Source organism: Mytilus californianus, unplaced genomic scaffold (assembly GCF_021869535.1).
Source record: "Mytilus californianus isolate M0D057914Y unplaced genomic scaffold, xbMytCali1.0.p SCAF_20, whole genome shotgun sequence".
Classification (NCBI taxonomy): Eukaryota; Metazoa; Mollusca; class Bivalvia; order Mytilida; family Mytilidae; genus Mytilus; species Mytilus californianus.
Window position 1 is genome coordinate 4,691,652 of NW_026262669.1, and position 72,089 is coordinate 4,763,740.

The 72,089-nt window shown below is 31.7% G+C and overlaps 1 protein-coding gene across 2 annotated transcripts; it reads right to left on the reverse strand.

Annotated features, from left to right (window-relative positions):
- Positions 1 to 17,699: 17,699 nt before the first annotated feature.
- On the reverse strand, positions 17,700 to 29,142 carry LOC127731595 (uncharacterized). 2 transcript variants are annotated; one of them, XM_052240343.1, is made up of 5 exons: positions 28,916 to 29,142; positions 27,445 to 28,238; positions 26,890 to 27,088; positions 21,499 to 21,609; positions 17,700 to 19,290 (listed from the first exon to the last, which is right to left on the reverse strand). In XM_052240343.1, the coding sequence occupies exons 2-5, from the start codon at positions 28,084 to 28,086 to the stop codon at positions 18,521 to 18,523; spliced, it is 1,722 nt and encodes a 573-aa protein (XP_052096303.1). In that variant the 5' UTR covers positions 28,087 to 28,238; positions 28,916 to 29,142; the 3' UTR covers positions 17,700 to 18,520. The 2 variants fall into 2 exon arrangements, with proteins under 2 accessions (XP_052096303.1, XP_052096302.1); XM_052240342.1 differs by lacking the exon at positions 28,916 to 29,142 and having other exon boundaries at positions 27,445 to 28,807.
- Between the last annotated feature and the right edge of the window lie 42,947 nt (positions 29,143 to 72,089).

Consider the following 72,089-nt stretch of genomic DNA (forward strand, 5'->3'; position numbering starts at 1 on the left):
GAGACTTCAACAATGAATAAACCCATATCGTATGAACAATAGGAAACAATTCAATTGAGAAAACTAACTGCTAATTTATAACAAAACAATTTACGAAAAACAAATATAACAGACATAAACCAACGACAACTACTGAACTACAGGTTCTCTATGGTCACATAATTCAACTCTTTCGATTATCACAAATCCTTGGCTTTAAACATTCTGGTTTGAACGCTTTCCATTAAGGTAAATCATCACAAATTGTTGCTACATATACATCCCAGAAAAACTTTGAGTCTCCAAGAGTTAACATCACTGCTGCTTTACCTTTAGTTCCCATTTGCCTCCCTGCTTCGGCAACAACTAGACTTTTAGTGCTGGCTCTACTTTGAGCTGCCTGTTATGAAAGGCTTTTCAGTGTGATTTATCATATTGGAAAGCAGTTCTTCTAGTCAGGGATTTGTTTGTGCTTTAATACTAAAAACAAAATTTTTGGCTGCATTTGTTACTTACTAAGAACATTCTATTTTTTATTTGCAAATAGAATTTTAAGAAAGAAATAGATAAATTCCAGATTCAAAAAAATGTCTTCCATAGGTAATACTTCTAATCTTTACATTAAAATTTCCAAACAAATTGACAGCATCCTTATTTAAGTAGTACATATTACGCTTTTAAATGCTGGAGGTCGAGAAAATTTTAGTAAATTTGTGGTAATGGTGTAAACAAAATTCCGTAAAATTGTGGGTTTTTTTTACATCTAATGTCTTCCTTAGGAGGGAGGGAGGAGGGGGGGGGGGGGGTGGATACTTGTTGGATTATTATCTCGATACTTCATCTATATTTCAGAGCATATACGGCCACCACTATTTTTGATAGGGTTTATTTCAATCAGTTTTCCTGGGGGTCTTTTTTCGTCTTTTGTCTTTTACTTTTGTTCGTTCGTTCTTCTCTCAAAATTAACAATTTATCATTTTTATGTAGTTTCATATAGTAGCGCTTGCGTATGGGGAACATACTGTACATTCAGAAATTACAAAATGATAAAATTCGCCAACATACTAACTGTCATTTTAACTTTAAAATAATATTTGTATGCAGAATCCCCTGAAATGCTCAATCAAATATTGATCATTAATCATGCCAAATATTGAAATGTGATATTTGTATGATTTTAAAGTTTCGCTTAATAGATTTAAAAATCATTAAAACACTTAGGTTTCAACAAATACAAATAAAGTTAACATTTGGTTGATTTAACCAGTTTTGTTTATATAAAAATAATGAGATGTGGTATGATTGCCAATGAGACAGCTATCCATCAAAGGTCAAATGAAGTGTATGTGAGCAATTATAGGCAACCGTACAGCCTTCAACAATGAGAAAAACCCATATGGTCGGCTATACATTGAACAATAGGAAACAATTCAATTGAGAAAACTAACTGCTAATTTATAACAAAACAATTTACGAAAAACAAATATAACAGACATAAACCAACGACAACTACTGAACTACAGGTTCCCTATGGTCACATACTTCAACTGTGTCGGTTATCATACATCCTCGGCTTAAAACATTTCTGGTTTGAACGCTTTCCATGAAATGTGATATATGTATGATTTCAAAGTTTGGCTTAATAGACTTAGAAATCATTAAAACACTTAGGTTTCAACACATAACATTAAAGTTAACCTTATGTTGATTTAACCAGTTGTGTTTATATAAAAACAAGGAGATTTGGTATGATTGCCAGTGAGACAGCTATCCACCAAAGTTCAAACGAAGTGAATGTAAGCAATTATAGGCAACCGTAGAGACTTCAACAATGAATAAACCCATACCGTATGAACAATAGGAAAGAATTCAATTGAGAAAACTAACTGCTAATTTATAACAAAACAATTTACGAAAAACAAATATAACAGACATAAACCAACGACAACTACTGAACTACAGGTTCTCTATGGTCACATAATTCAACTCTTTCGATTATCACAAATCCTTGGCTTTAAACATTCTGGTTTGAACGCTTTCCATTAAGGTAAATCATCACAAATTGTTGCTACATATACATCCCAGAAAAACTTTGAGTCTCCAAGAGTTAACATCACTGCTGCTTTACCTTTAGTTCCCATTTGCCTCCCTGCTTCGGCAACAACTAGACTTTTAGTGCTGGCTCTACTTTGAGCTGCCTGTTATGAAAGGCTTTTCAGTGTGATTTATCATATTGGAAAGCAGTTCTTCTAGTCAGGGATTTGTTTGTGCTTTAATACTAAAAACAAAATTTTTGGCTGCATTTGTTACTTACTAAGAACATTCTATTTTTTATTTGCAAATAGAATTTTAAGAAAGAAATAGATAAATTCCAGATTCAAAAAAATGTCTTCCATAGGTAATACTTCTAATCTTTACATTAAAATTTCCAAACAAATTGACAGCATCCTTATTGAAGTAGTACATATTACGCTTTTAAATGCTGGAGGTCGAGAAAATTTTAGTAAATTTGTGGTAATGGTGTAAACAAAATTCCGTAAAATTGTGGGTTTTTTTTACATCTAATGTCTTCCTTAGGAGGGAGGGAGGAGGGGGGGGGGGGGGTGGATACTTGTTGGATTATTATCTCGATACTTCATCTATATTTCAGAGCATATACGGCCACCACTATTTTTGATAGGGTTTATTTCAATCAGTTTTCCTGGGGGTCTTTTTTCGTCTTTTGTCTTTTACTTTTGTTCGTTCGTTCTTCTCTCAAAATTAACAATTTATCATTTTTATGTAGTTTCATATAGTAGCGCTTGCGTATGGGGAACATACTGTACATTCAGAAATTACAAAATGATAAAATTCGCCAACATACTAACTGTCATTTTAACTTTAAAATAATATTTGTATGCAGAATCCCCTGAAATGCTCAATCAAATATTGATCATTAATCATGCCAAATATTGAAATGTGATATTTGTATGATTTTAAAGTTTCGCTTAATAGATTTAAAAATCATTAAAACACTTAGGTTTCAACAAATACAAATAAAGTTAACATTTGGTTGATTTAACCAGTTTTGTTTATATAAAAATAATGAGATGTGGTATGATTGCCAATGAGACAGCTATCCATCAAAGGTCAAATGAAGTGTATGTGAGCAATTATAGGCAACCGTACAGCCTTCAACAATGAGAAAAACCCATATGGTCGGCTATACATTGAACAATAGGAAACAATTCAATTGAGAAAACTAACTGCTAATTTATAACAAAACAATTTACGAAAAACAAATATAACAGACATAAACCAACGACAACTACTGAACTACAGGTTCCCTATGGTCACATACTTCAACTGTGTCGGTTATCATACATCCTCGGCTTAAAACATTTCTGGTTTGAACGCTTTCCATGAAATGTGATATATGTATGATTTCAAAGTTTGGCTTAATAGACTTAGAAATCATTAAAACACTTAGGTTTCAACACATAACATTAAAGTTAACCTTATGTTGATTTAACCAGTTGTGTTTATATAAAAACAAGGAGATTTGGTATGATTGCCAGTGAGACAGCTATCCACCAAAGTTCAAACGAAGTGAATGTAAGCAATTATAGGCAACCGTAGAGACTTCAACAATGAATAAACCCATACCGTATGAACAATAGGAAACAATTCAATTGAGAAAACTAACTGCTAATTTATAACAAAACAATTTACGAAAAACAAATATAACAGACATAAACCAACGACAACTACTGAACTACAGGTTCTCTATGGTCACATAATTCAACTCTTTCGATTATCACAAATCCTTGGCTTTAAACATTCTGGTTTGAACGCTTTCCATTAAGGTAAATCATCACAAATTGTTGCTACATATACATCCCAGAAAAACTTTGAGTCTCCAAGAGTTAACATCACTGCTGCTTTACCTTTAGTTCCCATTTGCCTCCCTGCTTCGGCAACAACTAGACGTTTAGTGCTGGCTCTACTTTGAGCTGCCTGTTATGAAAGGCTTTTCAGTGTGATTTATCATATTGGAAAGCAGTTCTTCTAGTCAGGGATTTGTTTGTGCTTTAATACTAAAAACAAAATGTTTGGCTGCATTTGTTACTTACTAAGAAAATTCTATTTTTTATTTGCAAATAGAATTTTAAGAAAGAAATAGATAAATTCCAGATTCAAAAAAATGTCTTCCATAGGTAATACTTCTAATCTTTACATTAAAATTTCCAAACAAATTGACAGCATCCTTATTTAAGTAGTACATATTACGCTTTTAAATGCTGGAGGTCGAGAAAATTTTAGTAAATTTGTGGTAATGGTGTAAACAAAATTCCGTAAAATTGTGGGTTTTTTTTACATCTAATGTCTTCCTTAGGAGGGAGGGAGGAGGAGGGGGGGGGGGTGGATACTTGTTGGATTATTATCTCGATACTTCATCTATATTTCAGAGTATATACGGCCACCACTATTTTTGATAGGGTTTATTTCAATCAGTTTTCCTGGGGATCTTTTTTCGTCTTTTGTCTTTTACTTTTGTTCGTTCGTTCTTCTCTCAAAATTAACAATTTATCATTTTTATGTAGTTTCATATAGTAGCGCTTGCGTATGGGGAACATACTGTACATTCAGAAATTACAAAATGATAAAATTCGCCAACATACTAACTGTCATTTTAACTTTAAAATAATATTTGTATGCAGAATCCCCTGAAATGCTCAATCAAATATTGATCATTAATCATGCCAAATATTGAAATGTGATATTTGTATGATTTTAAAGTTTCGCTTAATAGATTTAAAAATCATTAAAACACTTAGGTTTCAACAAATACAAATAAAGTTAACATTTGGTTGATTTAACCAGTTTTGTTTATATAAAAATAATGAGATGTGGTATGATTGCCAATGAGACAGCTATCCATCAAAGGTCAAATGAAGTGTATGTGAGCAATTATAGGCAACCGTACAGCCTTCAACAATGAGAAAAACCCATATGGTCGGCTATACATTGAACAATAGGAAACAATTCAATTGAGAAAACTAACTGCTAATTTATAACAAAACAATTTACGAAAAACAAATATAACAGACATAAACCAACGACAACTACTGAACTACAGGTTCCCTATGGTCACATACTTCAACTGTGTCGGTTATCATACATCCTCGGCTTAAAACATTTCTGGTTTGAACGCTTTCCATGAAATGTGATATATGTATGATTTCAAAGTTTGGCTTAATAGACTTAGAAATCATTAAAACACTTAGGTTTCAACACATAACATTAAAGTTAACCTTATGTTGATTTAACCAGTTGTGTTTATATAAAAACAAGGAGATTTGGTATGATTGCCAGTGAGACAGCTATCCACCAAAGTTCAAACGAAGTGAATGTAAGCAATTATAGGCAACCGTAGAGACTTCAACAATGAATAAACCCATACCGTATGAACAATAGGAAACAATTCAATTGAGAAAACTAACTGCTAATTTATAACAAAACAATTTACGAAAAACAAATATAACAGACATAAACCAACGACAACTACTGAACTACAGGTTCTCTATGGTCACATAATTCAACTCTTTCGATTATCACAAATCCTTGGCTTTAAACATTCTGGTTTGAACGCTTTCCATTAAGGTAAATCATCACAAATTGTTGCTACATATACATCCCAGAAAAACTTTGAGTCTCCAAGAGTTAACATCACTGCTGCTTTACCTTTAGTTCCCATTTGTCTCCCTGCTTCGGCAACAACTAGACGTTTAGTGCTGGCTCTACTTTGAGCTGCCTGTTATGAAAGGCTTTTCAGTGTGATTTATCATATTGGAAAGCAGTTCTTCTAGTCAGGGATTTGTTTGTGCTTTAATACTAAAAACAAAATGTTTGGCTGCATTTGTTACTTACTAAGAAAATTCTATTTTTTATTTGCAAATAGAATTTTAAGAAAGAAATAGATAAATTCCAGATTCAAAAAAATGTCTTCCATAGGTAATACTTCTAATCTTTACATTAAAATTTCAAAACAAATTGACAGCATCCTTATTTAAGTAGTACATATTACGCTTTTAAATGCTGGAGGTCGAAAAAATTTTAGTAAATTTGTGGTAATGGTGTAAACAAAATTCCGTAAAATTGTGGTTTTTATACATCTAATGTCTTCAACATTTATAGAGGGAGGAGGGGGGGGGGGGTGGATACTTGTTGGATTATTATCTCGATACTTCATCTATATTTCAGAGCATATACGGCCACCACTATTTTTGATAGGGTTTATTTCAATCAGTTTTCCTGGGGATCTTTTTTCGTCTTTTGTCTTTTACTTTTGTTCGTTCGTTCTTCTCTCAAAATTAACAATTTATCATTTTTATGTAGTTTCATATAGTAGCGCTTGCGTATGGGGAACATACTGTACATTCAGAAATTACAAAATGATAAAATTCGTCAACATACTAACTGTCATTTTAACTTTAAAATAATATTTGTATGCAGAATCCCCTGAAATGCTCAATCAAATATTGATCATTAATCATGCCAAATATTGAAATGTGATATTTGTATGATTTTAAAGTTTCGCTTAATAGATTTAAAAATCATTAAAACACTTAGATTTCAACAAATACAAATAAAGTTAACATTTGGTTGATTTAACCAGTTTTGTTTATATAAAAATAATGAGATGTGGTATGATTGCCAATGAGACAGCTATCCATCAAAGGTCAAATGAAGTGTATGTGAGCAATTATAGGCAACCGTACAGCCTTCAACAATGAGAAAAACCCATATGGTCGGCTATACATTGAACAATAGGAAACAATTCAATTGAGAAAACTAACTGCTAATTTATAACAAAACAATTTACGAAAAACAAATATAACAGACATAAACCAACGACAACTACTGAACTACAGGTTCCCTATGGTCACATACTTCAACTGTGTCGGTTATCATACATCCTCGGCTTAAAACATTTCTGGTTTGAACGCTTTCCATGAAATGTGATATATGTATGATTTCAAAGTTTGGCTTAATAGACTTAGAAATCATTAAAACACTTAGGTTTCAACACATAACATTAAAGTTAACCTTATGTTGATTTAACCAGTTGTGTTTATATAAAAACAAGGAGATTTGGTATGATTGCCAGTGAGACAGCTATCCACCAAAGTTCAAACGAAGTGAATGTAAGCAATTATAGGCAACCGTAGAGACTTCAACAATGAATAAACCCATACCGTATGAACAATAGGAAACAATTCAATTGAGAAAACTAACTGCTAATTTATAACAAAACAATTTACGAAAAACAAATATAACAGACATAAACCAACGACAACTACTGAACTACAGGTTCTCTATGGTCACATAATTCAACTCTTTCGATTATCACAAATCCTTGGCTTTAAACATTCTGGTTTGAACGCTTTCCATTAAGGTAAATCATCACAAATTGTTGCTACATATACATCCCAGAAAAACTTTGAGTCTCCAAGAGTTAACATCACTGCTGCTTTACCTTTAGTTCCCATTTGCCTCCCTGCTTCGGCAACAACTAGACGTTTAGTGCTGGCTCTACTTTGAGCTGCCTGTTATGAAAGGCTTTTCAGTGTGATTTATCATATTGGAAAGCAGTTCTTCTAGTCAGGGATTTGTTTGTGCTTTAATACTAAAAACAAAATGTTTGGCTGCATTTGTTACTTACTAAGAAAATTCTATTTTTTATTTGCAAATAGAATTTTAAGAAAGAAATAGATAAATTCCAGATTCAAAAAAATGTCTTCCATAGGTAATACTTCTAATCTTTACATTAAAATTTCCAAACAAATTGACAGCATCCTTATTTAAGTAGTACATATTACGCTTTTAAATGCTGGAGGTCGAAAAAATTTTAGTAAATTTGTGGTAATGGTGTAAACAAAATTCCGTAAAATTGTGGGTTTTTTTTACATCTAATGTCTTCCTTAGGAGGGAGGGAGGAGGGGGGGGGGGGGGTGGATACTTGTTGGATTATTATCTCGATACTTCATCTATATTTCAGAGCATATACGGCCACCACTATTTTTGATAGGGTTTATTTCAATCAGTTTTCCTGGGGATCTTTTTTCGTCTTTTGTCTTTTACTTTTGTTCGTTCGTTCTTCTCTCAAAATTAACAATTTATCATTTTTATGTAGTTTCATATAGTAGCGCTTGCGTATGGGGAACATACTGTACATTCAGAAATTACAAAATGATAAAATTCGTCAACATACTAACTGTCATTTTAACTTTAAAATAATATTTGTATGCAGAATCCCCTGAAATGCTCAATCAAATATTGATCATTAATCATGCCAAATATTGAAATGTGATATTTGTATGATTTTAAAGTTTCGCTTAATAGATTTAAAAATCATTAAAACACTTAGATTTCAACAAATACAAATAAAGTTAACATTTGGTTGATTTAACCAGTTTTGTTTATATAAAAATAATGAGATGTGGTATGATTGCCAATGAGACAGCTATCCATCAAAGGTCAAATGAAGTGTATGTGAGCAATTATAGGCAACCGTACAGCCTTCAACAATGAGAAAAACCCATATGGTCGGCTATACATTGAACAATAGGAAACAATTCAATTGAGAAAACTAACTGCTAATTTATAACAAAACAATTTACGAAAAACAAATATAACAGACATAAACCAACGACAACTACTGAACTACAGGTTCCCTATGGTCACATACTTCAACTGTGTCGGTTATCATACATCCTCGGCTTAAAACATTTCTGGTTTGAACGCTTTCCATGAAATGTGATATATGTATGATTTCAAAGTTTGGCTTAATAGACTTAGAAATCATTAAAACACTTAGGTTTCAACACATAACATTAAAGTTAACCTTATGTTGATTTAACCAGTTGTGTTTATATAAAAACAAGGAGATGTGGTATGATTGCCAGTGAGACAGCTATCCACCAAAGTTCAAACGAAGTGAATGTAAGCAATTATAGGCAACCGTAGAGACTTCAACAATGAATAAACCCATACCGTATGAACAATAGGAAACAATTCAATTGAGAAAACTAACTGCTAATTTATAACAAAACAATTTACGAAAAACAAATATAACAGACATAAACCAACGACAACTACTGAACTACAGGTTCTCTATGGTCACATAATTCAACTCTTTCGATTATCACAAATCCTTGGCTTTAAACATTCTGGTTTGAACGCTTTCCATTAAGGTAAATCATCACAAATTGTTGCTACATATACATCCCAGAAAAACTTTGAGTCTCCAAGAGTTAACATCACTGCTGCTTTACCTTTAGTTCCCATTTGCCTCCCTGCTTCGGCAACAACTAGACGTTTAGTGCTGGCTCTACTTTGAGCTGCCTGTTATGAAAGGCTTTTCAGTGTGATTTATCATATTGGAAAGCAGTTCTTCTAGTCAGGGATTTGTTTGTGCTTTAATACTAAAAATTAAATTTTTGGCTGCATTTGTTACTTACTAAGAAAATTCTATTTTTTATTTGCAAATAGCATTTTAAGAAAGAAATAGATAAATTCCAGATTCAAAAAAATGTCTTCCATAGGTAATACTTCTAATCTTTACATTAAAATTTCCAAACAAATTGACAGCATCCTTATTTAAGTAGTACATATTACGCTTTTAAATGCTGGAGGTCGAGAAAATTTTAGTAAATTTGTGGTAATGGTGTAAACAAAATTCCGTAAAATTGTGGGTTCTTTTTACATCTTATGTCTTCCTTAGGAGGGAGGGAGGAGGGGGGGGGGGGGGGGGGTGGATACTTGTTGGGTTATTATCTCGGTACTTCATCTATATTTCAGAGCATATACGGCCACCACTATTTTTGATAGGGTTTATTTCAATCAGTTTTCCTGGGGGTCTTTTTTCGTCTTTTGTCTTTTACTTTTGTTCGTTCGTTCTTCTCTCAAAATTAACAATTTATCATTGTTATGTAGTTTCATATAATAGCGCTTGCGTATGGGGAACATACTGTACATTCAGAAATTACAAAATGATAAAATTCGCCAACATACTAACTGTCATTTTAACTTTAAAATAATATTTGTATGCAGAATCCCCTGAAATGCTCAATCAAATATTGCAGCACTAACTGAATTCATTGTTTATATAATTTTCTAGATTTTGTGTTTTCCCTACCATTACTCAGTTTATAGATTGTTGCTGCTTAAAATGAAGCTTTTGAGCAAAGTGTTCATATTGTTAAAGATGGACTTATCTCTTTAAAGGTTAACTGACGCCAACTTGATATAGTTATTCGTTATGAAATAGCTGTACGCGTATGTTCCTATGTATTACCCACAATCTCGTGTTCTTTTCCATTAGCCACAAAATACAACGTATCATCAAATTCTAACTTCCCGTGCAACACAATCATTTTATATTTACACGGAAGCAACTCATGTTTTTCCGACTCATGTATGTAATATCTACCCTTTTACGCGGACTCTTAAGTGTCAAAGCCAGAAAAAGTTTGAAAACCATTGGAACTTATATACTGGAGTCTTCATTATGTACTTTAACTATTTGTTAAACTTTTTACACTATCTATTTCTTTGATGAGTTTTTGCTCTACTCCTTGCCAAGCAAAATATGTTCCAGTTGGTTTATAAATAAGAACGACTGTAATCGACACTACATGACATTTACGTTCATATTCACAGATATGTTTTTTTGTGTTTAAACTTTTATTTCAGATTCAAACTATTAATAACTTATGTAATTTTATTCCTTAAATCCGTAAGAAGTGAATGCTTACAGAATGTAATAATCGGACAGAATCAGAAAAATGTACTTTTATCAAACGATGTAAGACCGCAAAAACATGTAGCTTATGAATTGAGACACAAACATAGCATATCGGTCAACCAATTCGTAAAATTTATATTTTGACGATTTCAGTAGTTCTTCTTCTTAACACTTTGGAGCAGGTTTTCAGTTATAAGCACACCCTTGTTAATGAATTATGTATATCGCTAACAGGCACGAGCGTCTAGTGTTAACTAAGATATGTAATCATTATCCGATACCAGTAGATATAAAAGTACGACCGATTCATGTGTTTGCACGATTATTTAACAATTTTCTCTATCGTATTTAAAACAAGAGAAACACCGTGTCAGGATCTTAGTCACCGATTACAATATACCCCTTTCGAGCTATGTCCACCGGAAAAGTTTGTCAATTATGCGCGCCTTTATGACGTCATTTTCCAGATACAGGGGACCGCCTGTATCCCTGCACTATTAAAATTCATCTTCGTGATCGTCATTATGCAGACTTCTCTAACAATTATGTTTGTTCCGTAGGTACGTAATCACAATGATTCGAGAAACATAGAATCATATTTTTTAACCGCTCGCTCAAATTTGAAGCACGAATGATGTTCACTAAAACCAAAGATTTTGACGAAAATGCAACAAACTGGAAACTGGTCTTTTGATTGAGGGACTTGTACACTAAAACATAACTTATCACTTCCATTCAATCAAGCCAAGAAAACTTAGACGAAAATTGTCCTTGAACAATCAGAGTTGTAATTTTTTGAACTATCGGCAAACAGAAATTTAATTCACAGCGCATGTAACATTTGTTTTACACGCTACAATTCAACATTATCAAGCTGCACACTAAATATAAGATAATTCTCTTTCAACGAAGCCGCGAAAACTTTGACGAAAGTTTTCTATCAAAAGGTCTTTCGGACGTACGAAAGGAATTACAAAAGGACGGAATGACGGACGGAGTCCAGCGGGTTACTGGACTTGTTTTCGATGTTGGCCAAAACAGGTAAAAAACATTCTAGTCAAACCAGTTGCAAGGTTTATGTCATTAAAAATTAAAAAAAATACGTATTGAAATATAATCATAAAATTCTATAAAACAAGAAAATTAACATTCACAAAAATTATACATATTACTGAAATACTAAATGGAAATATAATACAATCTACGTGGTTACTATTTTAATGGCAGAAACAACGGATTAATCAAATATATGTCTGATGATTGAATTCACATTCAGAAATACAGTGTAGGGTATAGACATATTGTGGTTAACTTGAACAATAACTTGAAGTACTAGAAAAATGTACACTTTCAAATTTGTTTCGAATCAATTGCTTAAATACTAATCCGACACGTTATAATGCTTTTCAATATGTAAGGTTCTACACTAAAATTAATTGTAGGATACATAGAAAAGTAAAATCAATTCGAATGTCTTAGGTTATTTTTCTAACAACGGACACTAAAATGTCAATAATTCATTGTAGTTTTGTAACACTTGATTTTGATGAAGTGTAGCTAATTATTTCAAAATAGATATAATACTAAGTCACGAGAGAAAATTGAAGTATTATCCTGGATATACGAAAATATCAAAGTATGAATGATTCGTTTGATCCATTTTAGTAAACTATATGCAAAGTTTGTCTTTTTATGTTGTTAGAATCGTACATATTTCAACATAAAACTAACATACAAATAAAACAAGGAAACATTATATTGTAATTGATTTCCATTAATTTTTGATCAGAAGAAAGTGTTATATATCATTTATGTGTCTCGCAAATGTTTGTTACTGGCTGTATATTTAATCCCATATGCAGTACATCAATCTGAAAAAATAAATAAAAAGAATGTTTTGTGAATTACCTTAGTATATACATCATTCTTGAAACGCATTGCAAGTTAAAACTTTGTTCATCATAGGTGTGAGTGAATGTTTGCTTACATCTTAGAAGTTTTATTGTCCTCAACATTAATTTTCGTATATTTAGTTTTGAAATATCTAACTAGTTTGATATACTGAACAAATCGTTTAGGACTGTTATTGGTTTATTTGTTTGATCTTGTATTCGGTCACAATTTGACTCAATAAATAGTGTGGACTGATGTTGCTTATGATTAGTTTTATGGAACAGCAGTCATACAAGTCAAAGCTACCAATGTGTTATCATTTTAACAAGAACGTCGTCTCATCTTTGTATAAGAGATATTATAGATCATCTAATAACAGTACATGCCAGTTCTGTATTTTGATACATATATATAGTCACTTTATTTGTTGAAATTATCTGTATATGATGAGTATGTATCCGGTCTATAAGAGTACCAATCTTTTCAAATGGAACCGATTTATGTCAGAGACGACCATACCACTTAACTAAAAAAATAGTGTCCTTCATGAGAAGCAACTTGCAAACATAATATTGTTTATCTCTTTACAAAAACAAGTTTAAAAGATACTACCGCAGAAAAATGCCATTTTGTGCATATCATTATCGATCAGTTATTAGTTAGATGTATTGTACTTTTTCATGTAAATTTTGAGTATGAAACAAATTAATTGAAAATAACCATGTTATACTTCGAGTATAGCTATCAGTGTTACAATTTTGTATAATCATTATATGTACTTCTTTTGATGACTAATGCATATAATGTACATCCTCGCCGCCATCGAAGAAAAATATAAATCGTAAGCTTTATCTTCAATACTTACTGTCCACAGGTACAGCTACAATGAGAACATATTATATCATCGTCGGACTTTTGTCAATATTTATTTACCTATTGGACCTAACAGTGTAAGTTCTATAGTTTGAAATGGTTGACATATTGTCAATTTGGGATTTTGTTTAGCTTACTTAATATACGGTATTTGTATTTCTCACTATTGGAAAAGCCCGTAATTTGACTTATTGCAACTAACATCAACATAATTTACTCTATGTTGGGTAGCTGTCTCATTGTCAATTCTACCACATGTTGTAATGTTTATACTATTGGCTAATAGTTTAATGACTGAACACATAATTTATCAAATTAAAATATTCAAGTCTGTTTGATTTTTTTATAAGCAAAGTAACACTGTTATTTATGCATCTTGATAACAATTTTCAAACATTGCAACTATCACCTTTTTCCACTTTTATAAGAAGATTGCCATTTGTCATATGATTCCTATGACAACAAATGCTCAAAGTTTTTAGTTTTAGTTTTCGATTTGGTACTTGACAGTTACCGACTAAAGTTAAATAATACATATATTTGAAATAGTAATGGTATGATATATATATATTAAATAACACAAAGGATAACACATGTTAGTTTTTTGTAATTCTAGAACTATGTTTTCAAAACAGACGTCATACATTTAGTATTAATCGGAAACGACTTTGAATGGCGACGATTAATCAAATAACCAGGAATTCTGGTTTACAGCATAATATGTACATATCGGGAATTGATACATTGCTTGGACATATAGATATATAACATGAAAGGAATAATGAGAAAGAAGACACAAGATAAAAAAAATATTGTTACAATTTAGACATATTGTCACCTTTTTTCAGAAATACGGACATACTAAACATATACGATATTTGAATAACTTGGAATATCGTTACGCAATTAGATAATTCCGCTTATTGCAAGCTGCATAATTAAGTACATTATACAAGTTTCAAAGACTATCGTCATGTTATAAATTGCGATATAATTGTAAACTATACTTATCTGTTTAAAACTATTCACTTACCGACTGCAAAAAAAATAAATTAAAATCAAGTCAATGATTATGCAATACAGCATACCATCAAGCAATGAGTTATAGAAGCCATCGCAATATAAGTAGTAAAGTGATAGTAGAACTGACAGCTTTTTGTTGAATGTTATAGTCAGTAATCATGTCAAAAATTAAAATTTTGTGTTTGTAATATTTTATAATAACAAACATATAATTTTTTCTGAAGCACTGGTAGAACTTCAGTCTTCTATTGCCTGTTCTGTCTTACTGTCATATCAAATAACAAATGCAACTACGTTTGACGGAAAAACATGTTTGTTCTTTTATCAATTAAAAAATATAAAACGTCCATATGTGAGTGATAATTAGTTAGCTGTGCATATCAAATGTTATAAAACTTTCAAACATTGTCCGTTTACAGATACATGTACAACATTATAAACCTGATCTCTTTAATAAGTTTCTATACTGTTTTATGGAATACTCTGATACTACAAGCAGTGTATTTGTCAGGTTATTAAGTCGTAATGAATTACCTACACAACGTTTAAGGTGGATCAACACTAAATATTTCTTGAGACAGAATTTTTTTATATTTTGTGTAAATGCAGTTTATAAAATACTCTTTTGAAAAAAACAATAAAAAATAGGGGTCACCGTGCTTGTTTGGTCAGTACCCTTATCCAAAGTATTGTGTATTTTCGAGGTTTTTTATATAGATATTACAGGGAAATCGGCATTTGTAAATTTTCCCTAGTTCAGAAAAAAAATCCATGAGACAGATTTTTCTTATTTTCTCTAGAATTGTAGCAAAGATATAGATGAAAAAAAAAATAATAAAAAAACATAGGGTCACCGTGCATTTTAAAGAAATATTTCATCATTTGCTTGAATATTTTCAGATTTTCAGGAAGGGGAGATAACTGTATCCAGATTTCCCGGGAAAAGATTAATATAAATACTCATTACTAATAGAACTAAATTAGGTAAATTCTAGGTCCTTATTATTATTTGAAACACTTTTGTGTTACAGATTTCTACTACAAAAATCCATGATAACCAATGATATCTCCATAGCAACCAAATAAATCAATTTATGCACTTGGAAATTAGAACATAGAGAAACATGTAAATTTGAGCATATTTATGTAGTACAAATTATAAGTCTTTATTGCTTAAATTGATTTCACAATCTGTTATTCTCTGCAAAATTATATTAAAGGAATGCCTATAAGTTATTTTGAGATATCTGGACCAAAATTTGGGTAAAATCCAATTTTTTTAACACAAAATCACAAATTTTGAGAAACTAATTTTTGTACTTGAATTTCAACCAAATTTATATACAATTTAGAAAATGTTATCAAAACTTGGTTTTATACACCAACAATTATTTTGATCTTGTAGATTCTTCTTCTCGGTTTAAAAAAAAATCACAAATTTTGAACAATGACGTACAGGTAGGGTTAGGCATTCAAAATCATATCCAGATGTCAAAAAGTTTCAATATGTTGTAAAAACTAACTTTCTGATCCCGTAAAGTGGAGTTGCTCTAGAGGCATGCATGCAGTGGAAGATCCAGAAGTAGGGGTCTGCACTGGTCATGCTTCAGTGATTACCTACATATAAATCAACCAACCCCCCTTTTTTTTCTGCGTGCATCAATCTCTCCGTGTGTCTCATAAAAATGTGCAAGTGGTTTTCTAGTTGTCATCTTTTTACCTTGTTTTCATGTCAGTTTTCGTTATCATGTATTTTGAGGGAAAATGCTAATTTTGATGTACAATATGTGGATTTTGAGGATTATTATCTCTTTTTGCACAATTGACCAAAACATATTTTGAGTACTAGTCACCAACTTACCGTTTTTACCATGTTACAGATTTTAGTACAAGCCATTTTGCTAATGATAAATGCCATAAGGTGACCTATAGTAGCTGACTTCTACGCCTGAATAGTTGTCTCATTGTCAAAGATATCACACGTTCTTATTTTTACAATACAAATTTAATTAATGTATACATTTAAACATTTTCACAAAAGAAAGCAAACAAAGACTTATGGCTGACCATGTGGTATGGGCTTTGCTTATTGTTGAAGACTTGATGGTTACCAATAGCTGTTTCTGCGTCATTTGTTCTCTAAAGGAGAGTTGTTACATTGGCAATCGAACCACATCTTTTTATTTTGCTGAACACACATTCTTTTTACAGGTTGATCAATAATTTGAAAGGGTCCTCTATATGTCAATCAGTAAACTGCAGCTTCTACTAGACACATAAATTGAAATTCATTATTTGAGTAAAAAAGAGATTAAAAGGTTAAAATTAAAATTTGTTTGCTAGAAAGAAAGATGTCAAATGGCTTTGTTGACTTTTATTCCCTATCCTTTGCATCCATGCCAAATTTAAAACAAATTGAAGAAAACACATGAGCTCAATCTGATGAAAGGGATCTGTATTATGTATCCAAGACATATATAATATTGCACTTATTCTGTTGCACAATATACAGAAAGAAATACAAGCATGAACTATAAGCAATTTTTATTAATTAATAGACTGGTAATTTAGTCCATTATGTATCATATTGTAAATATATATATATATATATATATATATGAATATATAATGTTTGAATCCAAATTAACATTTGCAATTTTCATTATTTTTTTTATCACAGTTGTTACAAACACTTATTGTATTACATATTGAAAACAAAAATGTCAGTAGGAACAGTAAAATTTAAAAACCACCAGTCAAGATAAATCTGATAAAACTTGTTAATGAAAAGAAAAATATTTGCAACCTGTATAAAATTTAAACCACATCAACTCTTATTGATCTTTGCATAGTGTTTGAATTCTTTATTTGATAAAATGATAAAAGGCAAAATAAATTCCAGCACATATTAACAGACATATATATGCAAGAACAGTACTACATCATAACCCTTCATGTACAAGCTTGGTCAAATAACAAACCAGATACTCACATGAACATGTATTTTCTCATATAATTTTTCTATAAATTTTCTTTAAAACATTTTTTTATAACAAATCATTCTCACAAGTCATTATTTAATAGTATCATTCTGAAAAAATATCTATTTTACATATTTCGTTAATAATCATGTTAATTTTGGATAAAATTTTACCAACAAGTGTGGTAACAAGATAGAATATTCCATTTTTAATTAATTGAAATTTGCCTCCTAAATTAAGATATGAAATGTGAACAGAAGACAAGAATTGACACAAACTGATGGCAACAGCTCACAAATCCTTAAATAAGTAGTGATATTATACAATGACAGTACAAATTATAAACATGTTATAAACTATATATCAGGTAGATATAAGTTTAAGTGGTCTTTTTCAAGTCTAACAAATTACATTCACTAATATGGATCACACAACATATGTGTGGTACACAATATGATCATTCTTACTGTGGTAAAACAAAATGTCATCTTTGACTTTAAATCCTTCATACAATTAAAGAACTATAGACAACATTATAAAATTTTATAAAAAATTTTACTACTAAAATTCTATTTCCTGACATTCAGCATGGACGGATCAATCAAATTGCTAAAAAATAAGGTATGCGTAGTAGACTACAGGACCAGTCAAATTTTTCTAATCTCTTATCCAAAAATTTAGCTCACAAACAAATATTAACTTTAACATTTATGGTGCAATGTAGTATTTAAATCTTTATATTATATATATTGACCTGATTCTCCATAAGGTCAAAGATTTAGCATCCTAAGAAGTAGGTTTCTTTGATAATAACAATTATTGCTAATTGATATAATAGAAGCTTGGTCACAGAAGCAAGTATGTCTGTAGATTAAAATTTCTGTTAATCTCTAGTAGCATTCACCATAATATGTTCCATTTAAATTCTACAATGTATATATAATCAGATTCATATGGAATCTAAAACAATTTACTCTTCATTTCATATAACAAAAAAATCATACACCTTCTGAATGATAGATTTTGATGTTGTAACACGTACTACACCTGAACTATTTTTTTGAGACAAAAGTGCCCTCAGTCCATCAATACCATTTCTTTGAATTGACAAAATAAAATGCTTCTTGCACAACCCAGTTGAAGCTGCCTTTTTGGCTAATTGTTTTGACATTACTTTATTTTCAACAAGAGCTTTGAAAGATAAGTCATTTTGGCAATATTTTGGGTACATTCCATCAAATGTATACTTACAGAAATGAGAAGCTAAATTTCCATGTGATCGCACCAGTTTAAATAAAGATTTACAGTCATACAAAGCATTATGTGCATCATAACTTTCCCCTAAAAAATCTGACACTAAATCACACTGCTTGTAACTTTGACGACCTGGATATTCACTCCTAAACAATATTCTTGTGTCAATGAACCCATTAAAATACAGGCAAAATTCATCCCACATCTTCAATTTATTCAATTGATTATACAGTATATGGCAGTCAAACGTTTTTATATTGTGTCCAACAAGTGTTGGTTTAGAAGGAAACTTGGACAAAAAAGCAATAAGATTAGTAAAGACTTCAAATGGTGGTGAACTTTCCACAGGAACTTCATCATAGTACATTTGCCCATCAAAGAATGCAAGTTTTGTTATATCAGATGCCTGTGGTGTTATCTTCTTTGATGGCATAACATAGGCTGAGAAAGTTTCATTCTCAGTTAAAGCTGCTATCTGTACAATATCTGACTGACGAGCTGAAAATTTTAAAATGATCTGTTAATCAAACTCAATAGATATAAGAAGATGAGGTATGAGTGAACTGTCCATCCAAGTCACAATGTATTAAAGTAAACTATTATAGATCAAAGTACGTCCTTTAATATGGACCCTTAGCTCACACCCAACTACAAGCTAATAAAATGCTCTGCTGGGGCGCAGCTTGATACGACCGCAGAGGTCGAACCCTGAAAACCAGTTGGGGCAAGTGTGGACACAACATTCAAGCTTGATACAGCACTGAATTTGGATTGTAATTAAATATTTGACACAGCATAGGTTTCTGACACAGAATGAAAGTGGTCTAAGAACTTAAAAAATTTTAATTTACCTATTCAAACCATATCATTATTATTTGCTTTTATATATAAATCAGAAATAACCAATTTAAAATGGAAAATTTTAAAGAAAAAAAGGGAAAAAAAAATCCCCCCAAAATTTTTTGAACCCCAATATGATTCATCACCCCCAAACTCAATCCCAGCCTTCCCTTTGTGGTATGGCACCTTGCAGTACAATTTCAGAGAGATCCATACACTTGAACACAAGTTATTGTCTGGAAACTAGAAAAATGCTTGTTTTTGGCCCCTTTTTGGCCCCAAATTCCTAATCGTTTAGGGCAATTACCCCCAAACTCAAACCCAGCTTTCCCTTTGTGATATGGAACCTTGCAGTACAATTTCATAAAGATCCATACACTTACACACAAGTTATTGTCCTGAAAGTAGAAAAATGCTTGTTTTTTTGCCCTTTTATGGCCCCTAATTCCTAAAATTTTGAGGAAATTACCCCTAAAATCAATCCCAGCCTTCCTTTTGTGGTATGGTACCTTGCAGTACAATTTCAGAGAGATCCATACACCTGAACACAAGTTATTGTCTGGAAACTAGAAAAATGCTTATTTTTGGCCCCTTTTTGGCCCCTTATTCCTAAACATTTTGGGCAATTACCCCAAAACTCAATTCCAGCTTCGGAACATCAGGTAAATGAATTTATTCTTAAATTTATGAAATAAAAGGGTTAATTTTTCAAAAAATAAAATTAACCTCTGTATTTCTGTAATTGTTTTGTACATAAATCAGGTGGTTAGTTTTTTTCTGGTTTTGTCATTTTGTGGCCTTCCATACCTGACTGTGTGGTATGAGTATTGATCATTGTCAAAGGCTATATGGTAACCTATAGTTAACCTCTTTGCCATTTAGTCTCTGGTAGAGAATTGTCTCATTTGGCAACCATACTACATCTTCTTATTTTATAATCATTATGATAACTTCAAAACAGGAACAACTGAAAATGCCAAGGATGGTTCTGTATATATCAGAGTTTTATTGTTGTGTAATAGCAATGACTTAGGCACATTTAGTATTCATTGGGGAATCAATTAATAATTAGAATATTTTATTGTGAGAATATACCCAATACTATTACAAAAAAGAAGCATTCAATTCTTGTAATTATATTATTAAGCTACCACCCAATGAGTAATATCACGATTTTGTTCTTTTCCCATGCATCATTGTGGTCCGAGTACACAGTTATTTCGTAGTGCATTTCTTTTAGACAATAAATGAAAATTAAAAAAATCCCACCTGCGCTTTCTCAATAATATTTTTACAGTGTGTTGTACTACTTTTGGGACAAATTATATCAAAATTATAGAAAACTTCATCGGCTCTAACTCAAAATATGGACAATTTCATGCTAAGGGGGTCTTCAAATCTTTTGACAGCTTCCGATGTGCTAATTTTTAACATTTTTCAGCTGGACCAAATCACTACTTTACTTTAAAATTCATGACCCAAATTTTTTTACAGTGTCATTTCACCCCCCTACTTACTATTTGAGTCATAAAACATGGAGAAATAAATTCGGAAGGGGTATCAAAAAAATCGACAAGTAACACACTGTCCACACTAGGGACTATATTCGTGGACAACGAAAATCAAAGGACGATAACTGTGTTCCCGGACCTTGTGACATTGTCATGGGAAGCACACACATTTATGAATGTTGTATTTTTTTGGAGAAAAGAAAGATATTTTGGAATTCTTTGTGATTTTTGTTAGCCAGCAAAAGTATACATTTTTAAGAAATGTAATTTCATGTAAAAATGAAGCTGTTTACACCAATAAATTTTGATTGATTATGTCTCAGATACACATAAATTTCTCTATAGGAATACATACACAAGCCTGTAGTTTCAAGATCAAATACTATAATTGGAAAGTTTTCCTCAGCTGTTATCTGTTTCCAAGTTGGAATTTCTTCTAGTTGGTCAGTTATATCATCCTCAATGTCTACAAAATAGTATTAGTTACACAGTGTGTAATTGTCCTAATACAAGAATTTATCAGGTGAATAAAATTCATATTCATTGAGGCAAAGCAAAACCCGATATGAATTTTATTCACAAAATAAATTCCATATTAGGACAATTGCACATGTGTAAAGAATTTCTCCTGATTTTTTTATATTACATATTATTATATTCATATTCAATTATTTGGACAATACCAACGAAATATATTTAGACATTTAATCTTAAATTTGAAAAATAAGTATTAGGAATTTAAAACCACTAATTTTTCTTGGTTTTTTTTTCATTATGTCAATGGCATAAGGGAGATAATTCCAATTTATGTAATAGAAAAGTGTACTGAAATTTATTAAACCAATATCAGGTAATCAAATTGCGAGAAATTACTCTATATCATGATAATTATTCTTGTTATTTGATTATTGCTTTACATTTGGTTTATTTTTTTTAGTTAATTGTGCTAATGAGGATAATAGTTAAAGAAAGAGTTATTATATGTCATTTTGTAACTTGTGGAAAGTTGTCTCATTGGCAATTATAAACTGTTATATATTTGTTGCAAACAATGTTGTATTAGAATTATATTTGGCTTATAACCAGAAGCTTTGAGAAGTTTGCTAGGGCTTATTTGGATTAACTGTGACATGAATGAAAAAATTTGATTTAAAATATGTTGATAGGTAAGGCATGAGTTTCTTTTCAAAGGAAAAACTGAATGTGAAACGTGAATGAATAAAAAATGACTATGGATGCAAAATGATGGTATTACCTCACCATTGCATCCAGCAAGGTGAGCTTTAAATGAAAAGTGGCATGCTCCTGTATTGTAATTGTGTCAAATATGATATTTAATAAAATGCTCCGCAGGGCGCAGCTTGATACGACCGCAGAGGTTGAACCCTGAACAGTTGGGGCAAGTATGGACACAACATTCAAGCTTGATACAGCTTTGCATTTAGATTGTGATTAAATATTTGACACAGCATAGGTTTCTGACACAGAATGAATGTGGTCTAAGAACTTGAAAATTTTAAATTGGACATTCACCTATTATGGTCCAATATCCAAAATCTAAATACATGGTTAGATTCAGCATATCAAAGAACCCCAAGAATTCAATTTTTTATGAAATCAAACAAAGTTTAATTTTGGACCCTTTTGACCTCAATGTGGACAAAGTTGATAACGGGGCCCAAAAATCAAAAATCTAAATACATGGTTAGATTCAGCATATCAAAGAACCCCATATATTCAATTTTTATTGAAATCAAACAAAGTTTAATTTTGGGCCCCGATTTGGACCAACTTGAAAACTGGGCCCATAATCAAAAATCTAAATACATGTTTAGATTCAGCATATCAAAGAACCCTTAGAATTCAATTTTTGTTAAAATCAAACTAAGTTTAATTTTGGACCCTTTGGACCTTAATGTAGACCAATATGAAAACGGAACCAAAAATTAAGAATCTAAATACACTGTTAGATTCGGCATATCAAAGAACCCCAATAATTCAATTTTTGATGAAATCAAACAAAGTTTAATTTGGACCCTTTGGACCTCAATGTGGACCAATTTAAAAACGGGGCCCAAAATCCAAAAACTAAATACATGGTTAGATTCAGCATATTAAAGAACCCCAAGAATTCAAGAATAAAACCCCATTGAAATTGGTCAAGAAATAAGCAATTTATATGAAGTATCTTCTTTTGCACAATACTGTGCAATTAAATATTTCTTGCTATTGCGCAATACTGTACAATTGGCAATTTCTTGCTATTGCGCAATATTGTGCTATTGGATACTTCTTGCTATTGCGCAATACTGTGCAATTGAAGATTTCTTGTTATTGTGCAATACTGTGCAATTGAAGATTTCTTGCTATTGTGCAATACTGTGCAATTGAAAATTTCTTGCTATTGCACAATACTTATTATATAATAATTTACACATCCTGTTTGGTGTGTATCTCCTACCATATCATTATTATTTGCTTTTAAATATAAATCAGAAAAAACCAACTTAAAATGGAAAATTTTAAAAGAAAAAAAAAAGGAAAAAAAAAAAATCCCCCCCCCCAAATTTTTTGAACCCCCTTATGATTCATCACCCCCAAACTCAATCCCAGCCTTCCCTTTGTGGTATGGTACCTTGCAGTACAATTTCAGAGAGATCCATACACTTGAACACAAGTTATTGTCTGGAAACTTGAAAAATGTGTTTTTTGGCCCCAAATTCCTTAACATTTAGGGCAATTACAACCCAAACTCAATTCCAGCTTTCCCTTTGTGATATGGAACCTTGTAGTACAATTTCAGAAAGATCCATACACTTACACACAAGTTATTGTCATGAAACTAGAAAAATGCTTGTTTTTTGCCCCTTTTTTGGCCCCTAATTCCTAAAATTTTGAGGCAATTACCCCCAAAATCAATCCCAGCATTCCTTTTGTGATATGGAACCTTGTGGTACAATGTCAGAGAGATCCTTACACTTACACACAAGTTATGTCTGGAAGTTACAATAAAATGCTTCGCTGGGGCGCAGCTTGATACGACCGCAGAGGTCGAACCCTGAACAGTTGGGGCAAGTATGGACACAACATTCAAGCTTGATACAGCTCTGAATTTGGATTGTTATTAAATATTTGACACAGCATAGGTTTCTGACACAGAAAGAATGTGGTCTAAGAACTTGAATTTTTTTAATTTACCTATTATGGTCCAATGTCCAAAATCAAAATACATGGTTAGATTCAGCATATCAAAGAACCCCATATATTCAATTTTTGTTAAAATCAAACAAAGTTTAATTTTGGACCCCAACTTGGACAAACTTGAAAACTGGGCCCATAATCAAAAATCTAAACACATGTTTAGATTCAGCATATCAAATAACCCCAAGAATTCAATTTTTGCTAAAATCAAACTAAGTTTAATTTTGGACCCTTTGGACCTTAATGTAGACCAATTTAAAAAACGGGACTTAAAATTAAAAATCTAAAAACACGGTTAGATTTGGCATATCAAAGAACCCCAATAATTCAATTTTTGATGAAATCAAACAAAGTTTAATTTTGGACCCTTTTGACCTCAATATGAACCAATTGGATAGCGGGGCCTACAAATAAAAAATCTAAATACATGGTTAGATTCAGCATATCAAAGAACCTCATATATTCAATTTTTGTTGAAATCAAACAAAGTTTAATTTTGGACCCCAATTTGGACCAACTTGAAAACTGGGCCCATAATCAAAAATCTAAATACATGTATAGATTCAGCATATCAAAGAACCCCATATATTCAATTTTTGTTGAAATCAAACAAAGTTTAAATACTGGACCCTATCTTGGACCAACTTGAAAACTGGGCCCATAATCAAAAATCTAAACACATGTTTAGATTCAGCATATCAAAGAACCCCAAGAATTCAATTTTTGTTAAAATCAAATTAAGTTTAATTTTCGACCCTTTGGACCTTAATGTAGACCAATTTAAAAAAACAGGACCCAAAATTAAAAATCTAAATACACGGTTAGATTTGGAATATCAAAGAACCCCAATAATTCAATTTTAGATGAAATCAAACAAAGTTTAATTTTGGACCCTTTTGACCTCAATATGAACCAATTTGATAACGGGGTCCACAAATAAAAAATCTAAATACATGGTTAGATTCAGCATATCAAGGAATCCCATATATTCAATTTCTGTTGAAATCAAACAAAGTTTAATTTTGGACCCCAATTTGGACCAACTTGAAAACTGGGCCAAAAATCAAAAATCTAAATACATGTTTAGATTCAGCATATCAAAGAACCTCATATATTCAATTTTTGCTAAAATCAAACAAAGTTTAATTTTGGACCCTTTGGACCTTAATGTAGACCAATTTGAAAACTGGACCCAAAATTAAAAATCTAAATACACTGTTGGATTCGGCATAACAAATAAATAAATGTGATCAAAGATTTTACAAATCTAATGCGCCATACTGTGCAATTAAAAATTTCTTCTTGAAATTTTTCAATATTTGAAATTTGAAAAAAAAAAAATATTTGAAGAATAATTTTTTTAATTTCTGAAATCTGAAATGAGAAAAATTGACCCCCCACAATTTCTTTTGATCCCCCCCCCCCTTTTTTCCCCAAAAAAATTCTTTCCCTCAAGATATGGTCATAATTTCAATTCAAATTTCCAATGGAGTGGGCAACCATAATTACCCATTTAAATTTACCATAGTGCTAACTTAATCTATTTTATAATAGAATTAATAAATATAGTGTCAAATCTTTCATATGGATTTTTTTGTAAAAAAATAAGATGCAACATTTGCAGATATTTTTACTGGTCTTCCTTTATAAATATGCATTTCTTTAAACATAATTTAAAAGCAGTGTAAGGGAAGTAACCAAAACGTTGTATTTGGATTACCTCCCTTACACTGTTTTAAATTATCTTTATTGTTCATTAATCATTACTTTATACATAATTTAAAAGCAGTGTAAGGGAGATAATTTCAATGATGTATTTGATTTATCTCCCTTACACTGCTTTAAATTATGTTTTGTACTAAAGTATTTGTCCATTAACCAGGACAACCTTGTTTTTCCCCCTTTTTTGCCCCTAATTCCTAAACGGTTTGAGCCATAACCCCCCAAAGCAAATCCTAACCATCCCTTTGTGGTATGGAAACTTGTAGTATAATTTCAGAGAGATCTATACACCATTCCACAGTTATTGTCTGGAAACTATAAAATGCTTATTTTTGGCCCCGTTTTGGCCCCTAATTCCTTAACTGTTGGTACCATAACCCCCAAAATCAATCCCAACCTTCCTTTTGTGGTATTTAACCTTATGGTCAAATTTCAAAAAAGATCCATTTACTTAAACTAAAGTTAGAGTGCGAAAACCAATGTGTCTTCGGACGACGACGCAGGATGACGACGCCAACATCATACCAATATACGACCACAAAATTTTTTTGCGGTCGTATAAAAATGCTTATTTTTGGCCCCCTTTTTGGCCCCTAATTCCTTTACTGTTGGTACCATAACCCCCAAAATCAACCTTGTGGTAAAATTTCATAGAGATCGATTCACTTAAACTAAAGTTAGAGTGCGAAAACCAATGTGTCTTCGGACGACGCAGGACGACGCCGGACAACAACGACAACGACGACGACGCCAACGTCATACCAATATACGACCAAAAAAATTTTTTTGCGGTCGTATAAAAACAGAAAGAAGATGCATGTACCAATATTGGTTTCATAAGTTGTTCCCTCTAGAACTTCTGCTATACCATTGCTGTTACATTTCTCCGACTTTAGCTCAATTCTTCTCCTTTTATATTTCCTCGTCTTCTGTAATTTACTGTACTTTCTTCTGATCTTATCCATGAAGGTAGCACGCTTTATGGTAAAATTGCCTGGTGAGAGCCCCATTGATTCATGAACCTGTTAAAATGCATGTCAGAAAAAATATTTAATAATTACAACAGTATACATGTGCCATTCTCAACTTTAATCTTAATATTGTACACACTCACTGACTGAAATGTTATGACTAAAATTTGAAGACGATATATGTCTCTGTTTGTATACCTTGCCGACTCTACATAAATATTATTAAAATATTATAATATTGAGGATTCATTTATTTTGATGGGTAGCAAATTTCATGAATTTCTGAAACCTTGGGTTTACCATGTTTATGTGAATGTGATGTTGTGGTTCTGTCAAAGTCTGGATACAACTTTAGAAAAATTTAATAAAGAATTACAGATGTTGTTCTAAATAGTTCATTTAATTACCTCATGCACATATCTGTGGCCTTCATTTTTCTGTGCCACTGTTGCACTAAACCTGTAACTCAGACTGTTAGATGCAGAATAATGTTTATATTTAGGTGCTTTTGTTGCTAACATTTGGTTGAGATTTTGATTTGTTTGAGTGCTAGCAAGATTTGCAAGTTTTTCTGCTTGAATTGATAATTTTTTAATAAAAATTCTATCCAGTTCCTTCCTCAGCTCTGGATTTTGAAGTGGTTTGCCGTATGGTAACTTACTAAATTTTGCCAAAGGGTGTTCAAGGAAGACACACCACTTGGTATTACAGAAGCTATGGTCACCAAAAATATGTCCTACCATTGCTTTCAAGCCAGTTGTTACACCTTCTGTGTTTTTTTTATTTTGCGCAACCATGTATGAAAAATTCTGCATGATGTAATTGATGACCCTTTGTGACAATTCTTTGTAATTCTTTTTTATTGCATATAACTGTTTTGATATGTTTTTCTTGATATGGTTTTTGTCCGATCTTTTCTTAAGTTTTATTTTAAGAACGTTTTGTGCCCTTTGAAAACCTGTAGTGTCATCATCACCAGCAATTTCTTTAATATCGACACCCTTATTTATTACATCTTTTATCATATCAACCACTAAAGCTGGCTCCATGCCTTTAGATGAGCCTGTATGGTTTTTGCTGCATTTGTGCTCTTTTGGAACTATACCTTTTCTTTTGGCAACATCACAAGTCCTGCAATTTTTTGATTTTATTTTTACATTCAATACCTTCCCGGTCTTCTGTCCAATCAGTGATGCACATCCTAAAACATGCATAACATATCAAAAGATTTAATGTTGTTAGTATAGAAACATGATATATTTTGTGCATGTTATCAATAGGATAATAACAAGCATTCTGTGAGCATTTCCTGGCAATACATAGTCCCCTAACAGATTAAAATTACATTGTACTAGAACAAAATGTTAACCAGAACTATAACTTGTCATTGTGTAAACTATATAACAAATATCAAGTCATTGTATTCAAAACAGATAAACAAAAAAATTTTGAACATTTATTATCTGAGTGAATTTTTTTATGTCCAAGGACCATAACTCTGCACAAAATAATCAGCCTGGAACTTAATTCGAACTTGATATTTAACTTGTCATGATAAAACTATATACCAATTTTCAAATAAATATCTTCAAGCAAGAAGAAAAGATGAGGAAAACTGATTAAGTGAGTGAATTTCCTAAGTACAAGGACCATAACTCTCTACAAAATCATTAGACCAAACCAAAACTGAACTTGATCTGTAACTTGTCATGATAAGACTATATACCAATCATCAAATTACTATCTCAAAGCATGACTAAAAATTTGTGTAAAACTTATTATTTGAGTTTAACATCAATTGATACTTCAAAATAATATTCTTCAATTTTTTAAACATAACAAATACTAATTTATATAGTGTTAATTGTGTTACTATACCAGACAAACTATTATAGGATTTCCCGGAGCCTTTTTTTTGCCAACAGGTATCGGTGGAAACTGCAATCCCTTTGTTTTCTCCATTGTCATCAGAATCTATTGATAAAATAAAAAAAACATGTATACAAAAAATTGCACAGAATAGCAAATTGATCCCAAGTTATATACAATATTTACTTCGTACATTATGAGAAAAAATATAAATAACTTGTATGAGCTGTATAAACTGGACTAAAAGTGAGACTTGTTAAGCTTTTCTGGCTTTTGTAGAGAGTACAAATAAATTTTATATTTCAGACAATGTAAATATATATTTGTATTTTTATCAATCTGATGAGTTAAGTCTTTTTTTCAACTGATTTTTATACCTCGTTCTTATATTGTACTGTTACACCACTTGTTCTTATATTGTTATGTTATACCACTGTCACTGTCCCAGGTTAGGGGAGGGTTGGGATCCCGCTAACATGTTAAAACCCGCCACATTCTTTATGTATGTGCCTGTCCCATATTAGGAGCCTTACATTCAGTGGTTGTTGTTTGTTTAGGTGTTACATTTTTGTTTTTCGTTCATTTTTTTGTACATAAATTAGGCTGTTAGTTTTCTTCAGAGGCAGATTAAGAGGGGGGCTTAGGGGGCCTGGGCCCCCTTTTTCTGGTAAAAATTGGTTGATTATATAGGGAATTACTGAGGGGGGCTTAGGGGGCCTGGGCCCCCTTTTTCTGGTAAAAAATTGGTTGATTTTATAGGGAATCACTGAATCATGAATGAAGTGGGCCCCCTTTTATGTCGTCAGTGGGCCCCACTTATGAAAATTTCTAGATCTGCCACTGTTCTTGTTTGAATTGTTTTACATTGTCATTTCAAGGCCTTTCTTAGCTGATAATGTGGTATGGGCTTTGCTCATTGTTAAAGGCCATATTGTGACCTATTATTTCTGTGTCATTTGGTCTCTTGAGGAGAGTTGTCTCATTGGCAATTATAATATATCTTTTTTTTTTATATTGTTTTTAATCTGCAATTTACACCTGGCACTTTTGTAAAGAGGACCCCTAAATAATATGTGTATATTGACGGTAAGGGTCAAAAGTTAATAATTGATGCTGATTGGCCTCCTAACCACTACTTAGATGACATGATATAGTTTAAGAATTTCTGGACAGTTTGTAAAACTCGATAATTACCATGAATAACGAGCAAAAAAACATGCCTAAGTTACAACAAACCATGAATATTTTCCTGTAAATTAGACTCCATATTTAGATATTTTATCATGGATTCTTCAGCATATGAATCCAATGCTGCCCCAACTTCTTCTTCTCTCGTCTTTAACCCAGATACGCTCAAATAGTGAAGATTCACCGAAGCCAACAGATTACTAAGTTGGGTCTCACCAAGGCCTACGTGAAGCATTCCTGTTGAAAATGAAATTATTGCATTGATTTGTATTATACATGTTAAAAATGAATTAAAGTACAAACTTCCTTAGTACCAGCAATAAATATTTGATTTAAAGATCACTGATAATGCTTCTTCTGATGACAAAAAAGTAGTATAACTTGTGTATATACATGAAGTGTATTGCAAACAAATGTATAAAAAAGTATAAGGTGTGTGTATAGACTTAGTGTAAAGTACATGTAAGTTAATACATGTATATAATAAATTATAATTTGTGTATGTTAAGTACATGTATAAAGTGTATTTAGTAGGTTTATATTTAAAAAATAGTTTAACTTGTGAGTAAAGTGTACAAGTAATTTAACATGTTTAATATTAATTTATTTTCAATACAAATCTTATTAATAGATATATATATATAAACTCCTATGCTGATCTTACTAAAATTTGTAATTTCAAACCCATATATGTTTCTTTCAATATGTCTGTGTTTTAAAATTTTAAATATAGGAAAAAGAAAAAGTATAATGAAATTAACACAAATCTGGAAGACCTCTGACATCAGTACATGAAATAGCTGTAATTATGCATGGTTATTGTTTATTATATTATTTATACTTTACCTAATTTATCAAACAATTTTTTGCCACACATGGAGCCATTCCAATTTTATAAAGTGTTTATAGGAGCTGCTTAATAACAAAGAATTACAAACAGTTGACATAAATAAACAAGCTGATTGTAATTAACAATTTAGTAAGCAGTCCTTAATTAAGTAGACAGCACTTCTGTATCTACAAAATATTTTACATTATTTAATCTTTGACACTAGTTTAAATATATCATGTACTGATCTCAAAAAATGCTTACCAATGAAAATAAAACAATCAACAGTCTTCTCTGAAATGTCCATGCAAAACATATTGTACATCATTCTCTTCAGGTTTCCATCAGTTCAATTTAAAATTACAGATTAAACAAATGGTAAACTATTCTCTTCAGATTCCACCATTTGACACGGAAACCAGCATGGCAAGGAAAGAAAATCAACTGATTTACTAGTTTCTTTCACAATGCACAGTCCTAGCTGTTAGGGGAATTGAGCACTCACGAACTCATTAACCCATCAGCATTCTTAATGTGCTTGTCCCAAGTCAGGAGACTGTACAATCAAGTTCAGTGGTTGTTGTTGGTTCATGTCTGTCATATAGGTTTTTCATCAATTTCTTGGTTTTAAATTAGTCTGTCTATACTCTATAGTCTTCATAATTGAATTGTCTTATATTTTTCATGTCAGGTATTAAATAGCTGACTATGCCATGACATCAATTTTTCTCCTTGTTGAAGGTATTATGGTTGCCTTTAATTGCTTACATCCACTTTATTTATGTTGTTTTTATTGTACATGCATGACATGTACATGTGGATGCATCATTTTAATCAGTTCACCAAAATCAATTTCTGATATCCCTTTCCTTTTTGGCTGTCAATGTCATACATGTATATAACAGTACTGCATTTTAAGGCCTTTAAAACAGATTTATGTCAAACACAATTTACAATGGGGTAACTGTTTAAGCCAAATTTCTCCATGACCCACCAAGAAAAGGGTTACATGTATATGCATGTTAATATTTTTCTATCTTCAAATCATGACTGAATTAAACCTGAAGAAAAAAAATCATTTATTGATCACATATATAACAAAAATGAAAAAGTAACACAAACATACAGTTATAATTTTTCAGAGTGCCATTCATGTACCTGTTGCAATTTTGGTGTTTACATCAAAAACTCCTGGACCCCTTTTGCTCGGTGTTGTAAAATGACGCTTTGACAGTGGGATTTTCTTAACTCGAATACATTGCTTACATTCTATGTAAAGCCATCCTCCTAACCCTCTTGGTAAAACACCTAATGAATCCTTCAGATGAAGGGGTTTCATACAATTTGAACATGACTCAAGGCCTTGAATAATCAGATCAATTTCAATAATAAATCTACAAAAATTTAAAGGAACTAGGTTGTCTGGTAGTATATCAGTTCTATCATATATAAGTTCATCTTCTTCATCACTTCTGCCTCCGGCGATATTTGATACAAGTTTTATAACATTTAAATTGTCACTAACAGTAACACAATAATCGTGTTCCTCTCTTATTCCAGATGCCAAATTTGAATTACTCTGACTTTTCTGATGTCTGATTTTCATAAACGACGCAGATTTGCTTATTAATTTGTTTGTCGAAAATTTACCCATTTTAAATTTTAAAAATACCATTTCAAATCGTTGGAGTGTTGATATTTACATTTTCCGGTTGATCGACGCTGAAGAATTTCGAGTTTCCGGTAGAAAGTCGTAAATATAAAATGCGTTGGAAAAGGATCTTTATAAAATAATGATTAAGTTTTTGATCATTTATTAATAAATAAATTACCTCTTTAATAGTAAAAAAACATATTTTCATAAATCAATCCCCAAATAATATTTCAACATCTGACAGTCTTCGGATCGTAGTTGCGCAAGTTTTATGCGCGGTGGTATTCAAATGACTTACCTTAAATCAAGTTAGAAGCATTTTGTTTAAATAAAGTTATCAATCTTTTTGTTTCAATGTATTATTCGTGGATTAAAGACATTAATAACATTTAGATTTGTAAAAAAAAAAAAAAAAAAAAAATATCACATTGAACATATTTACGAAAGTATTTAATAATATTTTTTGTTATAATACTAGAGAAAAAACAAGGTGTTGTTAAAGATATTTAGAAATAACAATACGAATTGTATTGTCTATTTGTTCACGTTTGAATTTAGACTACTTAACATTTCATTTAAAATCATACTGATCAAAATATCGCATTTCTTCTAATATACGAATGGGTTTTGTTTCTTCTATATAATTGCGTTTTTATTGATTAGAACATTTTTTATGTTTGCCAATTTCAATAAATCACCATATACAACATTCACTATCTATTGTCCTTTCATTTTTCATGTTTTGTAAACTAATCACAGTATACTTATCTTTATGGTACATGACACTTACGGTGCACTGAAAAATATAAATGAAAATACAAGTTTTAAATCTGAGGAATAATTTAAAACAATCACGATATAGAGAAAACACAAGGTGTTGTGAAGGATATCTAAAATCAACAATATGAATTGTATTGTCTACTGATCAAAATATCGCATGTTTCTAATATTTGAATGGGTTTTGTAACTTCTATATAATTGCGTCTTTATTGATTAGAACTGTTTTTATATTGTCCAATTTCAATAAAACACCATACACAACATTCACTATCTTTTGTTCTTTCATTCTTCATTTTTTGTAAAATAGTCGCAATATACTTATATTTTAGAGTAGATAACACCTACATTGGACTGAACAATACGAAAAAAAATACAAGTTTAAAATCTCAGGAATAATTTAAGACAATCATAATCCAGCAAATACTCATCTACAAAAAAAAACAGTTTATAAATTTTACTGAATATGTCCAGCATATTGTTTTGAAGTGTTTTAGTTTTCTTAACTAGAAACAGTGTTTTCTTGAATGTGATAGCTATTCAAACCAAGTATAGATATCAAAAATGACAAACCAAGTGGTGAGCACGAATATCTATATCCCAAAAATAGTTGTAACGTCATCATCTCTTTCAGAGTGTAACAAAATTCACGATAGCATCAATTTTGTCTACAGGTGTTCTGTATCTATGGTGTCCAGTAGTAAATTATAAACCAATCATAGTAGAAAAACAAATTGAAATGTATATTATGAAAATACTAGCATATTGATAATGATATCGAGGGTTTAATGCAACAACCACTTATCTGAAAATTTTGCAGTTTTGAGATTTATTGATTTTTTAAACACAAAAGTGTTAAAGAATATTCTCTAATTTTTTTAGAGCAATTGGTTATAAAATAATTTTTTAATTGACATGTTCATCAATCTATTATCGGTTTGATAACGAAAGTCTGCCAGCATGAATGACTTATCTCGTATTACTATGTAAATGAAAGATTCATAGTTAAAATTAAATAGCTTGCACCGAGCGCCACAAAACAATATATATAGATAAGGTGTGTTGCATTCCTATTAACAAAAATTGTTTGAATATACATATGCCATAACACTGTAACTAGAAATACTTGCTTATTGCATTTGACATTTTAATTTATTTATTCAACACCTAATACCATTTCCCCCACAACATCAGATAATGGGTTGCAGCTGTAAACGAAATGTGAATATCAGCAGGTCATCAAACAAGTAATGTCAATTAAGTGTTACTGGCATGACCTCATATTAGATAATATAAACATCAACTGAGATTAAACCAAGTAATTGTTTTGATTGATGATGGCTTTTGACATGGAATTTTGATATTCAGCAAAAAAGCAGCAAATTAGGAAAAGGTATGTATTTATTGTTTTAATATAATGAATATTAAAATAAATAATTTATTTTTAATTTAATTATATTTAAATTAACATTGTAATTCTTATCTGTAATTAAAATTGGTATTATTACAAAACATTAAATTAACGTACGATTTATTTTCACTAAATCTGTTTCCTAAGAAAGAAATATAAAAAAAATAATTTTAAATTCAATATGTTTGCATCTATCTAATTTTCATTAATATCATATTGTTCATCCTTTTTGTTTTTGCAGTTGGAGATATATTATTTGAGACAAGAGAAAAAAGAAAAAGAAAAAAATGTATGCATAAAGGTATCATTTGGTAAGTTAATACGGAAAAGGATGTATATGGAAAAATGAATCCATTAATTAACATAATATACAAATAAAGTATCTAAAGTATATTTTTTTAAATGCTAAATATCAATCATGATATAGTTTTTTTTTCAAAGAAAAAAGGTTTCATTAGTATGTAAGAAAATATAAATTTATATATAAAAAGAATTCATAACTAAAAAATAAAATTTAAGTTAAATCTCACTTGATTATAAACAAACAACAAACGAAATCTTTGAATTACTCCTTCATGATAACTTTCACAAATAAACACCTTTTCAAGATATGTTTGTAAATATTTTACTTTTCTATTTAGGACCTTTTTTGTCAAGTAACTTCTAACGTTGCTATTCATTTCAACACTATTGGCTTTTTAATGTTAAGCACTTCGAATACAAAAAACTTGTACGTGTTTATTTCATATATAAGAAAATTAAGTAGTCATTAATAAACTGTGTTTAAACTAAGAATATATGTGCCTTTTTAAAAAAAATTGTTTGAATGAAAATATCTGCAATATATTTTGTATCTGTTGTAGATATTTAAAAATATGGCAGAAACACAGTGGTCCTCAGATGATGACTGGGAGGAAATTATGACTGCCATTGAACTTGATGTGACAGGAGCTGACCAACCAGAAGAAGCTGTGAGTATTGATAATACTAATAGTGTAAACCTAATGGAACAGACTGTTTCTACCAAAGTTAAATTCAACCAGAAGACTGAGGTTAGTGACAAACCTGATAATGAATCAACTAGCCAACAGGCTGATGTTACTGTTAACCCCGATAATGAATCAACTAGCCAACAGACTGATGTAACTGTCAATCCTGATACTGAATCAACTAGCCAAAAGACTGATGTAACTGTCAATCCTGATACTGAATCAGCTAGCCAACAGGCTGATGTAACTGTCAACCCTGATATTGAATCAACCAGCCAAAAGACTGATGTAACTGTCAATCCTGATACTGATTCAACTAGCGAACAAGCTGATGTAACTTTCAACCCCCATAATGAATCAACTAGCCAACAGGCTGATGTAACTTTCAACCCTGATACTGAATCAACTAGCGAACAGGCTGATGTAACTGTCAATCCTGATACTGAATCAACTAGCGAACAGGCTGATGTAACTTTCAACCCTGATACTGAATCAACTAGCCATCAGACTGGTGTAACTTTCAACCCTGAGACTGAATCAACTAGCCAACAGGCTGATGTAACTTTCAACCCTGATACTGAATCAACTAGCCAACAGACTGGTGTAACTTTCAACCCTGATACTGGAACAACTAGCCAACAGGCTGATGTTGCCGTTAACCCTGATACTGAATCAACTAGCCAACAAGCTGATGTTACTGCGAATACATTCAATCCTGAATATGATTCCAGAAGCAGAGAGACTGTTGTTACCAACGAATTATTACACCAAGATGACTTGATTATTCAAGTTATACACAATATTACTACAATAAACCCAAATGATAACTCTTCAACCAGGCAGGTTGATATTACTGATTTTACAGTCGAGCATAATTCTTGTGAAATTGGAACGTGTTTGTACCTCCAGCTTATGTCACTCCAACGAAACATCAAACATGTTATTTTGTATTCTGATGCATGTGCTGGTCAGAATAGGAATCAGTTCATAGCTACTTGCCTAATGCATGCTGTTACAACACTTCCAAATATTGAAACAATTGACCATAAATTCCTAGAAAGTGGACACACTCAGATGGAATGTGACAGTATGCATTCTGCCATTGAATTTGCTAAAAAAAAGACCGAGATTTATGTTCCACAGCAATGGTCAACGGTTATCCGCATGGCCAGGAGGAAGGATCCATATTTGATAGTTCCTCTTACATTTGAAGATATATACGACTTCAAAGCACTTCAGAAACAAATTTTTCGATACAGAAAAGAAGACATAAATGGAAAAAAAATCAAATGGCTGAAAATGAGATGGTTGAGATTTGAAAAGAAAGATCCAGATCACATATCCTTTAAACATAAATTTGATGATTCGTTCCGAAAAATGAGAGTTACAGAAAAGACGAGAAAAGGTCGTCCGGTAAATGTAATGGAGATACCTAAGAGATATTCAGCTAAACAGACGGTATCTGCTGCTAAAAAGAAAGATTTACTGAATCTTTGTAAAACTGGTGTTATCCCAAGCGAGTACCACAGCTTCTACAAAGGATTACCGTCTGACAACAAGACACCAGATATACTCCCAGATCCGGATTTTGAGGAGGATGAAATTGACTCCGAAAAAGAATAATGATTAAGACTGAAAACTGCATCAGTTGTCTTCAAAACAAAAACAAATCTAACAATCTTGGTTTATCGGTTATAATAAAACTGATGGGAAAAATGAGAAGATGGAAAATTGCGCCATTTATAACATTAACTTGTATAGTGAATCATGTATTTAATTTTCCTTTCACTTAACTGTAGGAAATGCATTGATTTTTGCTGTGTTATAATTTATTGTAATCACATAAATTGTTTTTTTTAGTCTATTTTAATTGCTACTAATGTCTAAGGAAACATAAGAAAGTTGTTAATTTTGGAAGAAAATGAATATTCTAAAAGGAAAGTTTAAATAAGTCCTTATTCCTCCATCTGCTGAAGGAATAAAAATGATTAAAAAAAACGATAAACAAATTAGATTATGATTTCAATTTTAAGCAAAATTACTATATTTTGTTTTATTAACAACATCCAATCTTTTTCTATTGGAACTTTATTTTTCTTCTTCTTTGAGATTCAATGAAAACTACTTCACACAATACATTCATCAATTCAATTTCTTTATGTATATAATTATAATTACATCATGTGTTTTAGTACAAAAGAGTATTATACATACAATAAAAGATCGTTCATTACCATAAATTCTTAAAATATTGTAACCGCTTGAAAGAAAAAAATGAATGGAAAAATATTTTGTCAGTTTGACAAAAAAAAAAGAATTTTGTTTTCAAACGTGTGTATATATTTATGTATTTCAAATTCACTTTACATTATTACTTTGTGTACAGTTTTCCTTTTAATTACATCATCTTGTGTTTTTTTTTTTATTTCATTTAACAATGTTTAATTATATCAAGTGTTATTTTGAATTATTTCACATCATATCATTCAAAATAAATAAAAATTAGCTAGTTATATTTATTCGTTTTTCTAATTCCACAATCTCTTATCGCTTGCAAATGCAATGATGCTTATCAAACAACATTAAAAATATGATATACCACAGAGCTTAAACCTATTATCACTAGTTACGACCTTTTGACAAAAACATCTGCATTACATTTAATCATTATGGAATGCCTATATCCGTTAAACATTTCAAGTGCAATTTTATCTCTTATTTGACATCCAATTAGCATCAAATTATAAAAGGATAATAACTATGTCTATTTCTTCAATCTAAGTTAATTTGATACATTTCTGAAGTAAAATATAATTTACATTTACAGTCAAACTTTGTATGTCAGTTTCTGAAAAGTGACAAATTTGTAGTTACGAGGTTGTGGCATTAACCCATCGATATGTTCTTTTGCTGATCGCCTATTGATGAGTAGTTACTGCATAATCAGGAGTATATACATGGTATGTAGCACAACATTCTATTTTTTGAAAAGCAATTAAATGATAAGTATAATCAAAAAGAATAAACAAGACTAAACATATAGTCACAATTTGGACATCGGTTAACTACTGTCTCCCTAATACAAACATAAGGACATACCAAGATGTGAAACTAGGAAAAATTTGGATATTTTCACGTAATTAGCATATTCAGTGGCTGCATAAATAATCACATGATTCAAGCTTTATAAACTATTAATCGCCTGTCATAATCAAGTCATATTATTTCATAATATATTCTCATATTTCAATACTTGACAACAATAATTTAAAAATATATTTTCTTATTCTCTTTCCAAAAGGGATGTTTTAAAGAAAAGCAGATAATAGTATTTTACCAACCATTTTTTAAATACTTTTTTCGACTATTTCTCTCTTAAAGTGGTATGTGTATTGTTTTACTCTACAACACTACGTTCACCATTATATAAATATTGTTATATTATAAATTGCAAATATAATTGTATGCTATACTTATCTGTTTGCTACTTGACACTTACGGGCTGAAAAATTCAAATAAATATTCATAGAATACAGCATACCATTTAGCAATTTATTATTACAACGAAAATGGAATTAATTGAATTTGTAGTAAAGTGATAGTAGAACATTTCGAGATGACAGCTTGTTCTGTCAGATTATTCAATACTAAAGTCATTAGTCATGCCAAATATTGAAATGTGATTTTTGTATGATTCAAAGTGTCGCTTTATAAATTTAGAAATTATAAAGAAACTTAGGTTTTAACACCCTCAAGTAATGTTGACGTTAAGTTGGTATAATTATTTTCGTGTATGTTCTCTATGGTCATATACTTGACCTATGTTGATATTTTACGTCCTTTGATTTAAAAAATTCTGCTTTGAGTGTTTCCTGTTAATATAAATTTAGAAAACAGCACATGAAATCAATCCCGGTTTTTTGTTGTTTGTATACTGTTGTTTGTCGTTTTGACTGTTTAGGTTCATGCTATGGCGTTGTCAGTTTATGTTCGACTAATTAGTTTGAATGTCTGTTTGGTATTTCCGCCTCTTTTGTAGACAGAACGCGTGTCTATCACACATCATTTTCATGGTATGTTTATTGTTTTACTTTACTACTCTACTAACACCATTGTATTAATATCGTTATATTATGAATTGCATAGATAATTGTACGGTATACTTATTTGTTTGCTCCTTGACACTTACAAGCTGAAAAATTCAAATAAATATTCATAGAATACAGCATACTATACAGCAATGAATGATTACAACGAAAATTGAATTAATTGATTTTGTAGTAAAGTGATAGTAGAACATTTCGAGATGACAGCTTGGTCTGTCAGATTATTCAATAGTAAAGTCATTAGTCATTCCAAATATTGAAATGTAATATTTGTATGATTTTAAAGTGTCGCTTTATAAATTTAGAAATAATAAAGAAACTTCGGTTTTAATACCCTCAAGTAATGTTGACATTAAGTTGATATAATTATTTTCGTGTATGTTCTCTATGGTTATATACTTGAACTATGTTAATTAGTATACGTCCCTTGATTTAAACATTTCTGCTTTGAGCGTTTCCCGTTAAGGTAAAATTAGAAAACAGCACATGACATCAATCCTGGTTTTTTGTTTGTTGTATACTGTTGTTTGTCGTTTTGTCTGTAGAGGTTCATGCCATGGCGGTGTCAGTTTATGTTCGACTAATTAGTTTGAATGTCTGTTTGGTATTTCCGCCTCTTTTGTAGACGGAACGCACGTCTATCACACAACATTTTCATGGTATGTTTATTGTTTTACTTAACTATTCTACTAACACCATTGTATAAATATCGTTATATTTTGAATTGCAAATATAATTGTACGCTATACTTATCTGTTTGCTACTTGACACTTACCGGCTGAAAAATTCAAATAGATATTCATAGAATACAGCATACCATTAAGCAATGAATTACAGAAACGACAAAGAAATTAATTGAATAAGTAGTAAAGTTAACATGTTAAGATGACAGCTTGTTCTTTCAGATTATTGAATAAGTATTGTCATTAATCATGCCAAATATTGAATTGTGATATTTGTATGATTTCAAAGTTTCGCTTAATAGATTTAGAAATCATTAAAAAAGAAACTTATGTTTCAACACATACAAATAAAGTTAACCTTGTATATATAAAAATAAGGAGATGTGGTATGATTGCCAATGAGACAGCTATCCATCAAAGTTCAAATGAAGTGAATGTAAGTAATCATAGGCAACCATACAGCATTCAACAATGCAAAACATCCATACAGTATGGTCGGCTATAAAAGAGCCCGACATGAACAATATAAAACAATTCAATTGAGAAAACTAACTGCTAATTTGCAACAAAACAATTCACGAAAAACAAATATAACAGACATGAACCAACGACAACTACTGAACTACATGTTCCCTATGGTCGCATACTTCAACTCATTCGGTTATCATAAATCCTTGGCTTTAAACATTTCTGGTTTGAACGCTTTCCATGAAGGTAAATCATCAACAAACAGTACATAAAATCACATCCGGTTTTGTGTGTTTTGTTTACTGTTTGGTGTCTTTTTGTCAGTTTAGGTTTTAGCCATGGCGTTGTCAGTTGTTTATTTTCTACCTTTGGGTTTGACTGTCTCTTTGGTATCTTCCGCCTCTTTTGTACACGAAAGGCGCGTTTGGCATATATAATTTTTATCCTGGTATATTTTGTTATATTGTTTTATGGTATAATATATTACTACTGTCAGTGCATGGTTAATTCTATGCAAAGAATGAATCAATTCGGAAGCATTTGGTCTGTACAAATTTAACGATTTTGTTTTCTAACTACATTATTCATTGAATTTTGGGCACTTATTAAGTTTCGGTTTGTTGAAAAAAAAAATTACATTGAATGTTTTTATGATCGAATTTATCACTTTAACCATGCATGTTATAGAAGAGAGAAACAGGTTGATGTCAAACATCTTTGAAAAAACCATATGAATTTGTATTGTTCAATTATTTCCGTTGCATTTAAATTACTAAGATTTTTTAAGGTTTAGCTAGCTCTAAATCAAGGTTTAGCCCACCATTTTCTTCGGAAGATGCCTGTACCAAGTCAGGAATACAACAATGGTTTTACACTTGTTCCGTTGATTGTTAGCAAATGAGTTTGGCAGTCATACTGGATTTTTCCGTTTTGAATATGCTTTTAAGTTTGGTATTTTTATTATGCTTTTTATTGATCATATCTTATGAAAACCACAATTTTAAAATTTTACTATCTTATTTGTTGTATTCATCATAATTTACGAAATACAATAGAGGTTCATTAGTTTAATTAAAATAAAGAAATAACCCAGCCAGAGGCATTATGAATAACTGATTGCAAACAACAGTGCATAATGTTTTTATAAAAAGAAGATATATTGACATTTTCAAATAATATAAACAAAATTTAGCAACGCATTACATAATTATTATATTTTATGAAAAACAACCCATATTGATGTTAACAAAAACACAAATCAAATGATTGTTCATGAATTCCTTTAAGTTTTGAATAAAACAATAATTGCATTCTTATTCAATGCAAACAAAAGTGTAAGCATCTGTATCCTTATCATGATTATAAACGCAATCTATTTGAAAAAGAGAATTTCTATTTTATTCTCTTTTTTCAATGTTTACTATTTGTGTGACCAAAATGTTGAAACAAACGTTATACTGGCATGATTGTAACACATGTATTTGATGATGGCATCAAATAACTCTACAAAAAAAAAATTGGAGTACAATCTCCACAAATGAACACGTTTTACTGTAGTTGTACAAGAAACGTAGAAATTATTTGTTTTTTTTTTTATAATTTATTATTTTTCTTCATGAATTTACAGGTATCAACATATATTTATCTTGTGGTACAATAATCAAGCAAGTGAAATAAATAAGCATGATAAGCATTCTATGGACTAACACTATGAAATCTATGAATGAAGTATAGTAATAACATTTTCATTAATATAGTAATAATAGTAATAGTAGAGCAAGCATATGGTATAACTACCAGTATACAAGTTCTTTCAAATACTCATATATATACACATATGTATATACATTAACCTAATTTAAATTTAATTAATGATCTTAGCCCAGGGGTTCCAGTACAAGTTGTGTTCTTCCATACTTAAATATTTTGAAGAGATATGTTTCTCTAAAATCAAGTTTTCTTTTATGTAATTTTGAAGACCTTTAATATGAGGTTTTATATCTTGCATCTTACATCTGTAAATGAAATACTTTGTCAGTAAGATAACTTTATTTTTAATAAAATTCAATTTATAATTTTCATAGAGGCCAAAAATGACAATATTCAAATTTAGTGGAATTTCTATATGAACTATATCGAAAATCCAAGAATTTAGATTGTGCCAAATGTCGGCTACAATATGACAACCCCAAAGTAAATGTTCTATAGTTTCAAGCTCTTCCTTGCAAAGTGTACACAAATTACAGTTAACAAGTTTCATTTTAAAGAGAAGAGCATTAGTCCCTAAGATATAATGAATAATTCTATATTGAAACCAACATAACCTAGTATTTTTTGAAACCTTGGTAACACACAAGTGTATTTTTTTCCAATTTTCTATAACTTTATTAAGAATACCTTCCCATTTTTTTTCTGCTACAAAATCTATAGGTAAAGTTCCTTGATTTAAAATAGTATACATGTCCTTTGAGCCCTTTTCGGACTTAAAGAAAATATTAATGTTGAAAGGTATAATAGCCTGATGTTTTTTCTCTCTTTCGGTGTTGATTCCAATGGCTTGTAGCCATTTTTTTAGTGCTAATATAAGCCCATAAAACTGTAGAAACATGGGTTTGAAATTATACATAATTTCAATATTTTCATATGTTAATATATTTCCATGTTCATCTAACAGGTCATTTACAGTCCATACCCCATGATGTGACCAATTTTTATAGTAAACGCTGACGTTATCAATTTTAATATGTTCGTTATGCCATATAGATGTCGAAATGACTTCCTCAAAATGAAATGGATGTCTGAGTTTTGACATAATTTTCCAGGCATGAAAAACTTCATCCCAAAATTTGTTTTTTGATTTTTTAATAATTCCAAAATAAGCCAACTCTGTAAAATTTATATTTTGGGTGGAGGTAAATAATTGGATCCATTTGGATTTTGACTTAAATAATCTTCTAACCCAAGTAAGTTTTAACCCTTGTATAAAATGTCTCAAATTAATCATTTTTAGGCCCCCTCTAAAGTATTCTTGGCATAGAAGATCCCGCTTTATCTTGTCAGGCTTATCATCCCAAATGAATGAATAAATTTTACTATTAAGTTGACGTATCATATTATCATCTGGACCTGGGATGGACAGGAACAGATGATTTAATTTTGATATAATTAGTGACTTTATAATTGTTATTTTACCAAACGGGGTAAGTGACTGTTTTGACCATTTTTGTAATATTTTTTCTATTTCTTGTATCCGAGGAGCATAGTTTAGATTTAACATTCTATCTAAATCAACACAGAAAGTGATACCTAATAATTTGAAGGTACTGAAACCCCATTTCAGTCCCCACTTTACACATATTTTGTCTTGACTATGTCTTTTACTACCTATCCATATAACGTTTGTTTTGTCTAAATTAATTTTCAGTCCTGATATCTCAGCATAGAATTGTAATATACGGAGAGATGCATCCAGTGAGGAAGGCGACCCATCTAAAATAAGTGATGTGTCGTCTGCATATTGAGACAAGATATACTCTGAATCATCTATCGTAATACCCTTTATCTCATCACTACTTCTTACTAAAATGCCTAATATTTCAGCACATAGCAAGAAAAGGTAAGGAGACAAAGGATCCCCCTGTCTACAGCCTCTCTCCACACGGAAAAAGTCTGACAGACAGCAGTTCTGGGTGACAGTAGATGTAATATCATTATAAAATGTTTTTATCCAGTTCATAATAGAGTCTCCAAAATTAAAATACTTCAGTGTTTCAAAGAGAAAGGCCCATGATATAGAGTCAAAGGCCTTCTCAAAATCAATGAGTAATAATATACCAGGGATATCATTTTCTTCTGTAAAGTGTAAAATATCATATATAAGTCTACAGTTCTCCCCAATAAATCTACCCGGGATAAAGCCTGTTTGATCAGAGTCAATAATTCTGTTTAGAACTGACTTTATCCTCTCAGCTATACAACTAGAAGCTAGTTTGTATGTTGAGTTCAAAAGTGTAATTGGACGCCAATTTTTTAAGAACTGTTTTGACTTGCCTTCTTTTGGAATACATGTGATAACTCCCTGCCTCTGTGTGACAGACATTTCCCCTATCTGATATGAATAATTTATTGACCTCAAGACAAACTTTCCAATGTCTATCCAAAATACTTTAAAAAATTCTGCAGTAAAACCATCTGACCCAGGACTTTTATTATTTTTCATCCTTTTCAAAGCTTGTGTTAATTCAGTAAAAGAAATGTTACCTTCTAATGATTCTTTTTCGATATCGTTTAATTTAGATGTCAAAGATGGTAATTCCCTTGATAAGTTTACTTTTTTAAGACATTCTTGTCTTTTGTAAAGTTTCTCATAAAATATTTTTGATTGTTTTAAGATTTCTTTTTGATTTTCTACTACAGTATTTTCATCAGTAACTAGTTTTTTAATAGTTTTATTGACAAAGTTTTGTGTTTCTAAATTACAAAAAAAATTAGTGGGCCTCTCTCCTTCTTCAATCCATTGGGTTCTTGACCTAACATATTGACCTTTAACCTTGTTCTGTCTCAAAATTCTAAGTTGACATTTTTTGGATTCTATTTCATCAAGAGTGTCCTCTGTACTTACCTTATTTTCTAAATTTTGTATCTCCTCAGTCAGTTGGATTTCCTGTTTTGTCCTTTCTCTTTTTATAAATGTTGAATAAGAAATAGTCTTACCTCTAATCTCAAGGAGAAGGGTCTCCAAAAATAATTGGTCATTAATTGAAAATTCAATATCCAAAGTATCAATACCATGTAAAGCATCCACTCTATGCACTGGCATTACATATTGCTCAACTGTGTTAGTAATTTGTTGTTTTATTAGTTTTACATATTCAGGATCTTGAAGGAGAGAGTTATTAAACTTCCAGAGGCCTCTGCCTTTTATAAAGTCATTTATTTTTAAAGTCAAAATCACTGGTGAATGATCTGACCTGTAGCTATTACCAATGTTTACTTCACAAATGTCATCTATAAGGCTTTCAGAAATCAAAAAGAAATCTAATCTAGATTGTTTAAAAGGGTTTTTCCTTCTCCATGTAAATCGTTTAAGATCAGGATATATTTCTCTAAATGGGTCGATGAGATTCTTATATTCTTTAATTTCCAAAATTTTCTCTCTAGATCTTGGATTGTTTATATTTATATAGTGATGGGTATCAAGGTTGAAATTTTGAACAAGATTAAAGTCCCCACAAATAATACAAAGCTGATTTCCGAAGAAATCTATTATTTCTGTTAATTTGTCATAGAAGCAGGGAGTATCAATATTTGGCCCATAAACATTTATCAGAGTAAATCTCTTGTCTTCAATATTAAGATCCAATCCCATCAGATTGCCATCTCCATCTTTTTTAACTTTATGTATTTTATAGTCAAAATCATTTTTAAACAGAATAGCAACTCCTCGTTTATTTGAAGCAAATGAATTAAAAACACAATGGCCTTTCCATTGGTTTTTTATCAAAACTTCATCTTGTTCTACAAAGTGTGTATCCTGGAGACAATATATATTTAAATCTTTTGAATAAAGATAATCAAAAATATCTCCCCGTTTTTCCCTCATGTGAAGTCCTTGACAATTATAGGACATTATTTTAATGTTTTTTCCTTCCATCATGATAATTGTTCTTCAACTGTAAAGTATGATATTTGTAAAAACAAAGGAAAAAATAGTTCATGCAAGACATCAGGACTGATTTCATAATATTTCACTTCCTTGAAAAATATTTCATATATATGCCAAATACCAGAAATCCATGTTTTGTAATAAATATATACATAAAATAAACAAACAAAAAAGAAGATGAAACACATATAAAACATATAATATGAAACTAAGATATTTCTCATCTTAATGCAGATTTACATATGTGTTCTAGGGGAGATAACTCAATTTGTTTTTAGATCAAATTTAGGCCAGACTAAGTTTTGTACTGATCTGCATAATAATATGTACTACATCTCAATATTTAAACACCATTTCTTACAAACTTATAATTAATGAATTAGGTTTATTCATAAAATATTGAAAATAATTATTTAGACAAAAGAGAAGAGATCACACAAGAAGCACCTTACCACAAAATGTCCATTGTTTTGTGCTTCCTTATCTGATCTGGTCAAGTTTGTCTTATGTTTATATCACATCACTACAATATGTGAGGTGTCACTTTGCATCTTAAGATTTAAATAAGCATACACAATTTGTTTATTTACTATAATTGAGATCAAAAACTAAATATTAATTTTTTAAAGCTCACCTTAAGATATTACTTTCTATCCCTTTATGAGTATTGAAGGTACAAAATGTACATGTTTTATTTCAATCTAAATGTTTATTTTCAAGAAATGTAGAGTCTTAAAGGAATAAAAAAGCAACCCGCCCATCCTCCAGTTGTGTATATATACACCTCTTAAGGTGATCTTATAAATTCACATACATTGTGCTATCTATGAAATAGACTAAAGCATGCATTTTCTCTAGAAATATAAACAGCTGAAAACAAAATGCAGAACGAAAAAAGCAAAAAAATCACATTATAACATATAATATCTATATGTAAGCTAAAGCATGCATGCACTTACTCAACATATAAAGAACGCATAACTAAAAAAGCAAAAATAAAGGCGTGTAATGCTATATATCAAATCAAGCTAGTCGAACAAAATAGAGCAAAAATAGAGAAGCAGAATAAAATGTAAGCCAAATGAAAAAGCAACGATTCTTTTTTTTTTTCTATACTTACTACATGTACTATCAATCTAGAAGCCTGTAAATAGAAATCTAACAATACAAAATTCTTGTTTCAATGTAATATACATTTATTATGTTTTGTAAAATTTATTATTAAATTTATATCTTCTATAATCATGGTTAATTTATATACTCAATAGTATTATATATGACATTTTGTATAATAAACCGGTTTAGAAATTATTTGTTAACAAGTATTGGGGAAACACAAAGTTGATAACCAAACGAATATCAATAGACTGTGGAAATTTCCCCAAAAAAGATGATAACCAACAAAAAAAAAAAGACTGGGGAAAATCTCCCCATAATGATGATAACCAACAAGAAATCATTAGACTGGGGAAATTTCCCCAAAAAGATGATAACCAACAAGAAATCAATAGACTGGGGAAATTTCCCCAAAAAGATGATAACCAACAAAAACTCAATAGACTGGGGAAATTTCCCCATAATGATCATAACCAACAAGAAATCATTAGACTGGGGAAATTTCCCCAAAAAGATGATAACCAACAAGAAATCAATTATAGACTGGGGAAATTTCCCCAAAAAGATGATAACGAAAAAGAAATCAATAGAATGGGGAAATGTCCCCAAAAAGATGGTTACCAACAAGAAACCAATAGACTGGGGAAATTTCCCCAAAAAGATGATAACGAAAAAGAAATCAATAGAATGGGGAAATTTCTCCAAAAAGATGGTTACCAAAATGAAATCAATAGACTGGGGAAATTTCCCCAAAAAGGTGATAACCAACAAGAAATCATTAGACTGGGGAAATTTCCCCAAAAAGATAACAAAATAGTAATTAGTAGGGTGAGAAATTGTCCCCACAGAGATGATAAACAAAATTATTTTATAGGCTTGTTGAAATTCCAAATGCATTGCACAATTACAACAGTGATAAATATGTCGTCTTACAGATACAGTAAGAAGAGAGAAGGGGAAAACATTTTCACAAGCAGATAACACAATTAAAGGGAAACATTGAATGAGAATACAACGAACATCGCTGATAAAGATGATACAGTACACGAGATGGGGCAATTTCCTCAAACATCTTGTTTAACTGTATATCGGGGCCTTTTGTAGTCGACTATACGGTATGGTTTTTCTAATGTTGAAGGCCGTGCGGTTGCCTATAAATCCTAAAATCCGCTTTTGTTTTATAAACCTTGATGGATAGTTGTCTCATTGTCAATGATACCAGATCTCCTCATTATATATAGCTACGAGTTAACTCATATGCTTTAATCTGGTGAAATTCCCCGCCTGTTTAAAAATTGTACACGCTCATGGAGACCATGGAAAACAATTGACACATATGAAGAGAGTTGACATTTTATAATATAATTATGGTTGTAATTTCAACCGTTCAACATTTACAGCATATATTATAAAGCGAACCAAATAAAACTGACTTAAATAGAAAATAAGTTCTTTCAGTTTTTTTGGTGTCCTCATTCAACAGCAATAGATCATGTCATGAGTTGGAGTCTTCTTTTCCTTTCCTGTAAATATATATCATGCCTTGAGCTGGAGTCTTCTTTTCCTTTCCTGTAAATATAACATGCCTTGAGTTGGAGTCTTCTTTTCCTTTCCTGTAAATATACAAATTGGTGATACAAAAGATTACTTCAGGTATCAGACAATGTGACGTTACGCTATTATGACGTATAAATTTATAAATAACACTACTATTTTTCCGCGGTTACCTGCATTAAGTTTCCTATCGACGATATTTTTCACATTTATACGATGAACAGTCAACTGCATTACTTAATCTCGATTTCATCCAAGATTAAGACTCTTGACTTTATTGATTTGAGCTTTTGAGTGTAAAAAATAACTTAGAATATATATAAAGACACTAATTTTTCATCCGAAGATTCTAACATTAAAGATCGGCTTGTGATGGTCCGTATGATAAATGATTTTATAAAGCGTGTTCTGTGATTATCTTTATCCAGTCAAACTACGATTAGTATAAAAAAAGTATAGATTTTGAATTATTGAATCAAATAATCCACAGAAAATAAGTTATTTTTGTTTCATTTACAGTAACGTTATACGTTATACACCAGAAGCAGAAAGAGAGAGTAAAACTAAAATAACGCTTTCCTTTAATTTTAATTTGCTTGGTTTGTGTCTGCTACGGAGGATGTCATGGGCAAGAATCGTCAAGCTCAATAAATAAATTTGGGCATATCGAGTTTTACAATTATATCATCATGATCATATGTTTCCGTTCATACATGCATTCGGAAGATTTTTTTTACAATAAACCTGTTAAATAGACAGGAAATATTATATTGCTGCTATAGAATGGATGATATAGGAGAGGATGCGTGGGTGGATTGTCTCGAATACTGAAACATGGTGGACACTAATTTAACTGTATTCCTCTATCATTCAAATATTGCCTTCTTTCTATATTAGCCCATATATATTGACATAAGTATTTGTGACTTCGTTGCTTTGCTTGGGAAACATCTATAACAGGCCCATACCGTAAAGTGAGCTGTCAGAGACCCTGGAATAACGCAACGTTAACTAATGTGTTTGAAAAAAACAACGGACTGATTTATATAAAAAAAAACAATTAACAAATACAATAATATTACTGGTGGCAATAAACGACAACTACAGACTTCAGGTTTCCTGACTTGGACAGGTAAAACATAGAATGTGGTGGGGTAAAACACATGTGTGGGTGCTTAACCCTCTAACCTGTGAAACGATGTAACAGCATAACATAAAAACAAACAATAAAAATTAATTTCAAATGGCTTGATTCATTAGATTGGCATGCAGCAAAAAAAAAAATCCTCTTAGACAAAGGACACGAAGTATCGATCTCAGAGTTATCTTTTTCAATACTTAAGTCTAGTGAAAGGCCACTTATATATGCATCACATCAATTTCTCTCATGTTAAGATGCAAATTTTGCTGTTAATATTCGCTGCTCTGATTTCTTTTGTAAATTTTCAAAAAAACCTTTTTGATACGACTTCTTTGTGCTGATGCAGTCTGAAGCAATCACCAATCGATCAATCAATCAAAGACACTGTAGTGAATTGTGTCGCCTTTCACTTTCAATCAGACTTTATAAGTACTTGTCTCTTAAATGTAACGTTGTTCTCTTTGCGATATTGAAACATAGCGCAAAAAATGTATGTATATAAGAAAATAAAAATTCTATAAAAATGTGTTTCATAACTTAATTTTAACATGTCTGAGAGACCAATATCCTACTTAATCAACGGACTATTCGACTATGTAACGTAATGCAAACTCCTGTCAATAGTTGAACTTTTGTATACATGTAGAAAGCACATAAAATCGTCGAAAAACGTTCTTTAAGGTAGCACAATACAAAAGCAACTAAATTTTATCAAAAATACATTTTCAGCTGTTTTTGTTACTTCTTAATATTCCAAAACCACAGAAGAAAAATTGATTTACATATCTTGCACTGTTTATGAGTTTTGATGTAAACAAATGCACGTGTCTGACTGATACAAGATAAGAACGTGGGCAGTACCTTGTGGTTAATCAATATAATCATTTGATAGCTTTATGACCACTGACCAGCAATAAAAATAACAGTTATGAAAAAGAGATGGATTAAGGATTTATGGAAAAATGAAGATAATGAATTGCAAATAAAAATACATGTCTATATTGGAGCTGCCAGGAGAAAAACAAAACAACTATTTGGAGATATGGAGGGAATCAAAATATAAATGTACAGATATTAAACAAATATTATATTGTACAGATGTTTATACTAGAATTTCTTGAGGTGAATGTTTAAATATGAATTCTTTTTAAAAGAAAATACAAATTAAATATTTCATTTTCAAACTGCAAAAATGAAAAAAAAAATCTACTTTGTGTGAAACTCTATATTGTCATTGTATACAATAATAGTTCTAGAAATCCCGCATAAGAATCCTCTAGACTGACCAACTGATCATTTTGTGTACACATGCATAACTTACTTGTTGTAACAGTGTAAAAAACAAAATATATTGTTTTATGTACTAAATGAATAAACTCCATATTGAAAAAAAGTAAATGTAATGTGTAATTAAACTTCTGAGATCATTAATATTTATGGTTTATCATGGTGGGCGGAGTTTTTAAAATATCAGTAGCAACTGACTTACAGCAAGGTCAATAATGATATAACTTCTCCCGCCAGATCTGATTTTTGATGCATAGCCTGTGCATTTTTCTTATATATTTAGAATTGCTGAAATGGAATGCTTTCTTACTGGTCAACACCTAATTGATTGATGATTAAATGCCAATCTTGAAGTTTCCCCATGATACATGTGTGAATTATATTGAAGTTAATGGGGTACAAGTAGGATAAACTGTTAACACAGAGATATGTCTCGCCTATTTCAGTATTTGTTATTTTGATAATGCAAATGTTAAAATAAAATAGCAATACTTAACATGTAAGTTATGCAAATATTCAAAGTCAATGAACCATAACTGAAGGTACAGGGCTAAACAATCTCCATGGAAATGAGATGTGCCAATGCTAATACAACTGCAAACCAAATACCATTGATTTTTCATAAGTCGTTCCCTTTAAACAAACCTAAACACAAACATTAACTTGTAAACTATGTAAAAGTTTCAAAGTCAATGAACCATAATTAGGGGGTGGTGTTATATGATCTCCATGGAAATGAAGCTTGCAAATGCCAATATATTTGCATACCGAATATCATTGACTTAACATTTGTGGTTCATCTTAAACCGACCTAATCATAAACAAATACATGTAAACTAAGCTAAAGTTTCAAAGTCAATAGACCATGACTGAGGGGTAGGGACCAAATATTATCCATGGAAATAAGATGTGCTATTGCTTATACAACTGCATACCAAATATCATTGACCTACCAATAACAGTTCCCCTTAAACTGAACTAATCACAAACTAATACATGAAAACTAAGCAAAAGTTTCAAAGTCAATAGACCATGAATGAGAGGGCGAGGTCGAATAATCCCCATAGAAATGAGATATGCCAATGCTTATACAACTGCATACCAAATATCATTGACCTACCACTAGTGGTTCCCCATAAACTGACCTAATCACAAACTAATACATGTAAACTAAGCTAAAGTTTCAAAGTCAATAGACCATGACTGAGGGGTAGGGACCAAATTTTCTCCATGGAAATCAGATGTGCTAATGCTTATAAAACTGCATACCAAATATCATTGACCTACCACTAACAGTTCCCCTTAAACTGACCTAATCACAAACTAATACATGAAAACTAAGCAAAGTTTCAAAGTCAATAGACCATGAATGAGGGGGCGAGGCCAAATAATCTTCATGGAAATGAGATATGCCAATGCTTATACAACTGCATACCAAATATCATTGAGCTACCACTAGTCGTTCCCCATAAACTGACCTAATCACAAACTAATACATGAAAACTAAGCAAAAGTTTCAAAGTCAATAGACCATGAATGAGGGGGCGGAGCCAAATAATCTCCATGGAAATGAGATATGCCAATGCTTATAAAACTGCATACCAAATCTCATTGACCTACCACTAGTGGTTCCCCATAAACTGACCTAATCACAAACTAATATATGTAAACTAAGCAAAGTTTCAAAGTCAATAGACCTTGACTGCGGGGCGGGGCCAAATAACCTCCATGGTAATGAGATGAGCCAATGCTAATACAACTGCATACCAAATATCATTGACCCACCACTAGTGGTTCACCATGAACTAGACCTAATCACAAACTAATACATTGTTGACGCCACCGCCGCCGTCGCCGACGCCGGAAACAGCATACCTATGTCTCGCTTTTTGACTCCGTGAAGGCGAGACAAAAATCCTTATTTGTTCAATTGTGACACATACATTTTTGTCATGAAAATGTAGTTTTAAATGAAATTAGCTCCTACATGGGTGCTCCTATATGCCTGATTTTCACACATGATGTTCCTTGACCAGTTATCTTCAAAACCATGTCTCAGATTTCCAAAAACATCAATAGAACAAATTTTATACCCAATTGAATTGAGTGATCTCTTATAAATTGAGGTTGCAAACTTCATTGAAGGATTATGAGAGAATGAAATACAATAGGAAAAATCTGAGACGGTTTTGGAGGTCAAACTGTGTTGCACAAGAATCTATCAAATATTTTGGGATGGTATGAATAACAAAGAAGCTAATTTCATTCAAGTGTGGACATCACAATCTAGCAACTAATTACACAATGATTAATTATCTAATAATTATGTCATAATGAAATTATAACCATTTGAAAGATTAATCTTTCGTCTTTCTGTTGGTACCTCATTTATAAAATTTAAGGCTGGATGAAAGAAATTACATCAGTTTCAAGTTGTCTGATTTGGGGTGAAAAATAAATATTTGTATTCTGCTACCTTAATTTGTTTTAAAATCATCAAATCCATTGACTTCTCGTATAAAACTACATGTTGTTGATATATAAATGATATAGAATCAAATAAATTAATCATATGATCACCTCCCGTAACGGTTATAATGACTGCTTCCTGAACATACTGTATTTCAAAAGATTAATGCCAGACGGTCATGACGGTATATATTGCCGATGTTTTTGTTAATCTACAAGTCTACAAATCTACAAATCGTCTCCTCTCAGCTGATGACATCAAAAAGGCAACCAAAGGAGGCGATAACAAGTGCTACTGCTAATAGATTCATAACTAATAAATTGCCGATATCTATTGATGCATGATAAGCATCAATACTATAGTTGATAATCATATAAATAAGAAGATATATGATATTATTGTCACTGAGAAACCTCTCCACAAGAGACCAAATGGCATAGAAATTAACAACTACAGGTCACCATACAGCCTTCAATAATAAGTAAAACCTATACCTTATAGTCATCTATAAAAGGCCCCGAAATTACAAATGTAAATCAAATCAAACGAGAAAACTAAATTATGAACTAAGAAATGAACAAACAACTAATATGATACACAGCATGACATACCAACCCCTGAATTACAAACTCCTGACTTGGGACAGGCAAAGACAGAATGTGGCGGGGTTACACTAGTTTGAAGGTTACAATAGCGCAATTATTCGTAATGCATATTCCGAATGGTACCAGCGATGTTCCGTATTTTATTTCTCGAAGACTACACAAACTAGGGGAAAAAACGAATGCCTCTTCTTCGTTCTAATTGATATAAAGTAGAATTTGAAATGACGTTCTGTGCAAAACATTTCTTTATATTTTGATATATCTTGCCTGTAATACTATTTTGTCATTGGAGAGTGTAGGTCTTGGTGTCAGATCTTGGAAAGGTTGTATTGGATTTATGCAATGCGTCTAGACTCTGCATGGCCTGTATACTAGTGCATGATATATAGACACATGTCTTTGTTTTTTGTCGACTTTTTTATTATGAAGTAGGTCGTTTGTTTTCTAATTGAATTGTTACATGATTTTGAGGTCGGAACCTTTTATATAGCCACTATAAAGTGCGGGTTTACTTTTGGTGAAGGCCGGACGGTTGCATATAATAATTATTGCTTACATCCTCTTCATTTAACCTTTGGTCGATTGTTGTCTCATTGGCAACCATACCACATACATCTACTTATATTTATATACTAGTAGTTCCAAAAAACCGGTATAATCATATTAATAGAAAATGCGAGAATACCAATTTTATTCGTATTATCAAAGAAAACCATTAAGTCCTACAAATCTCTCTGAATATAAAACAAAAACCGAAACAAACAAACGTATTTTGATGATACATAAATTACAAAGTTTAACAGAAAATGAAAGGATATGGAGTAAATGTACATGGGACAAAATTGCACACAATACATAGAAAACATAGAAAATTATCAATGAACAGGGCTTTTATTCCTGTTCTTCATCTTGACAGTTGATGTAGGGTCTTCCACAATGAACGAATCATTCATACCCTACAACAAGGTCAAGACGGCCCCTAGCGTCGACTTAAGCGGTACTATTGATAAAAATAAACAACAGTTCACCTTCTTGCTCCCCACCCGCCTCGGAGTGCCAACTTGTGCCATGCTTGTGTACGACAGTTCTCCAGTCGAAAGCACCAGGGATACAAGAAAAGTGCAGTAATTTTGAAGAAATATTTTAAATCTTAAATAACAGTACCTGAACGTATCACTCCTTATGCTCCTGGTAGGTTTGTTGTCTTTACTTTTCTCACTACTTGAGTTTACTACATAATATCCAAACACAACTTATGGGTATCGTTCACAAATGTAAAACTAAGTGTCTAAATTATTCATAACGAACAACAGTACGGTTTACTGTGTGCCTGTATAATCTTGATAATTCCTCACAACACTAAATGCTTGTCAATCACAGCATGATTTTACTACAGATCTCGGAAATAGTCGTCATCATCTGGTCTGCACATTTAACTTAATGTACGCGTAAAATTTCACATTTATAATGCTGCCATATGTTGTTGTGTATTTTAATGAATGTTGATGCCATCTACGACAAAAGAAGTGGCAGCGAAAAAAAGAACAAAATTGGCGACAGGTATGTTTTATACATGATTAACAAATATTTATAACTGTGGCTGTACAACATGTGTACAATCATAGATGTATATGGTTTTATACATCTATGGTACAATGAATTGACGCTTGTTGAAATAAACGATGAAAAACCTAAGAATTAATTCAATGATCTTCAATCGTGTTCAAACATGCATCGATCTTAAATGATATGGAAAAAATTGAAAAATTCAAATCCTTAAACGCTGTACGAGTATAAGACATGAAATTTTATCTTTTGTGATTTAGAACAAGTTAAAATGTATAGTCAATAATGGGTTAAGTGTACTAAATGCATGTTTTTAAATGAACACGTGATCTATTTTCACTGCTCTTTGGTCGGGTTGTTGTTGATACATTCCCCGTTCCCACCCTCAATTTTAACAAAGCTTATACATATAGTGTTAATATACTGTAACAACAACCTAATAATACACTATTATTCTTCTTTTTATGATACTAGTAATCAGGCATTCACTAAGATTACATTTTAATGCATATTTTCTCCGATGAAAGGGGGTGAAATATTCTTGTTTACGTACTGATCACTGCAGTGTCGGATTTACTTGGAGTCAGAGGGGGCCACGTGCCCCTCCCCATCGCAAGGTTAAGGTCACCCGCAAACTTTTTATTGCAATTGAATCTACTTATCCACATCTAAGATATTATTTACAGCTTGATTTGACTTATAAACTTGTCGGTAATCAAACCCAGGCTCCAGTGGCGGATCCAGAACTTTTTCTAAAGGGGAAAAAAGGGAGGGGCTGACTGACCTAAGGGGGCGCTCCAATCATGCTTCATTGAATCCCTATATAATCAACCAAATTTTTCCAATGAAAGAAGGGGCCGGGCCACCCAGGGCCCCGTGGATCCGCCTATGGCAGATTCAACATGCGTTATTTATGACAGCTTATCGTTGGGTGTGTAAATATTGACACCTGTCTGAAATGTCTCGTTGCACAAGCTTTTATGTAAACTACATGTTAATTTGAACAGCACGAATATTTCTATTGGTTTTTAAAACAATATTACAGATAAAGGATGTACTTAGGTGAAATTGAAAAAATCTAGAGTTTAAAAAGTTGATACTATAAGTCAGAAGGGAATTAGTAAAGGAACAAAATAAGCTAAAAATATTGATAGGTTAAAGAGCTCCTTTTCGAGATATCTAATCTAAAAAAAAATGGCGGGAAAAAGCTGACTCTTACCTTATATTTAGTATTGGCATTATTTGGGTCTCAAATCGAAAGAAAAGAAATCTGGAATCTGCTTAATGTTTGGTTAATGACGTTTTATGAGCTATTGAAGTCTTAAATGAAAAGAAAAATGGGTGTTATAGGGCAAAATATTTTACCCTGTATCGTATGAAAAAAACGAAGGAGTCAGAACATTTGACAAGAATTCCTCATTCAGATCATTTAACAGGTGAAATCTTCTGCTCAGGAAAGAAATTATATACATGTATGCCAGTTGTTTTAGTGTTTATTGGAACACCCTTCAATAAACTGTAAAAGCGGTTTCTTAAACCCCAGCTAATTACCCACCAGGTCTGGGGGCATGCACCCGATATTAGTATCCTCATGGAAGTATTATATTGACAGGAACTGCAACAAGTGGACTTCAATCGTTTATAGTGCGATGCCGCGTAAACTATCTGTTAATTAACTCAACATGTCATATGGATGCATGAGTTTCGATCGATTTTTTTGGAACTTCGTAACATTGTAATTACGGAACATACCGAAATAACCGGATGTGTACTTCATTGTCAAGGAAACGACATTTACCGACCATGTCATTAATGAAAATATGTCAATTTTTACGCAATGTTTGCCTTAAAATAAATAAAAAGGAAGAAACGAAATCCCCGCAACTATTTTCATAAATAAAAAAAAAAAAAAAAAATTACACACAAGCCATAAACATTTCAGTTTAAGTTACAATCAATTTAAATAGTTTTTTTTTTATTGGCTTAACACGGATAACGGTTATATATACAGGCTTGAAAATCATAAAATTCTTATAAAAAGTATTAATCAGTAATTATCATCGCGCTTTACTCCTAACTTTGACAATGTTTTTTAATTTAAGTGTTTATTGAAAAAATGTCCAAAAACAAATAAATTCAAAAGTTGATTCCCGTAGCGGCGGGGGCCGGGGGAGGTTAAAGGGCTTTGATCGGAAAAATATCAAATATTTTGATTATTTGTTAACTGAATGTCCAATGCCAAATATTTCATGAAATGAGAAACAAAAACTTAAATTGCTTAACATACGGTGTAAGATGTTTCAGAACTGTTAAGCATTTACACACATACACATGACATAAATAAATTGAAATTTGGTTCTCATGATAACATTATAAGAATAAAAACCAATATTTACTGTTTAAGGCCCATCATGGTGATCGTTCTTTAAATGCATCAAGAAATATTTAAAGCCATTCGTAAAAAATCTGTCATACGTCAGAGTAATCTCAGACTAGGTTAAATGTTTAGGTTATTACTAACACGAGCAACACGACACGACGGGTGCTACATGTAGAGCAGGATCTGCATACCCTTCTGGAGAACTTGAGATTATTCTCAGTTTTTGGTGGGGTTCGTGTTGCTTAGTCTTTATTTTCTATGTTGTGTTTTGTGTACTTTTGTTTGTCTGTTTGTCTTTTTCTTTTTTAGCCATGGCGTTGTCAGTTTTTTTTCGATTTATGAGTTTGAATGTCCCTCTTTCTGTTAATGTTGTTTATAACTTTGGAATTATTATAAAAGGTGTAACAATTTATCTGCCTCGTAACCTTCTAATGCTATGTAGAAGTCATCACACGCGTGTAATTAGTTGATAAATATGTTAATACAATTTTCTACACCGAGACGAGAGAGAAAACCATAAATATTCTTGTAACATTCGAAAGAAATGTACAACCTTTAACTAAAATTTGAGCAATATAATACTTTCATGATATGCTGAAAAAGAACATGTAATGACTATTAATATAATATGCAGCACTGAATAATGCTGATAATGGAACATATTATGCAGAAATTACTTTTTTTTCAATTTTGCCATAGACTTCTATAGTAATACCCATCCATTTTGATACCCCAAAAATTACTTTCCATTCCACATCTTGCAAAACTTAATTTGTATTTCACAATTTCATAAACGTTAAGAAATTTGTTTGATATACATTGTTCATTTACTTCATGCACTGCAAGTTGGCGTTAATGATGACAGAAATACAAAACTGTAGACCGCTTTACTTCAAAGCCATAATTTCGATAAATATGGTATATGTAACCATCCGGTTATCAGGTTTATCAAAACATTTGTACATAATTCCGGTCAAACTTATATCACGATGAATTACTCAATATGTGGAGTCGTGTGTAATGCTGATTCAAATTATTATGTCTATAAATCTTACATTACTTTGATTTACTTGAAAATTAATTGAAGTTGTATGATTTAAAATTAATAACTAAATGACTTTAAATTGTGCATCTTTAGTGTTTATTAGAGAATAGAAATATCATGGTCACCTAGACTTCCACAAGCCGAAAATTAAATCCTTATTGACGTATAGAGTGCATGCGGGATTTATAATTAAACAACCACTAAATTTTGAAATGTAGGCCTTTCATCCAGATCGACCCCGGCTGAACCAAAGTACAAAAATATACGACAAAAGGGACAATTTTTCGTTCCTTATTGTTAATTTTCCTTTTGTTTTTGGACGGTGGTGTTCCTTCTGCACCATCTTAGGTGTGTATGCATCACAACTCGTTCGCTATGCACGTGTCTGTTGTGACGTTTCGGATTTTAATGAACGTAATCTATTTATAACTGGTAAATTATTAAGTCAGGGATTTCGTTACCAAATTATTTAAAACCTTTACTAAACTCTTCCATAGATATTTAGATATGGTTTGGAAGTTTGGTTGTATTTTTAATTGGAAAGCATCCCGAGGCTACATCCATGTAGTTAGAGTTGGATGCAAATCAACCAAGTATGAAGAGGCGATTTTTTTTATACATGACGACTGTCTTTATGCTGCAAAATGGACAGACGTTCCAACAACATTAACTCAGACAAACATATTGTTAACAGAGGAGTAAGGAGTTCAAAATTGAATAAAAGGGGGAAATCACGTCAGCGTTTAGACATATTATGAATGACAGTTACGCCTTATTGTATACTTATGTAACTGTGTTTTCTTTAAATTAGTGAAATTACAACATAATTTAATTTTTAAGTGCGATATTGCAGATCAGCTGTTGCTCGATCGTACTGATGAGGTGAACACTTAGTTCGATATTTGGTTATTTGGGATGGCGCTTTCATATTTTGATAAGTAAGGCTTGTAAACTATTTTATTCATGGGTGCCAGTTCTTGCTGAAAAAAAAAACCATAAAGGTTTTACAAACAGCTGCATCCATAGACTAATCCCAGCAAAACTTTCTATTAAGGACACTTCTCTATAAACCTCGTCTTAATGGTCCATATATGAAGGCATGTGTGCTTAAAGTATATATTCACTGTGCTGTCTTTATACAACGTATACAGTATTTTCTGTTGAAACTTGATTTGAACTTTCCTCAGTCGATTATTCTGTGCATTAATTATAACATTTTACACATTACAAAGGATTTTTCAAAGGTCTTGGAAATCAAATAGTTTACCAGAACCTACGGAAGCGTAGTCATGATCCGACGTTCCGAAATTCCGACAGTTCAGTAGTCCGATGGTCCAATGTACATCCCAATACTGTAATACTGTATTTCACTGTATTATATACACCGGGGATTGATTCAGGATGAAAATATACGAGACCTCTGTTTTGCGGTGGTGGGGAGGGGGAGTTGGCAAAACACTAAATGACGCTTTTAAAACATATAACTAATCATTGCTTTTAATTTACACGTTTGCGTCTTTTGTGGTTTAATGACATTCATTTATTTTTAGCACGGGCCGGAGCATGATTTTATACTATGCATACTAGTAGTTTTATGTCAAGTAATATTTAAAAATAAGCTCTGCGGCAAACATTTGCCGCAAGTTTGCAGCAAACATTGCCGCAAGCTTGCAGCAAACATTTGCTGCAAACTTGCCGCAACCATTTTACCATGCAAATGAAGGTTGCGGCAAGCTTGCTGCAAACATAATTATGCAAATTAGATTTGCCGCAAGCTTGCGGCAATTGTTTGCTGCAAGCTTGCGGCAATCGTTTGTTGCAAACTTGCGGCAAACTTGCAGGAACTACACATTATACCAAAGTCATGTGTGTAGACATATTCAATTTATCTCATTCAAATTACACAGCAACATTTTTAAAAAATCAATTCATGCCTGTATACAAACAGTCATTGAAAGAGTTCTTGCAAACTTACGAGATTTAAGGAAATACATACATGCATTTGAGTTTTGAAAAAGGGGGCAGGGGTCATTCTCAAATGACATCATATACCTGTATTAAGAAATGAAAAAGGATAAATCTCAAATGTGTATTGAGTATAAAGCTAGGTAACAATTGCATAACAGAATTGAACTTAGTTTTAATAAACATGGTACAGTACATGTACATCAGTTACAAAATTCAAACGTATAATAGCTAAAGTTTTTCATTACACACATACATGTATATATAGTTGCTTACTTTATTATGTATGATGATAACATTAATTATTTTATTAAAACATGCAGTTCTATGAATTATTTGTACTTACAAAATTACATACTGAATATCCTTATCTATTGAACCAAAATGCCTCCTTGATCTCTTATTTGTGAAATGCATTTTCCAAACACAACCAACATGACCTAGCCACAATTTCAAATTGATAACTTCCAGGAAGTGCCAACTAGGCATGCCCAGTCAATATTGTGTAATTCTTGCAATGTTCTGGCAAACATATAGAATGGTCAAAGTTTTTTGCAATCTTGCGGCAAACATATAGAATGGTCAAAGTTTTCTGCAATCTTGCGGCAAACATTCTTTATAATTTTAAACTTTCTGGCAATCTAACGGCAAACATTGATGTTTCTGCAAACTTGCCGCAAGCTTGCAGCAAAAAGCTGCAATGTTTGCCGGAAGTTTGCAGCTAGCGGCAAACATCTGCAAACACTATTTTCTGTGTTCCTGCAAACTTTTTGTTTGCCGCAAGCTTGCAGCAAGTCTGCTGCAAGTTTGCGGCAAACAATTCAGTTCCATAAGGGATGAGTCGAACCACAAGCAAAAAAAATCGTTTCTGTGAAAAAGTTTATCATCAAACGGTACTTGTCTATATGTATATATGTTTTTCATAAGATGTAAGTAACCACGCGCCGGAGAAAACGGGCTGCCGAATTAGGACCGACGGATTAAAGGATTGTTGAGTTTTAGGACTGCCTCATTATAGGTCTGACCACAGAAATTTCTATGAGTTTGCTAAAATTGCACCTGTTTTTTCTGATATATCACATTCGACCCGGCAAGACAATTTAATGTATTTATGTTTGTGTTATAATCAATATTATGATTACCAAAATGATTATAATCGATATTTAACCTGGAATTAGTATTCGTATATATTATGTCCCGGGTGTAACGTATCAAATACCGTGAGTTATAGTTTAAGGACACGACACCTGGCCTGCAATACACTTATAATTTTAATGTCCATTCCTTATCTAATTACTTTATTATTTATTCTGTAATTTTGCCGAGGTCAAGTACGCTTCACATTCTTGTGTTTACGGTAATTATATGCGGTCTGGGAAATAGATGTATATCTTTTGTTCACATTTTTTTCACCGTTGTAATTGCGATTACTACTACGAGGATGCCTATAGGAGTCGCGTCTCAAACTAAGGCTGCTAGGCAGATAATTCGAAAAACCTGTCTATAGTTCAGTTATTTTGTCTCTTGAGAAGATTTGTCTCATTAGCAATCGTACCACATCTTCTTATTTTTATAATGACATATTATACATATATATTAGACCGTTAGTTTTCCTGTTTGAATGGTTTAACACTAGTCATTTTTGGGGCCCTTTATAGTTTGCTGTTCGGTGTGAACAAAGGCTCCGTGTTGAAGGCCGTACTTTGACCTATAATAGTTTACTTTTACAAATTGTGACTTGGATGGAGAGTTGTCTCATTGGCACTCATACCACATCTTCTTATATCTAATATTATGATGATATGGACAAACGAATAAACTATTTAATAACAAAGCCTCGTCTCAATTTTTATGATATTCTATGAAAATTCTGTTTTGATCTCCTTGCATACGTAGACGTACAGTGTGCCACCGATTAGTTCCAAATTATAAATTATGTTTATGCGTTGAGTATACAATTCCTTGGCGTTACATGGTATCTACAATCCATAGTTCACAGCTGGTCATAATCATCTATAATATTCTGGTCATCAGATAAGTTCATGCTGTGAAGACAAATACACAAACGTTTGACTCAATTATATACTGATTAACTATATGTGCTGGCTACGTAGGGTTGAAAGGAGTGTCGATATTGGGATAAAAATATATAATCTCATTTTCCAACTACGTGACGTTAATGTTTAGAAGCAACGCAATCCAGTGGCGGATCCGTGTTAAGGGGGGGGGGGGGGGGGGGGAGCCTTGAGTTGGAACTCCCCGCCCCTTTTATCCTGGGTTGGGAATCCCTCCCCCCTTTTTGAAATCGCCCCTGCAATCGTCATAAACACACCTTGCTTTTCCGATAAATTTGTCACATCTTAAATACTTTCCACTATTTGCCCTTTCATATCTTTCAGTATGAAGAAATTTCACTCTCAATATACAATAAGCAAGTTTGGTCAGATAAATGTAGTGACACCCCAGAGATAGATTTATATTATTGAAAAACTGATAAAAAGTTACATTGCCGTTCCCTCTTAAAAGACGCTGACACTGTGGAATTTCTTTAAATAATTGATATCATGTGTCATGTATACATACTCTATTACATATATATGACCATACAATAAAACCCATTTTAATGTATGGCAGTGAAATTACAGGTATGTTTAAAACTAGCTCTGAAGCATGCCAGAAAGAAAGTGAATATGTATTACAGCACATTTATATGAATGATTTTTTAGATAAATCCAATTTAAGATATATGAAGTATATATTAGGTGTAAACAAAAAGTCTTCTAACCTAGCTGTGCTAGGAGAGCTTGGTAGATTCCCTTTATATTTTTCAGTTGTATTATCAATGCTGAAATATTGGTTTAGAATAAAAAATATGAAAGATGGTTTACTGTATGATACCTATGTGTAACAAAAACATGTTTAATAATAATATTGAATGCTGGTATTCATCCATACATTACATTTTTAAAAAGCGGAATATTCATAATTTGGAGGTAAAGCTCAACTTTTTTATCAAGTCAGTTAAGCAAAAACTTTGTAATAGTTTTGTAAAATTTTGGAACACAAAAAGAAGAGATACAAAGAGTAGTAAATTAGATACTTATTTCAAACTTAAAACTTGTTTTTCGAAAGAAATGTATCTATCTTTAAACAATTTTCAATTGAGAAGTGCCATATGTAAAATCAGAATCAGTGCACATGATCTCAAAATAGAAAGAGACAGGTATAAAACTTTATATATAGAAAGAGATCAAAGGCTTTGTAAAACATGTACTCTAAATCTGGTTGAAGATGAACAACATTTTATTACTAGTTGTCCAGCATACAATAATGATAGGGAGATATTTTTCAAGGAGATAAATTGTATCTGTCCCAATTTTATATATCTTTCAAATGAGGCAAAATTTTTTTGGTTATTTACTAATGAAAATTTGTCTATACTTAAATATTTAGGGAGCTATATTATTACATGTCTAGATGTTAGACGAAATGTTAATTGATGTATGTAATAACAATGATAATTGTAATGATTTTATAGTTCTGATTCTGCCTGGAATTAAATGTATGTGATTTTTTTTATAGAATGAAGATAATAACATCTGTCTGAATTTTTTAATGTTTCATTTTAATATATAAAAATGTTTTTCTGTTACAAATCATGATGTATTGTTTTATGTGTACATGTTATGCTGCCCATCAAGGGCCCTTGATTGGAATAATAAATATTCTTTATACAAACCGTTGAATGTTAATTAGGTGCAAATGTCAACATGGTCGGATTTATAGCATCTATAACAAGCATCAGTGGAAATACCACATTGGAATAAATAGAAATTAGTTAGTTTGACAATTAGCTTAAGCATTTACAACTGTGGTTTAACTGCATCAAAAATAGATACTGACACCTGATTCAGATACTTACAGTGACTTATGATATAATGAAGCAAGTGATAAATTCAACCTATTGATATATGTAATCTGAATTTCTCATATGGAGCATGCAATAGTGACCTATTTCAGCGGCTCATCCCTACCACTCATTACATTATTACATTAAGTTCCCCCTACCCCATTTTCCGAGGCAAAGGATATATAATTCGTAATTCGTTTGCATAATGGTTAGGAAGGTAATTTCATACGAAAACAATATTTGTTTTTTATTGAATTTTGCGCGAAATCGGTAAGTTAAAAAACTTACGAAGCCGTGTTACAAAGTAGGTATGCATATTTACATTACGGCATTTATCAGATTATCAATTATCGAAGATTAATATCATTTGTATATATATTTAAAAATGTTGCTTAAATGAACCTAATTATATAAATAAAGGCTAGACCTTTAACTGGGATAAAAAAGCAAATACAAAATTATTTGTCAAAGTTTCAATTTCACAAATAAAATCGTAACTATTGTATAATGAGAACTGGATTGTGATTGGCATGAACAAATATCTGCATATTTGTTTGAATTGTTTTACATTTGTCATTCTATAGCTGACTATGTGGTATGGATTTTGCTCAATGTTGAAGGCCGTACGGTGACCTATACTTGCTAGCTTCTACGTCATTAAGTCTCTTGTGGAGAGTTGTCTCATTGGGAATCATGCATGTACCACATCTTCTTCTTATTATATTTATCAAATATTTGAAAAAAAAGAGAAAAAAAAAAGAAACTTTTATACAAGTTTTCTAAATATAAATCTTACAAGCGGTGATCATAGACATCATTTGTTGAAGTAGAAAAAGGAGAAATAAAATAATTGTATTCAAAATTTTAGAATAAGGTATACAATGAGAGAGTTTTTTCATAGATACATATTTCAAAGTCATACATATGATAGTCACGATGGTACACTTTCATTTCAATTATGCATCAAATATTTATAGAGTATAAGTGATATATTTCGTTTTCTCTAATTCTTCGTCAATTTATCCCTTTCTGCACCCATTGTATAAAAAAAATTTAATCAACGTGTGGTTCGTTTGATCTCAGTTCTTCATTGGTTGAAATCTGATTATGACGTCGAATTTTCTTGCTTTCCTCTGCATTTCCTATTGTGACGGCATGAAAAAAGGCGACCATGCCTGATGACGTCACATAGAAAGAACACATCTTTTTGCAGATCATTCAAAAAGAAGGAATAAGTTTGCCTGCATATTGTTTGAAAATCATTAGAGAAACAGATTCCACCACCAAATCTCGTGTAATACGATATTTATCCACTCTCGACAGTTAAATTTTAAATATTTAAAACGCTCGGCGAGCCTCGCGTTTTAAATTTGAAAATTTAACTGTCTCGAGTGGATAAATATCGTATCACACTCGATGCAGTGGTAGAATCTATATTTATCGGACAGCCCAACGACACAAATAACCAAAAGACAGACGTCCATTTTTAACATTCTGATTTCGTGATGAAAGAAAATTTATAAATCATTTGTTTTTGACCATGATAAAACTTGATAAAGCAAAGAATAATATATTGTCATTTCTGAAATACGGATTATAAAAATAAAGCATAGCACCATACCGATCCATTTTGCGTCTTGTCAAACATCTTCATAGCAATTTTCATTCGTAATGTTAGAAAATTTTGGATAGATAATGTGTTTTTGTTTAGAGTAATTTTGATAAAACAAAGTGTATGTTGACATATATTCATAGCTTTCGTCAATATAATGATATATATTCAAAGATGAGGAATTACTGCCATGTCGATTCTTTTTTCCTCTTATGAAACAATGTCGTCATTTTTGAAATATGGATCATCAAAATTCCTATCTCGAGCATGAATACCACTACATTTTCTCAAAGAAGCATACCGTTAGTCACTGCGAGATTACCTTACTTCGATACCAGTTCGATCCTTTGTGCGTCTAGTGAAACATTTTAATTGTAGCATATCAATTTGAAAACATAGTTTGATTGCATCATTTACCAGAAATTAAAATTTATATTATCATACAAATATAAAACTACTTGTTTAACTTCCAGTGACAAATATTTCAGACATATGCAGAACGAATTCTCTGTCCAAAGGACACAATTATGACGTATTTTTCGCTAACAAATAGCAAGTTAATTTGTATATGTGCGTACCTTGCAAGGTCCTTATGCCCGTCTGACAGTTTTCAATTGACCTCGAGCTCATTTCATGGATCAGTGAAAATGCAAGTGTGTTAATTTTTGAATAAAGCATGTAATTACTATGTTTCACTGTTTTATGCACAATGCAATAAATAACCCGAATAATTCAGACCATCTTTTTAATCGATATCTTTTGTTAATCACAACAAGATGTGTTATTCGCTAGATATTTATGATGCATACAATTAAAAGTGAACAGACAACACCGTGCTGTAATCAATACTTGTGGGAAAGTCAAAATTAATGACCAACGCTTAGTGAAAATGAAATAACAAACAACCATCAATTCTGAGATTATCTTGAACACAAAAATTCACAGCTGCAGACTCCTTGATCTCTTCTTCTACATTTGCACAAGAGAAATTTGAATAGCAGATACCCGATTTGATGCCGTACCAACCGTAGCACGACATGGGAGCCGAGATTGAACGAAAATAATTGATATATACACTCAATATCAACGTACGTTTTATGAATCATAATCAACAGTATTGGAAGTATTTTTAGCTGCATCATGGCATTATTTTCACTTGGATATAATACGTATTTATAGCAAACGAAATGTGTGTACTCGATCATGCTTTAAAGGAACTGTTGCACGAATGGTTTATAAGCAGATTTAGTAGACATTAATTTATATTATATCTGATTTTGCATGCTATAAATATTATGAAAAAAGTTTAACATGAATAGGTTGGAATTTTATGGGTAGGTTTTTAGAAAACATGACAAAATCAGACCAATTCCAGCATACATAAGCTAGTAATCTCATTTTTAAGGTATTAATGCCTCGCACACCAGGATCAAGCTAGCAGCCACTACTCTTGCAGCCAGTTTTCAGATATGACTATAAACCCACAAGTTGCATCAGATTCAAACTTACTAATAGTTAACTTGAAATCGTTTTTATTAATATATGACTTCTAAATTATCTGTTTTAAGAATACAATTAAGCAGTCAAAGACACTCTGATTAAATGATTTTCAAAATTTCAGTTCGTGTTCATTAATTTAACGACAATTCATTTAATAGTGTCTTTGACTGCTTCATTTTATATATAAAACAGACGATTTAGTGGTTACTAGTATATTAATAAAAAAAAAATTAAGTTAGAACGAATCTTATGCATTTTTTTTTTTGGTTTATAGACATATCTGAAAAATGGCTGCTAGCGGAGTGGCTGGTCGTTCATACGTACATTTAATTTGAATTTGAACGATCCTGGTCGAACAGGTATTACATAGTATTACATACCAAGTGTGCAAGCTTGAATAAAGAAGTAAAGATGAGCGTAATCAGTATCAAATCTTTGCATTCTTCACTGCAATTCAATACCTTTATAATTTTTCTGTGTTTTCACAGAAATCGTCTTACACATGTATGAGAAATGTTACCAATAATTAAAGTACGAAGAAAGGATCAAATTATAAGATACGCTAATAAGCTATCTATTATAGAACACGAGTGTTAGTGCAATTTAGTATAAGATAGTGACGATGGATTGCTGCTTAAAGTCAAGCGGCAAAGTTAATTTTTATTTAGGACGGGAACATATGTTAATGTGATATGCATAATAAACCCTGCTTTTGTACCAGACCGACTTGCTGGGATGGATTTACAACTTGCTCGCTCACAAGGCAACAGTCCGTAGGAAGACATCAGATGCGGATTCGGGATTTTGAAAAAAAGGGGGGACCGGGGCCCCTTATTAGGCAATGTTTGGAGTGGAACATGTAAAACGTTTTCATTAACCATAAAAGAAGCTCCATATTGAGGATTCGGGTAAAATCCGCCGCTTCACATGTCACCCTAGTCGGACACCTTATTCTAATTTCGAGCCGACCAGTCTTTTCTCTTGCTCCTTAATACTGCGTGCTCAGCGTAGTCGCAGCAAATGTCACTTTTAAAGTTTTGTTTTGACCAAGCCGGGTTTCGATCCCATGACTTCCTGCACACGATGCAAATATACTACCACGACACCACTGGAAGTTGTTCTTGTTATTTTTATGCCCCACCTACGATAGTAGAGGGGCATTATGTTTCCTGGTCTGTGGGTCCGTTCGTTCGTCCGTTCGTTCGTCCGTCCGTCTGTCCCGCTTCAGATTAAAGTTCCAGGTCAAGGTAGTTTTTGATGAAGCTGAAGTCCAATCAACTTGAAACTTCGTACACATGTTCCCTATGATTTGATCTTTCTAATTTTAATGCCAAATTAGATTTTTGACCACAATTTCACGGTCCACTGAACATAGAAAATGATAGTGCAATGGGGCATCCGTGTACTATGGATAAATTTTTGTTAAATATAATTCAATGCTTCTAGATGTTGCTTTTTTTCATCGGCAACAGACTTATAAAGATTTATTTTCAAATGTTTATGCCCCCGCCGTAGCGGAGGGGGCAATAAGTTTTTTATCCTTGTCTGTTTGTACGTCCGTAAGAACGTCCCAAAATTGGTTTCCGTTCTCTAACTTTAGTTTGCCTCAACCAAATGTTATGAAACTTATACACAATGCTTATTACCACAAAACACAGATCAAGTTTGAATTTTGGTGGCGTCACTTTTGCTATTCTTGAGTTATTCCCCTTTACAAATAGAAAAAATTGCTGATTTTTTTGTTTCCGTTCTCTAACTTTAGTTTGCCTCAACTAAATGTTATGAAACTTATACACAATGCTTTTTACCACAAAACACAGATCAAGGTTGAATTTTGGTGGCCTCATTTTAACCGTTCTAGATTTATGCCCCTTTACAAATGGAAAAATTGCTAACTGTTTGTTTCCGTTCTCTAACTTTAGATTGCCTCAACCGAACTTTATTGAACTTATACACAATGTTTATTACCACAAAACACAGACCAAGTTTGAATATTGGTGGCGTCACTTTTGCCGTTCTAGAGTTATGCCCCTTTACAAATGGAAAAAATGCTTATTGTTTTGTTTCCGTTCTCTAACTTTAGTTTTCCTCAACCAAATGTTATGAAACTTATACACAATGCTTATTACTACAAAACACAGATCAAGTTTGAACTTTGGTGGCGTCATTTTTTACCGTTCTAGATTTATGCCCCTTTACAAATGGAAAAAATGCTGGATTTTTTGTTTCGGTTGTCTAACTTAAGTTTGCCTCAACTAAATGTTATGAAGCGTATACACAATGCTAATTACCACAAAACTCAGAGCAAGTACAACATTGGGTAGCGTCACTTTTACAGTTCTTGAGTTGTGTCCCTTTATAACATTATATGCAAAAGGGGGGGGGGGGGGGGGGGCAGCATATGTGTCCATCCCCATTTATTTAGTTTATTTTTTAGAATGCATTTCTTAAAGGTTTGATTTTTAGCGGAAAAAAACAAATTCGGTGACCTTATTTAATTTCTACTGTAACGTCACCACAACTTCTATACTCTATAACGTTATTATACCATACAGTGTCGTAAAAAAATCGTGAGCGTGAACAATTCCTTAACTATTGCCAATTCTCAAGCGTAATCAATTGATGAGGAAATAGACTTACTAGTTTTAAGGACATGTCTGCTGCCAATACTAAAACGCACATTGGCAAGTGTGTAAATATACTGCAAGTGAAAGAAAGTTACTGTATAGACTGTAACTCCATCTTTTCTAAATTAGACAGGGTTTCACATCTATTTTTAAATGTTTGTATTGTCCTAATTTTTGTGAATCAAATATCGAGTTTGAAATTGTCCCGATTAACACAGTGTTGACATATTGATTCTCATGATACATATTTTAAAACTGAACTTATAGTTCGCGCATACCTCCTCAAAATTTGTTGTATACTCAGATATCAGAATGTCTGTAAAGGGGCTCATACTCTTTCTAAATGATATCATAATTGCCCTATGCAGGTAAAATCTTCTCATTTTATATATATCAACGTCAGAATGACGATAACAGAAAAAATTGAGACATTCAATGCAGTTAACCCTGTAACGATACACATATAGCAGGCTTATTTATACGTACGGGAGCATCCATTTGACTTTAATTAGGGGGAAAAGTGGGGGAGGATGAAAAATGTTGTCCTGCATTTTTTTTTAGTTGTAATCTCTGTCCTGCCTTTTTCTTTTTCTTTTTCCCTCTATTCGGTCCTGACGTTTTTTTTTTCAAATTTC

What these genes read in the sequence shown, in the direction of transcription:
- LOC127731595 (XM_052240342.1), bottom strand. Translation starts at nt 28,251, where the DNA reads ATGCATGTTTTAGGATGTGCATCACTGATTGGACAGAAGACCGGGAAG. An exon ending in GCCACAGATATGTGCATGAG is followed by an intron (nt 27,089 to 27,444) that starts GTAATTAAATGA and finishes GCATTTTAACAG; the next exon opens with GTTCATGAATCAATGGGGCT. An exon ending in AACTTATGAAACCAATATTG is followed by an intron (nt 21,610 to 26,889) that starts GTACATGCATCT and finishes ACTATTTTGTAG; the next exon opens with ACATTGAGGATGATATAACT.